This window comes from Triticum aestivum, chromosome 5D (genome assembly GCF_018294505.1).
Source record: "Triticum aestivum cultivar Chinese Spring chromosome 5D, IWGSC CS RefSeq v2.1, whole genome shotgun sequence".
Lineage (NCBI taxonomy): Eukaryota > Viridiplantae > Streptophyta > Magnoliopsida > Poales > Poaceae > Triticum > Triticum aestivum.
The window spans coordinates 132529939-132602027 of NC_057808.1; positions in this window are offsets into that span (position 1 = coordinate 132529939).

Here is a 72089-nt window from a genome sequence, read left to right on the forward strand (position 1 = left end):
GATAATCATAATATGGTCTTAACCGGTATACGTAGAGGTGATCTATACATGGTAGATTTCACTAAAAAGGCTCAACCTAGAACTTGCTTAATTGCTAAATCATCTAAAGGTTGGTTGTGACATAGAAGGTTAGGCCACGTGGGCATGCGAAATTTTGATAAGCTTATTAAAGGTGATCATATCCTTGGAGTTAAAGATGTTATATTTGACAAGGATAGACTTTGCAGTGCTTGTGAGGCAGGAAAACAGGTTGGAGGAAGCCACCCCGTGAAAAACATCATGACCACGAGAAGACCGCTCGAGCTGCTTCACATGGATCTTTTTGGTCCAAACGCCTATAAAAGTCTCCGTGGTAATTCGTTCGGTTTAGTCATTGTCAATGACTTTTTAAGATTTACGTGGGTGTTCTTTCTCGATGATAAATCGTAGGTCCAAATATCTTCAAGAACTTCGCTAGGAAGGCCCAATATTAATTTGAAGTGAAGATCAGAAGGTGCAGCGACAACGAAACGGAGTTCAAGAACGCCAATGTGGAACCCTCTCTTGAAGAAGGGATTTCACATGAGTTCTCTGCTACGTACACACCTCAACAAAATGGAGTTGTTGAAAGGAAGAACCGGACTCTTATTGAGATGGCGAGAACGATGCTTGATGAGTACGAGACGCCAAAACACTTTTGGGCGGAAGCGGTTGAGACAACTTGTCATGCAACAAATCGTCTATATCTTCACAAGCTACTCGGCAAGACGGCTTATGAGCTTCTCACCGGTACCGAACCCCAAGTTGGATACTTTCGAGTATTTGGCTCAAAGTGCTATATTCTTGATAAGCATCGTCATTCGAAATTTTCTCCTAAATCTCATGAAGGTTTCCTACTCGGTTATGGCTCAAACTCTCACACTTACCGTGTCTACAACAATTTCACCCGAAAGGTTGAAGAGACGGTAGATGTGAAGTTTGATGAATCTAACGGCTCGCAAGTAGAGCAATTGCCAATTGATGTAGGAGACAAAGACCCTTCGGAAGCAATCCAAGACTTGTCTATTGGCAAGATTCGCCCAACGGAGGCGAAGGAGAGTACCTCGTCCATTCAAGTGGAAGCCTCTACCTCACGACAAGGTGGTCCACGAGTTGACTCGGAGGCACCCACAATTGGGACACACCAAGATGAGGGAAACGAGGAAGTACACCAAGATGAACCTCATGAACCTCCTTCTCCACCTCCACAAGAGAACAACAACACCAACAATGAAGAAGGCCAAGAGGAAGAACAAGATGATGAAGAAGATGTTCCACCCCGACCCAAACAAAAGCTCTCACGAGTTAGAGCAAGAGTTTCAAGAGATCATCCCGTCGAACAAATCTTTGACGATATCCAAACCGGGAGAATTACTCGCTCTAAAACTCATTTGGCTAATTTTTGTGAACATTATTCATTCATCTCTAGTATTGAACCTATGAAGGTCGAAGAAGCGCTTGATGATCCGGATTGGGTGTACGCCATGCACGAAGAGCTACACAATTTCGAGAGGAACCAAGTGTGGACATTGGTAGAAAAGCCGGACAACAACCAAAATGTCATTGGAACCGAATGGGTGTTTCGGAATAAGCAAGATGAAGATGGATAAGTTCTATGCAACAAGGCCCGTCTCGTCACCCAAGGCTACAGTCAAGTCGAAGGTATGGACTATGGTGAGACATATGCCCCCGTTGCTAGACTTGAGGCCATATGCATCTTACTTGCTTATGCCAATCACCATGACATTACTTTGTATCAAATGGACATTAAAAGTGCTTTTCTAAATGGTGAAATTGAGGAGGAAGTTTATGTTAAACAACCTCCCGGCTTTGTTAATCCTAAGAAACCTGAACATGCTTACAAACTTCACAAAGCTCTTTATGGTCTTAAACAAGCTCCTAGAGCATGGTATAAATGCTTGACTAAGTTTTATTGAAAAAGGCTTTGAGATTGGAAAAAAATGATTCTACAGTTTTTACTATAAGGGTTAACGGTGATTTATTTGTGTGCCAAATTTATGTGGATGATATCATATTTGGTTCGACTAACCCTCATTTTAGTGAAAAGTTTGGAAGGCTAATGTCGGAGAAGTTTGAGATGTCTATGATGAGTGAACTCAAGTTATTTCTTGGTTTGCAAATCAAGCAAACTAAGGAGGGTACCTTTGTTTCCCAAACAAATTATACCAAGGACTTATTCAAGAAGTTCAACATGCAAGAAAGCAAAGGTATGAAAACACCCATGCCTACTAGTGGACATCTTGACTTGACAAAGGATGGCAAACTGGATGACCAAAAGTTTTATCGCTCTATGATTGGTTCATTGTAATATCTATGTGCCTCCCGTCCTGATATTATGCTAAGTGTGTGCATGTGTGCACCATATCAAGCGGCCCTAAGGAATGTCATCTTAAGGCTGTGAAAAGGATAGCGAGATACTTAATTCATACACCAAATTTGGCATTTGGTATCCTAAGAGGTCTTGTTTTGATCTTGTTGGCTACTCCTATTTGGACTATGCCGGTGATAAGGTTGATAGAAAGTCCACTTTGGGTACTTGTCAATTTATTGGTAGATCTCTTGTGTCTTGGTCCTCCAAGAAACAAAACTCGGTATCCTTATCCACCGCCGAAGCGGAATACATTGCCGCCGGTTCATGTTGTGCTCAGTTACTTTGGATGACCCAAACTCTTAAAGATTATGGGATATATGTGAAACATGTTCCATTGCTTTTTAATAATGAAAGTGCTATTAAGATTGCTCACAATCCCGTGCAACATTCTCGAACTAAGCATATTGAAGTTCGTCATCATTTCATTCGAGATCATGTTGCTAAAGGAGACATCGATCTTACGCATGTTCGTACCGATATGCAATTGGCGGATATATTCACCAAACCGCTTGATGAGAAAGTATTTTGCCATTTGAGAGGTGAATTGACCATCATTGATGCCTCAAACTTGGAGTAGAAACTCCATTTGGATACATGCAAGGCATGAGCCTCTGACAAATCCTTTATATTTCTCTTATGATGATGATCATATGTCTTGGATCTATACTTGTACCCTTGCATGTCATCTAACCCTTGTAGGTACTTGGATGAATCCAAATCTATGAGATTACAACTCACTCATATCTTGAGCAATCTCTACATCACCAAGTCTCTACAATATGGTGGTTGAAGACAAGGAAGCATGAATCCTTTCAACATATCCTTTGACAATTTCAATATATCAAATTTCATTTGGTATCAAATTTCATGATTGTCATTTTGGATACACAAGTGCTCTTCCTTGCAAAACTAACCCATGTAGGTAGATGAACTCAAACTACAAGTGGTGCTCCCAACTCTTGATGAACTACATCAACCTTGAGCATCCAACACAAGTTCAACTACATGATCAAGATCAACACCACTACCCAAGGTATGTTATTCTATCTTAGAGGAGCTTTACCCCTAGACATGGGTCAAAGCATCTCAACAAGATGAGAATACATCAAAATGCTTAAACAAAAAGTGGTAACCCCGTTTTGAGCTTAAATGATGAGTATGACCTATGATCAAGTGTTCTCACTTGACTCCTTAGTCAATATACTCTAACATAGGTGACTTTGTCGCCGGCCATTCTAGATGAAGTTCTCTAGTGTTTCTTTGTGTTCTTGCATTTGTTTCTTTCTTGTTTGTTCCCCTTTCAAAAAAAACTTCATTTAGAACTCTTTTCTTTTTGTCTGTTATTCTCTGCATTCCCTGCATCTAATTCATTGCAAATCTATCAGTTAATTCCTTGCAAATCCTTGTGAGATCTTATTTGCCAAGTGAGCTGAGATGACAAAATATTTCCTCTGTATTGAACTCGGTCTCACCGATTTCTGCCTATCGGCTAGACCGAACTGCAATGTACATTGTAGTTTGTTCATCGGTACAACCGACAAGGACAAACACGGTCTGACCGATATGCATCATCTATGACACTGCTAACTCGGTGTCACCGATGAAAATAAATCGGCGTTACCGATTTCACTACTGAGAATTTTTTTTGGCATTACAATGTTAGTTCTTCTCCAGCTCCACTCGATGATTCTTTTCCTCTACTAGCATCTTAAATTTCTTGTTGCTTTGTAATGTGACTCAAGGATCAAACCTATAGGACTCATGCTCCGGAAGATCCCTATCGGTGTCAAAACCGGCGGATCTCGGGTAGGGGGTCCCGAACTGTGCATCTAAGGTCGATGGTAATAGGAGACATGGGACACGATGTTTACCCAGGTTCGGGCCCTCTCTATGGAGGTAATACCCTACTTCCTGCTTGATTGATCTTGATGAATATGAGTATTACAAGAGTTGATCTACCCCGAGATCGTAATGCCTAAAACCCTAAAAGTCTAGCCTGTATGATTATGGTTGCCTCTACAGACTAAACCCTCCGGTTTATATAGACACCACAGGGGACTAGGGTTGTACAAAGTCGGTTACAGAGAATGGAATCTTCACATCCGAACGCCAAGCTTGCCATCCACGCTAAGGAGAGTCCCATCTGGACACGGGAGAGAGTCTTCTGTCTTATATCTTCACGACCCATCAGTCCGGCCCATGTCCAACAGGTCGGACGCCCGAGGACCCCTTAATCCAGGACTCCCTCAGTATCCCTTGAACCAGGCTTCAATGACGAGGTGTCCGGCGCGCAGATTGTCTTCGGCATTGCAAGGCGGGTTCCTCCTCCGATTACTCCAAAGTATCCTTCGAACGTGTCCGGCTCTGCAAAACAAGTACCACACACAACCGCAGAGAGTATAATATTTCACGAGTCCAATCTGCCGACAACTTTTGTAGCGTGACATCATGTCCCTTCCCGGTCATTATTTCGAACCGTTTTTAGCCTCCCGCTCCATATTTCGAGATGCGGTTTTATTGGCATGTCTTGTCAAAGCAGAGATCGTGTCCCCTTATTGCGGGATTCTCATCAATACGGGCGTGGGTAATCCAACCGTGCCGCCTACACGGCCCTTGGGGAATAGGCGAGTTTTAAGGCGAGTGGGGAGGCGCTTGATATTCGCTGCCTTTATAAGGAGATAAGGATTCACCCCTTTCAACCATGCCTTCTCTCTCTCTGCCCACCCATTCTCGTGCTCCAGCGCCCAAGTTCTCATCCTTTCCGCCTCAAAAAAAGCACTCCGATCATGTCCGGATCCGGAGCGCAGGGCAAGTAGATGGTCTCCTCCGTCAAGGAGAAGGACATCACCAAGCTCCGGGAGGCCGGATATTTGGCCAAGGAGGTTGCCCACCGACTCCTGACCAAGGGACAAATCGTCCCTACCCCGGAGCCCCATGAGAGGGTAGTGTTCATCCCCCACTTTGTCCGCGGGCTGGGATTTCCACTCCACCAATTCATCCGCGGACTCATGTTCTACTACGGGCTGGATTTCCACAATCTGGCCCCCAACTCCTTCCTCAACATCTCGGCATTCATTGTCGTGTGCGAGGCCTTCCTCCGCATCTCACCCCACTTCGGATTGTGGCTGAAGATCTTCAATGTGAAGCCGCAGGTGGTGGACGGCCAACACGTAGAGTGCGAAGGTGCCATGGTGAGCAAGATGCTGAACGTCATATGGACCAAAGGTACTTTTGTGGAGACCATTATAGGATGGCAACAACAGTGATTCTATGTCACAGAACCCCGCGACACCACCTGGGCCGCGGCTCCCGAGTTCAGGTCCGGGGCCCCGATGCAGCTCACCTCCTGGCTAGAGAAGGGCCTAGACTGGGCCTCGTCGGACGAGCTAACAGCGCTGCAGATGCGCATCAAGAGCATGGTCGACAAGAACATGAAGCTTGTCAATGTGATCCAGGTGATGCTCTTTCGCTGGATCCTTCCATGCCAAAGCCGGACCTACAATTTGTGGGAGTTCGATCCGGCCAAGCACCAGACCCTGCAACACTTCTTCGGCGTTACGCACGAAGGTATTTGGAAGGTGCTCTTCAAGGCCAACGAGACGTGGCCGAAGGAGACCGAAGATCTTGGGTACAACCTGACCCACCCCGCCAGTCCGGTAAGTTTTTTTTTTGTGTTTTCAAGGTGTATCCTTTACTTATATACTCAAGGAGAACGTCTGAACTTCCCCATCTTACTTTTTCAGGGCTGGACAAAGAAGGTAGAGCTGGTCAAGTGTCCGGCTCCACTGCCTGAAGAACCAGCAATTCCACTCCTGACGAAGATGCTGGTTCCGGCGCCCTACCAGGCGCCGGAGAAGAAGGCCAAGGGGACCAGAGGTGGCCTCCGCCATAAGGGCACTTCGGACGTGACGTCCGAAGACGCCGAGACCCATTCCTCACCGGCCACCGACGAGGAGGAGGAGGAGGAGGAAGAAAGCCACTCCCCCCCTGAGGGGGGAAGGAAGAAAAGGGCGGCATCCATGCGTCTGGAGGCTGAAGCTTCCAATAGGGGGATAGGCTCCCTTGCGGACGCACGCCGGGTACTGACACAGCTCGGAGTGGCGCCCCAGGGATAAGCCCCCGGCCGAATCGTAAGTATTCAAAGGCTCTGGCGCACTTATATGTCCGACTCCTTTATCTCCTAATTCTAATGTGTTGAATCACGTGCTCCAGTCCGGCCCACGACAGCTCCCAGCGATCCTCATCGGGGGATTCACTGGATCCGAAAGCTATGGACAGCGATTCACTACCGTTGGCCTCCTCTCCCAAAGCCACGGACGACGCCGAGGCGCTGTCTCGAAGGACCTTCACAGGCCAGGGAGAGACGCAGGAGGCCATCAGGACGGCGCCGAAAGGCGAAACCTTGGCTGCCGGACACCTGGGGGAGCAAATCCCCCTGGAGACTGGCGATGGGGGCCATATCCACTGCGGCCCCTAGCCGAGTACCATTCCGGAAGCCAGCACGGCTCCGGATTCAGACAAGCAGCCTCCTTCAAAAGAAGGGGGTGCGCCTGTTCGCCGGTGTCCTCTGTCCATCCAGAGGCATCGGATAATCTGGTGGAAGCGCTGCAAGGCACTTCCATTGTTGAGGAACACCGTATCCTTATGGGTACGGTGGTTGAGAGTGTTCAGTCCGTTAAGAGCGGACTGACCGAAGCCTGCACCAGCCTTCTAACAGGCTTTGAGGTAACCGACGCAATTGTATAAAAAGAATGTCATAGTGTAGACAGTAGCCCCTGATACTCTGTCCGCTGTTCGGAAAGAAAAGCTGGACTGAGGATCAAATGATTTCCGCAGGAGACTAACCATACATGTCTATGTGAAATAAGCAGGCGCCGTTGCTGGCTGCGACCTCTCATGCTGCCGAAGTCTCCGGACTGAAGCAGGGGCTGGAGCGGGCCGAGGAGGAGCTCGGCCAAGTAAGAAAGCAGCTGGAGGATAAGCAAGGTATGTAATGACCTATTTAGATACAAAGAGATATGAATTGTTTGTGTTGACAGGAGTGCCATAATATTTATAGGAGCGGCGACCGAGGTGGAGACCCTCAAGAAGGCGCTGGCTGAGGCCCAAAGGAAAGCGGCAAATGAGCAAGCCGCCCGTGAAAAACACGAGGCCAGAGTTGGTGAGGTCCAGCAAGAGCTCCAGGACGCCATGAAGAAATGCGAGTCCTTGGAGCGCAATATTGCGGATCAAGGGACCGAACTCGCCAAGGCCCGTCAAAGCGCACAAGATACCCGGGTTGAAGACCAGTGCGCCCTCCAGGAAATCAAAGAGGCCAGAAAAATCGCGGCGGGTAAGGCCTTCATTATGCAGAGCAAATATGTGAAGAGGAGGTATCTCTTACTAACCCAGATTTTGAGTTCTCCAGGAGTGTTTGCGGATTTACTACGCAGTGTTGCCGATGCTGCAGAGTTCTTTCGAGTCGAAGAGGGGAGCTCAACGGAGAAGCTATTCTGGTCGCAATATCTTGCGCCAGTACATCCGGTGCCCTTTAGCGATCAGCTAAAACAGCTGGTCGAACTGCATAGGATGGCCGAACTAGCCATGAAGGATTTGATAATCTGGCTATGGCCTGCCGAAGCCATGCCCAACAGTTACTTCGGGCTCGTGAAGCGGCTGGTCAATGCCTGCCCCCGGCTTGACGTCATCAAGCGGTCAGTCTGCTTCGAGGGTGCGCGGATGGCCTTCGCCCGTATCAAAGTCTAGTGGGCGAAGATGAATGCCATCAAGCTCGCGATGGAGGGACCACCCGCTAGCAAGGAGCACCGCACGCCCGAGCAGTATTTTGATGATGTCCTGGAGGGATCCCGCATTGTAGCGGAGCAATGTGCTAAGGACATTATTTTTGAATGAATGTATTCATGTTATCCTGCCCTGTATGGTGAAACAAAGCTGATATGTAATATAATGTTTGTTATTTTGCTTCTAGTGCGGCCGTTTTGTTAAATATGAGAGTTGGCCTGTCGTTGGCTTCAGCCCCCACATAGGTAGTACGGGGTGTTCGGGGTGGAATCTAAACACTCTTGATACAAAAGTTTGGTCCTTGAAGGAGGTGTTTAGTGCAACGAACCAGGCAATCGGACTATGTGGCTTTATCACCCTCACTTAGCCATAGGAGTTTGACAATATAAATGTAGGCACAGCCCCTAGCTAGTTTTTAATCCGGACTAGGGTGCTGTAAACACCTGACCGGATGAAGGCCGATCCGTCGCACAAAGCAGAAAAAATCACAAAAGATTTTGAACCTTCGAATAGCTGACCAGCTCTCGCCACATCATGACAGTCAGTTTTCGGCTTTCTCTACCGAGGTGTTTGCTCGGGTAAACCAGAAACACAATCACAGTAGTTCTGCCTTTACTACCCTAGCCGATAGAGCGGAATGTAAGGTAGTAAGCAAAGGAGCCGGGCAACCCAACTATTGACCAAAGACATGATTCGGAGCCAATGCATATAATGCTAAAATTCGAGGTGCCGAAGTATACTGTAGAAGTGTTCGCACTTTGTTGCCGTAGTATGGAGCGTAATAAAGCCCCTGGCGAATTCAAGCATACCAAAGTGTACGGGTGCAATCGATAAGAACAACGAAATAAAGAATGAAGTAGTAAGCTGGTGCCACATAAATTGGGCCACAAACTGTTTCCACTATAATTTGATTGATACGTCAAAGCGTATTTGTACAAATAGTGCAATAAGCGACCTGGCTATTTAACATGCCAAGACCAAGGGGAAGCCGCGTGCAGGTCCCGAAAATAGGTAGAATGATCGTCAAGAAGAACATCTAGAAATTCCCCCACACGTTTGTAGTACTTGCCGCCTTGGTGTATCTGTCCTTCAAAAAGGACCAAGGAGCAGGCCGCCGCGAGGGGCCTATGGAAAAGAAACCTGAAAAGGATAAAAAGAAAAGTGAAAGGATGTGTGTCCAGGGAAGGTCGAGCCATATTATGGACCACAGTCTGGCTATGCCTCCGTCTCTGCCCATGGTATTTTCAGTGCGTAGTTATGTACACGCGGTACGTATGCCGCTACTTGGTCGGGACTGAGATGGAGGTAGAATTGCTAGTCTAACTCCTAATGAGCCGGATTGTCATGCTGCGGAGTAGTCCGGACTCGTTTGACAGTGTCTGGGAGCTTGGCCGCTGGATTAAAATTCTGCCTTAAAAGGCCGCTCCGTACTTCCGCTGCAAGGGCTGCGGTGTGCTCCTTGGTACGGAGGGAGCGCTCCGTATTTCCATTGACTATTATGACACCGCGTGGTCCGGGCATCTTGAGCTTGAGATAAGCATAGTGCGACATCGCATTGAATCGAGCGAATGCGGTTCGTCCGAGCAGCGCGTGATAGCCACTGCGGAAGGGGACGATATCGAAGATCAACTCTTTGCTTCGGAAGTTGTCCGGGGATCCGAAGACGACCTCCAATGTGATTGAGCCCATGCAGCGGGTGTCTACACCTGGTATAACTCCTTTAAAGGTAGTTTTTGTGGGCTTGATCCTTGACGGATTGATGCCCATTTTGCGCACTATATCCTGATAGAGCAGGTTGAGGCTGCTGCCACCATCCATGAGGACTCGCGTGAGGTGGAATCCATCAATTATTGGGTCGAGGACCAGTGCGGCTGAACCGCCATGACGGATGCTGGTCGGATGGTCCCTGCGATCGAAGGTGATCGGGCATGACGACCATGGATTAAATTTTGGGGCAACTGGCTCTATCGCATAGACATCCCTGAGCATGCGCTTGCGCTCCCTCTTGGGGATATGGGTAGCGTATATCATGTTCACCGTTTTGACCTGAGGGGGAAACTTCTTCTGTCCCCCTGTGTTCGGTGGACGGGGCTCCTCGTCATTGTCCTCACTTTGCGATCCCTTCTCCTTGTTCTCGGCATTTATCTTGCCGGCCTGTTTAAAAACCCAACAACTTCTGTTGGTGTGATTGGCTGGTTTATCGGGGGTGCCGTGTATCTGGCATGGACGATCGAGTATGTGGTCCAAGCTGGATGAGCCCGGGTTGTTCCTTTTGAATGGCTTCTTCCGCTGGCCGGACTTGGAGCCACTGAATCTGGCGTTGACCATCGTGTCATCGGTATTGTTATCGTTGCTTCGACGCTTGTGTCTGTTGCATCGGGGTTTGCCATTGCTATTTCTGGCTTCAAGAGTGCCAGGTTCACTTGTATTGTTATTGCTATGGGCTAGCCAGCTGTCTTCGCCCGCGCAAAAGTGGGTCATGAGTGCCGTGAGGGCTGCCATGGACTTCGGCTTTTCCTGGCCGAGGTGTCGGGCGAGCCATTCGTTGCGGATGCTGTGTTTAAAGGCCGCTAGGGCTTCGGCATCTGAACAATCGGCGATCTGGTTCTTTTTAGTTAAGAACCTAGTCCAGAATTTCCTGGCTGACTCTCCGGGCTATTGGACTATGTGACTTAGGTCATCGGCATACGGAGGTCAGACGTATGTACCTTGGAAGTTATCGCGGAAGGCGTGTTCCATGTCCTCCCAGCTGCCAATGGAGTTTTCGGGCAGGCTGTTCAACCAGTGCCGGGCTGGTCCCTTGAGTTTTAGTGGGAGGTATTTGATGGCATGAAGATCATCACCGTGGGCCATATGAATATGGAGAAGAAAATCTTCGATCCATACCGCGGGGTCTATTGTCCCATCATATGATTCGATGTTCATGGGTTTAAACCCTTCTGGGAATTCGTGCTCCATTACTTCATCAGTGAAGCAAAGGGGGTGTGCGGCCCCTCTATATCGGGCCACGTCGTGACGTAGCTCAGATGGAGTCCGTCTGCGGTTTTCGGCCCGGGCGTGATTATGCTTGTCGTGTCCGGCTAGGTAGCCATCATCGCGTGTTGGGGCACGCCCCCGCGATCCGTAGGTCGATCTGGTCTGTCCTGCTCTACTGTCTAGGTCCTGCCGCAGGTCATATGTATATCCCCGAGCTATTTTATCTCTGCCTTTACGGTGAGGTAGTACAGGCTGGTGTTCGGCTTGAGTTGCCGCTTTGTCCCGGCCACGTGGTGGTCGATCAGCCACATTATGCGCTGATGGTATGGGCTCAAGTGCCTCGTCATCGAATTGAGGTAGCAATTTGCGCTTCGGGTAACTTTTGGTGGGGCGCTCGAGGCCGTATTCGTCGGCTGCCAGGACATTAGTCCATCTATCGTTGAGTAGATCTTGATCAGCTTGAAGCTGCCGCTACTTCTTTTCCAGGCTCCTTGCAGTAGCTATTAGCCGGCGCTTAAAGCGCTCCTGCTCGAGAGGTTCCTCAGGTACGATAAAATCCTCATGGCCGAGGCTCACCTCATCCTCGGAGAGCGAATGATAATTACTATCCTCCGAGTCTTAGTTTATGACCTATTCATCAGGGCTGACTCTCCCATCTTCCCGTTCGTCCTTTTCGGAGGTTGGCTCAACGGGGTCTTCATTGTCTTCGGCATCGTCTAGAGTATTATTTTCTCTTGTGCCGGTATTGCTGTCTTTTCCACGGCGTGACTTAGAGCGGCGCCGCTGTCGTCGGCGCTTTGGCTGTATCTCAGGAGGTTGACCCTCGACTGGGTCTTCTTTGTCATCACCGTTAGCTTCTTTGGGTGTATCCACCATGTACACATCATACGAAGAGGTGGCCGTCCAGCGTCCGGTAAACGGCGGGTTTTGGGCCTGCTCTTCTCCGGCATCGTCGTCCATATCATCATTGTTTTCGGAATCGTAATCGAGCATGTCGGTTAAGTCCTCGACAGTGGCTATAAAATGGGTGGTGGGTGGGACGGAAAATACCCTGCTCTCAGTCCCTAGTCCGGGCTGGGCATAGTTCGGACGTTGCTCCTCTGTAATAACAAGGGACCGCATTAAGTCCAGAGCCTTGCTTAAAGGCGAGGTTTGGCCCGAGAGAAGAGAGCCCGTGGAGTACGGCGAGAGGGAGACTCCTTGGCCGAACTCACACGATGCTGACTCCGAGGGTTCGGATCCAGTGTCCGGAGAAGGGTCCAGCTTCATGATGGTTGCCAGCGACACCACTTCCTCCGGCTCTCCCGTAATGGGCTTAATGGCCGCAGATAGTCCGGCGGGCTCAGGAAGCCCGTCTTCGGACCTGGCCATACGCTCTAGATCTAAAGCCAGAGCGGAATTTGGGGGCACGAATCCTTGGAAGATCAAGTCTCCTTGGATATCAGCGACGTAGTCTAGATTTCCAAAACTAATCTGGTGACCTGGGGCGTAGCTGTCGATCTGCTCTAGATGGCCAAGCGAGTTGGCCCACAGTGCGAAGCCGCCGAACACAAAGATCTGGCCAGGGAGGAAAACCTCCTCCAGGGTAGCATTGTTGAAGGCGATTGACGGGGCCATCGATCCTTATGGGGACGACGCAGCAGAACTCTCAATGAAAGCACCAATGTCGGTGTCAAAACCGGCGAATCTCGGGTAGGGGTCCCGAACTGTGCATCTAAAGTCGATGGTAACAGGAGACAGGGGACACGATGTTTACCCAGGTTCGGGCCCTCTCTATGGAGGTAATACCCTACTTCTTGCTTGATTGATCTTGATGAATATGAGTATTACAAGAGTTGATCTACCATGATATCATAATGGCTAAAACCCTAAAAGTCTAGCCTGTATGACTATGATTGCCTCTACGGACTAAACCCTCCGGTTTATATAGACACCGGAGGGGACTAGGGTTGTACAAAGTCGGTTATAGAGAAAGGAATCTTCACATCCAACGCCAAGCTTTCTATCCACGCCAAGGAGAGTCCCATCCGGACATGGGAGAGAGTCGTCTGTCTTATATCTTCACGACCCATCAGTCCGGCCCATGTCCAACATGTCGGACGCCCGAGGACCCCTTAATCCAGGACTCTCTCAATACCTTCTTGGAAATCGATGTCAAAGGGGGAGAGAGAGCACATCAAAGCTTATCACATAAGAGGGAAAGCACATCTTAGCTTTTCCAGATGCTTATTAACCATATAGGAGAGAAATCACATGTCTTTAATAGGGGAAAGAGATGTTAGCATATGTTGCTGTGTTCTGATTTTATTTTACCCTACCTTCTCCCATTATCCAATATCAGATTCATGGGGAGAAAGAGTTCATATCTAAGGGAAGAAAATCTTTGGAATTCACTGCATATCTTTATTCCTTGGGGACATGTCTATATACAAATAGAGTACTAAGTACTCACTCACTACATGTCATCCCAGTCTTGGTACTCTTGTGGTTTTCTCAAATTGCTCTGTTTAGTAGGTGTTCTTGTGTTATCTAACCCTGTTTTCTCAAGATTCACCTCCTCCAAAGCCAACTCAAGACCACAAGGTAAGTATATGCATCACACCCATGTGCATGTTGATCTCTTGCTGATGTACATACTATTTGCAAGAAGGACTCATGAACATGAATGTACATTTCATGTATTTACATCATTTGCTCTGATGCATATAGCCAAGATGCATGTAACTCATTGCTTGCTCGGACATGCTTATGCATTCACATGCTCTTACATACAATCTTTACATGACTGCATACTTGTAGGGGGAGCCTATGCATGTAACATGTCTTTCCAAAGCTTTACTTGTTATTCTTCATATCTTTATCTAAGACTTTGATGTATGTTGTCATTAATTACCAAAAAGGGGGAGATTGAAATCACAAGTGCTTCCTGGGTGATTTTGGTAATAAATGTCAACATATCTCTTGTTGGACTAATATTTTCATCTAGTATATTTCATAAAGTTCAGCAAAGGCGTGGCATGGACAAGAGGATGAGGAACCCCTTCAAGATGCTAAGGACAGAAGATTGGCAAAATCTCAAGACTCTTCATTTCTATTTTAGCGATCCAAGATCACATTGAGTCCATAGGAAAGCCAATATCAAGATTGGAGACCCACCACAAGCAGAGAACAAAAAGCTATTAAGAGGGGATGAGGTGTTGCTTAATGTTCTACTTGCTCAAAGTGCTTAGTGATATGCTCCAAAGCCCTCAACCACTTTCTCAATTCCAAATATATCCTAAACCTAAAGTCAAACTCGGCTCCACCGATTTGATTCATCCGGCGCCACCGAGTTCACTTGACATAGCCATAGCCATAAATCCTAATCAGTTCGCTCACCGATAGGGATCTCGGTCTCACCAAGATGGGCTTGCAAACTCTCTATTGCCTGTTGCAACTATTTCGGTCTCACCGAAATATGCAGTCGACCCCACCGAGTTTGCTTGACCAGCTCTGTGTTTGCTTATTACTAAAATCGGTCTCACCGAGTTTGTGTAATTGGTCAAATTGAGATGAGGTTTTACCCTAACCCTAGCACATTGGTCCCACCGAGTTGATCATGTCGGTCCAACCGAAAAGCCTAACGTTCACATTTTGAACTGAATCAGTCTCACCGAGTTCATATATTCGGTCTGACCGAGTTGGCTCAAATGTGTGTAATGGCTAGATTTTGTGTGGAGGCTATATATACCCCTACACCCTCCTCTCCATTTGTGAGAGAGCCATCAGAACGTGCCTACACTTGTAGCATACATTTTCTGAGAGAGAACCACCTACGCATGTGTTGAGAGCAAGACATTCCAATCCAACCACAAGAATCTTGATCTCTACCCTTCCCCAAGTTGCTTTCCACTCAAATCATCTTTCCACCATAGCCAAATCTGTGTGAAAGAGAGAGAGTTGAGTGTTGGGGAGTTTATCATTTGAAGCACAAGAGCAAGGAGTTCATCATCAACACACCATCTATTACCTTTTGGAGAGTGGTGTCGCCTAGATTGGTTAGGTGTCATTTGGGAGCCTCCATCAAGATCGTGGAGTTGAACCAAGGAGTTTGTAAGGGCAAGGAGATTGCCTACTTCGTGAAGATCTACCCAAGTGAGGCAAGTCCTTCGTGGACGATGGCCATGGTGGGATAGAGAAGGTTGCTTCTTCGTGGACCCTTCGTGGGTGGAGCCCTCCGTGGACTCGCGCAACCGTTACCGTTCGTGGGTTGAAGTCTCCACCAACGTGGATGTACGATAGCACCACCTATCGGAACCATGCCAAAAATCTTCGTGTCTCCAATTGTGTTTGCACACTCCAATCCCATCCCTTTACTTTCTTGCAACTTGCATGCTTTACTTTCCGCTGCTGATATACTCTTGCCATGCTTGCTTGAAATGTATTGTGTATGTTTAAACTTGTGCTAAAACTCCACGTCAACTTGAAGAACTTAAAAACTGCTACTTTTGCTTGTTGAGGGTCTGATCCCCCCCTCTAGACACTTCTTATCGATCCTTTCAATCTCTATCAGATCTCATCCTAGCAAGTGACCGTGAAGGGATTGACAACCCCTTTATCGCGTTGGGTGCATGTGTTTGATTGTTTGTGCAGGTGCATAGATTGGATACTTGCGTGTACCTCCTACTGGATTGATACCCTGGTTCTCAAACTGAGAGAAATACTTATCTTTACTTTGCTGCATCACCCTTTCCTCTTCAAGGGAAAAACCAACACAAGCTCAAGAAGTAGCAGGAGGGAGTACCACGCTCCATGTATATTCACTACAAAAAACACTTCCGTGATGATACGTGCATGTCACAGTAGGTCATGTTTTCTGCCATGCATGTACATCCATGACAATTTTATGACAGAATCAAGATAGTCATATTTGTGCTGTCGTAGAAGTGTTCCATGAAAATACTGAAATTATCATCACGGAAGTGTCCACTTCCTTGACGATAAAGGCCGCGTCATGGAATTGTTTTCGCCAAGGATAACCGACACATGGCATCCACGGTAATGGGTCGCCGTTAAGCTATCGGCTCCAGTTTTGGATCCGATAACCCGTTAACAGCCACAACCAATGGCGATTTTCCACGTGTAAAATTCTCACTGGCCGAAGGATCCATGATACGTCTCCAATGTATCTATAATTTTTGATTGTTCCATGCTATTATATTATCTGTTTTGGATGTTTTATATGCATTAATATGCTATTTTACATTATTTTTGGAACTGGCCTATTAACCTAGAACCCAGTGCCAGTTTTTGTTTTTTCCTTGTTTTTGCGTTCTACAGAAAAGGCATATCAAACGGAGTCCAAACGAGCTGAAAATTTATGTTGATTTTTTATGGAACAGAAGAGACCCATGGAGCATCGGAGTTGGGCCAGAAGAGTCCCGAGGTGACCACAAGCCTAGGGGGCGCCCCCCCTAGGCGACCACAAGCCAAGATACTCTTTGTTATTTGGTTGCAGGGTTGTCTGAGAGAGACCATCTTCATCCTACGCCTCCCATAGATTGATAAACCTTAGGTCATCCACTTGAGGGAAAATGTCTACTGTCCTACAAAACTCTGCGCTTGGAGGCCCAACACGAGTCTACAATAAGAAGGTTGCGTAGTAGACATCAAGCTCTTTTCTGGCGCCGTTGCCGGAGAGGTGAGTGCTTGAAGGTATATCTTTAGATCTTGCAATTGAATCTTTCAGTTTCTTGTTTTATCACTAGTTTAGTCTATAAAAGAAAACTAAAGAAGTTGGAATTGAGGTTGCCTCATATGCTTCATCTTTTTAATGTCTTCCATGAAAATGATGGAAATGAAATTGTGCTCAAGTGTTAGAATAAGAAGTCAATAAAATGTTTGGCTCTAAATCTTTGAATGATAAACATGATTGCAATGTTGTTAGTGTGCTTGCTATGAATATTCATGATACTAATGATGATTGCACTAGTCATGATAAAGATGTTTCTTATAAGCATGTCAATCTTTGTGGAGTGAATAGAGTTTGTGAAGACATGCCTTATAGGGATGATAGATTTTGTAAGAAGCATAAACATGATGAAACCAATCGGTGGCTGTCGGTGTCAAAACTGGCTGATCTCGGGTAGGGGGTCCCGAACCATGCGTCTGAGGATTGAAGGTAATAGGAGGCGGGGGACACGATGTTTACCCAGGTCCGGGCCCTCTTAATGGAGTTAATACTCTACTTCCTGCTTGATTGACTTTGACGAGTATAGGGGTTACAAGAGTTGATCTACCTCGAGATCATAATGGCTAAACCCTAGATGTCTAGCTTGTATGATTATAATGATCTCTACGGACTAACCCCTCCGGTTTATATAGACACCGGAGGGGCCTAGGGTTGTACATAGTCGGTTTACAAAGAAAGGAAACTACACATCCGGATGCCAAGCTTGCCATCCATGCAAAGGAGAGTACCATCCGGACACGGGGAAGACCTTCTATCTTGTATCTTCACGGCCCATCAGTCCGTCCCATGCTATATAGCCCAGACGTCCGAGGACCCTATAATCCAGGACTCCCAAGTAGCCCCCGAACTTGCCTTCAATGACGACGTAATATTCAGCTCATGTCTTCGGCTTTGCAAGGCGGGTTCTTCACTATAATCCGGACTGATGACAATCTGGTGATAATCTTGATGCCTTTTACGATTCCCCCTATTGACGCTTGGATTTCCGCTCGCTGAGCGAATATAAACGATCCATGCTTTTTTGCAAATAAGTCGTTTACCACGCTCGGATGGCATCTATATAAGGTGATACAGATCTCGAAATGGCATCCCACATCGCGCAGAAAGAAAATCGCCAAGTCCAGCCACGAGCAAAGCCTCCCACCATGACCAGTGCCCCAGGCTCTTCTTCACGCCCCCATGGCCCTCAAGAGGGCGATTGGAAGAGCTGCTCCATGCCTCATTTGTAGTTAAGCCGGCTCCAGACACAAGGCTACCTCCCCCCCCCCCCCCGCGGATCTAGTCTCGGTCCGAGCGGGATTGTATTCAGTAGGCAACAACGCGACGGCTGAGAATTTCCCTAACCCCAATAAGGAGGAGAGGGTGTGCTTCATCCCATTCTTGTTGCGGGGCCTAGGATTTCCAATCCATCCCTTTCTCAGGGGGTTATTGGAATTTTATGGCATCCAACTACACAACCTTACCCCAGGTTCGATTTTGCACATCTCAGGCTTTGTCGCCCTCTGCGAGCTATTTTTGGGTATTGAGGCCCATTTTGAATTATGGAGGAAGTTCTTCTGTGTCGTTCCCCACCACCGAGGAGGTTCTATATTTGAGGTGGGCGGTGCCGAAGTATGGCGTATAGCCGGATCCGGATACCCCGTAGGAACACCTAAAGAGGTATACCGGATAACCCACAAGTATAGGGGATCACAACAGTTTTCGATAAGTAAGAGTGTCGAACCCAACGAGGAGCTAAAGGTAGAACAAATATTCCCTCAAGTTCTATCGACCACCGATACAACTCTACGCACGCTTGACGTTCGCTTTACCTAGAACAAGTATGAAACTAGAAGTACTTTGTAGGTGTTGTTGGATAGGTTTGCAAGATAATAAAGAGAACGTAAATAAAAGCTAGGGGGCTGTTTAGATAAAGACACAATAAAGTAAATATTGCGAGTGTGGAAAAGTGGTGGTAGGAGTTGCGAAATTGTCCCTAAGCAATTGACTACTTTACTAGACCGATAGCAAGTTTTATGTGGGAGAGGCCACTGCTAGCATGTCATCCCTTACTTGGAATTCTATGCACTTATGATGGGAACAATTAGCAAGCGTCCGCAACTACTAACGTTCATTAAGGTAGAACCCAACCATAGCATTAAGATATATTGGTCCCCCTTCAATCCCGTATGCATCAATTTCTATGCTAGGTTGAAGCTTCTGTCACTCTTGCCCTCCAATACATAGTCCTATCAACATACAACTAACCCTATGGTATGATCCACGTGCACACTCATATGATGGGAACCAAAGGACAACAACATAACCACAAGCAAATTAAATCAATCATAGCAATTCATCAACCACCGATAGGACAATGAAAATCTACTCAAACATCATAGGATGGCAACACATCATTGGATAATAATATGAAGCATAAAGTGTTGGGGAACATAGTAATTTCAAAAAAATTCCTACGCACACGCAAGAGCATGGTGATGCATAGCAACGAGAGGGGAGAGTGTGTCTACGTACCCTCGTAGACCGAAAGCGGAAGCGGAAGCACAACGCGGTTGATGTAGTCGTACGTCTTCACGATCCGACCGATCAAGTACTGAGCGTACGGCACCTCCGAGTTCAGCACACGTTCAGCTCGATGACGTCCCTCGAACTCTGATCCAACCGAGTTTTGAGGGAGAGTTCCGTCAGCACGACGGCGTGGTGACGATGATGATGTTCTACCGACGCAGGGCTTCGCCTAAGCACCGCTACGATATGACCGAGGTGGATTATGGTGGAGGGGGGCACCGCACATGGCTAAGAGATCCAAGGGATCAATTGTTGTGTCTATGGGGTGCCCCCTGCCCCCGTATATAGAGGAGCAAGGGGGGAGGCGGCCGGCCAAGGAGGAGGGCGCGCCAAGGGGGGAGTCCTACTCCCACCCTTGTTGGAGTAGGAGAGAAGGAAAGAGGGGGAGAGGGAGAAGGAAAAGGGGGCTGCACCCCTTGTCCAATTCGGACCAGAGGGGGGTGCGCGCCTCCTTCCTTTTGGCCTCTCTCCTCTATTCCCGTATGGCCCAATAAGGCCCAATACTTCTCCCCGGCGAATTCCCGTAACTCTCCGGTACTCCGATAAATACCCGAATCACTCGGAACCTTTCCGAAGTCCGAATATAGTCGTCCAATATATCGATCTTTACGTCTCGGCCATTTCGAGACTCCTCCTCATGTCCTTGATCTCATCTGGGACTCTGAACTCCTTCGGTACATCAAAACACATAAACTCATAATATAACCGTCATCTAACTTTAAGCGTGCGGACCCTACGGGTTCGAGAACTATGTAGACATGACCGAGACACGTCTCCGGTCAATAACCAAAAGCGGAACCTGGATGCTCATATTGACTCCCACATATTCTACGAAGATCTTTATCGGTCAAACCGCATAACAACATACGTTGTTCCCTTTGTCATCGGTATGTTACTTGCCTGAGATTCGATCGTCGGTATCTCAATACCTAGTTCAATCTCGTTACCGGCAAGTCTCTTTACTCGTTCCGTAATACATCATCCCGCAACTAACTCATTAGTTACAATGCTTGCAAGGCTTATAGTGATGTGCATTACTGAGTGGGCCTAGAGATACCTCTCCGACAATCGGAGTGACAAATCCTAATCTCTAAATACGCCAACCCAACAAGTACCTTTGGAAGCACCTGTAGAGCACCTTTATAATCACCCAGTTACGTTGTGACGTTTGTTAGCACACAAAGTGTTCCTCTGGTAAACGGGAGTTGCATAATCTCATAGTCATAGGAACATGTATAAATTATGAAGAAAGCAATAGCAGAATACTAAACGATCGTGTGCTAAGCTAACGGAATGGGTCAAGTCAATCACATCATTCTCCTAATGATATGATCCCGTTAATCAAATGACAACTCATGTCTATGGCTAGGAAACATAACCATCTTTGATCAACGAGCTAGTGAAGTAGAGGCATACTAGTGACACTCTGTTTGTCTATGTATTCACACATGTATCATGTTTCCGGTTAATACAATTCTAGCATGAATAATAAACATTTATCATGATATAAGGAAATAAATAATAACTTTATTATTGCCTCTAGGGCATATTTCCTTCATAAAGCACCATGTTCAAGTAGAGGGTACAGTGGGTTGCGGGAGAGTGGACCGCTGTAGATAGAGGGGGGAAGGTGATGGAGATGTTGGTGAAGATGGCGGAGGTGTTGGTGAAGATCGCGGTGATGATGATGGCCCCAGCGGCGTTCCGGCGCCACCGGGAGAGAGGGGGAGAGAGCCCCCCTCCTTCTTCTTCCTTGACCTTCTCCCTAGATATGCCCACGCTCTAACAAATATAAGTGAAGCAAAAGAGCATTCTACAAATGGCGGTTTTCTATGTAAAGAGAAACAGGCAATCCAAACTTCAAATGATATAAGCGAAGCACATGAAGCATTCTATAAAGCCGTACTCAAAAGATATAAGTGAAGTGCAAAGAGAATTCTATAAATCAACCAAGGACTATCTCATACCGGCATGGTGCATAAAATAAAAGTGAAAACTAAATGCAAAAGACGCTCCAAGATTTGCACATATCACAAGAATGAAACGAATCCGAAAACATACTGATACTTGTTGAAGAAAGAGGGGATGCCTTCCGGGGCATCCCCAAGCTTAGATGCTTGAGTCTCCTTGAATATTTACTTGGGGTGCCTTGGGCATCCCCAAGCTTGAGCTCTTGCCTCTCTTCCTTCTTCTCACATCGAGACCTCCTCGATCATCGAAAACTTCATCCACACAAAACTTCAACAGAAAACTCGGTAAGATCCGTTAGTATAATAAAGCAAATCACTACTCTAAGTACTGTTGCAAACCAATTCATATTTTGTTTTTGCATTATGTCTACTGTAATATAACTTTTTGATGGCTTAATCCACTGATAGAAATTGATAGTTTCATCAAAACAAGCAAACTATGCATCAAAAACAGAATCTGTCTAAAACAGAACAGTCTGTAACAATCTGAACATTAACCATACTTCTGGTACTTGAAAAATTATGCCACAATTAGGAAAAATAAACAATTTTTATAGAAAGACAGTGCAAAAACAATCAGAACTATTTGATGTTCCAGTAAAACATTAAAAATCGCGCACTACAGCCAAAGTTTCTGTCCTGCACCGCACAAACCAACAAGTATTGTAAACATCCTAAAGGCAAACCTTGGCACATTATTTTTATAATACAATGGAATTGTACAAGGGGATAATTATTTTTGTTAAAAAGTTTCTGTAATTAATACTCACAAAGTTTCCATGGGCATGAACAAAGTTCAAGGACGTCCCCCACTTTCACAATGCTCGTCTATCTCACTTTCACTTTTCTTTTTGAAAACGTTTTAGGTTCCCCTCTTTATTTTTTTTTGTTTTTAAACTATATAAAAGCACTCAACAGAAATAAATGACTCTCTAAAACTTCCGGGTTGTCTCCTTGGCAGCGCTTTCTCTAAAGCCATTAAGCTAGGCATATAGTGCTCAAGTAATGGATCCACCCGGATCCCAAGGTATATCAAAGCCAATTTTAATTAGCAATGATTTGGCATTTAGTAGTGAGCACAAAGCAACATATATCAAGCAATGACGAAGTCTAACTCTCTTCCTATGCATCGGCATGTCATATAAGAACAATTCATGCACACATAGTAAAGGCCAATGCATAGTATAAGCAGTTTCTTGCAATTTTACCATGTTGGAAACATAGAGAGGTGGAGATATAGTTCCTCTCTCATAATAATTGCAAGTAGGAGCAGCAATCACATGCATATTATATTCATCAAAATCATCATGTGCAACGGTAAAAGGCAACCCATCAATATAATCCTTAATAAAAGCATACTTCTCTGATATAGTGTAGTTTAGAGAATTCAAAAAGATAATAGGACTATCATGCGTGGGTGCAATAGCAACAATTTCATGTTTAACATAAGGAACTATAGCAAGTTCATCTCCATAAGAATAATTCATAGTGGCATCTTGGCCACAAGCATAGCAAGCATCATCAAAAATGGATATTTCAAGAGAATCAACGGGATCATAACAATCATCATAGAAATCATCCTTCGGTAAGCACGAAGGGAAATTAAACAATGTATGAGTTGAAGAGTTACTCTCATTAGAAGGTGGGCACAGGTAGCTAATCCGCTCTTCCTCCTTTTGTTCTTCGCTCTCCTCATCTTTTACATCCAATGAGCTCACAGTTTCATCAATTTCTTCTTCCATAGATTCCTGCAAAATAATAGTCTCTTCTTGGATAGCGGAGACTTTCTCAATAAATGCATCAATATCGGAATTGAATTCATAATTGGCATAGCAATATTTAAGGATAGCTAAATTTTCAGGTCTATAAACAGCACCATAAAGATTTTCAAACTCTTTGAACATAGATTCAATTTCATAAGCACCCATAAAAGCAACAAATTCTTCTATTTGTTCCACATCATAGTAATCGTATATACCTCTAGCATAAGAAGCCAAGGTTTCATTATCATTAAATTTGCATGAAAAGGGAAGGTGTGGAGCCTTCATCCTAGAGCAACAAGTATAATCATATCTCAAGCATACTTGCCGAGCATACCACTTCAACATATAAATTTGATCCCATAATAGTTTCCCTTTTTGAGTCATGCGATAATCCCTAAAGTATTCACGTTGGTCCAATGTGTCTCCCATTACATAATTGAATGAGGTTTTCTCAGGATTATCAAAGTGGTACATAATATTTTTCACATAATGATCATCGAGGGTTTTAGGAGGTTCCCCATCTCCAGGAGTAGCAAGTACACCTAATTTTTTTTGGTATTTCGTGTCCCATATCCATAACTAAAGATAAAGAACAACTAAGAACAGCAAATAAAAATTACTTAGTGATAAAGCAAACAAGCACACACGAGAATATTCACCCCCCGCTATGACTCCCCGGCAACGGCGCCAGAAAAAGGTCTTGATAACCCACAAGTATAGGGGATCGCAACAGTTTTCGATAAGTAAGAGTGTCGAACCCAACGAGGAGCTAAAGGTAGAACAAATATTCCCTCAAGTTCTATCGACCACCGATACAACTCTACGCACGCTTGACCTTCGCTTTACCTAGAACAAGTATGAAACTAGAAGTACTTTGTAGGTGTTGTTGGATAGGTTTGCAAGATAATAAATAGAGCGTAAATAAAAGCTAGGGGCTGTTTAGATAAAGATACAATAAAGTAAATATAGCGAGTGTGGAAAAGTGGTGGTAGGAGTTGTGAAATTGTCCCTAAGCAATTGACTACTTTACTAGACCGATAGCAAGTTTTATGTGGGAGAGGCCACTGCTATCATGTCATCCTTTACTTGGAATTCTATGCACTAATGATTGGAACAATTAGCAAGCGTCCGCAACTACTAACGTTCATTAAGGTAAAACCCAACCATATCATTAAGATATATTGGTCCCCCTTCAATCCCGTATGCATCAATTTCTATGCTAGGTTGAAGCTTCTGTCGCTCTTGCCCTCCAATACATAGTCCTATCAACATACAACTAACCCTATGGTGTGATCCACGAGCACGCTCATATGATGGGCACCAAAGGACAGCAACATAACCACAGGCAAGTTAAATCAATCATAGCAATTCATCAACCACCGATAGGACAACGAAAATCTACTCAGACATCATAGGATGGCAACACATCATTGGATAATAATATGAAGCATAAAGCACCATGTTCAAGTAGAGGGTACAGTGGGTTGCGGGAGAGTGGACCACTGTAGATAGAGGGGAGAAGGTGATGGAGATGTTGGTGAAGATGGCGGAGGTGTTGGTGAAGATCGTGGTGATGATGATGGTCCCGGCGGCGTTCCGGCGCCACCGGGAGAGAGTGGGAGAGAGCCCCCTCCTTCTTCTTCTTCTTCCTTGACCTTCTCCCTAGATGGGAGAAGGGTTTCACCTCTGGCCCATGGTCTCCATGGCGTGGGAGGGGCGAGAGCCCCTCCGAGATTGGATCTGTCTCTCTGTCTCTCTCTGATTCTGCGTTCTCGTCGCTGCCCTTTCATCGTTTCGTATATATATGGAGATCCGTAACTCCGATTGGACTGAAACCTTCACCGTGATTTTTTTTCCGAAAAATAGCTTTCTTGCGGCCGAAGAAGGGCATCAGCCGCCTTACGGGTGGACCACGAGGGTCAGGGGCGCGCCCAGGGGGTGGGGCGCGCCCCCTGCCTCGTGCCCACCTCGGACACCGTTTCGCGTTGATTCTTCCTCCCAGATTTTCCAAATATTCCAAAAGTATTCTCTGTCCGTTTTTATCCCATTTGGATTCCGTTTGATATGGATATTCCGTGAAACATAAAACATGCAACAGACAGGAACTGGCACTGGGCACTGGATCAATATGTTAGTCCCAAAAATAGTATAAAAAGTTGCCAAAAGTATATGAAAGTTGTATAGTATTAGCATGGAACAATAAAAAATTATAGATACGACGGAGACGTATCAATACCCGCAGTGGTCTTCGGAATGGTTCTATGTGGATGATGTCCCACTGCCGGACCCAGTTCGTAGTGGCCTCCCAGAATTTTCCAATGCTCCTTTAAAGAAGCGCCTCAACTGGTGTCATGCCCAATATGCGATACTATCCTAAAGAGACTCGAAGGTCCCACCAAGGATAGAACCGCATATTGACACGCTTTTGCAAGGTGGATATCATTACATCAACATTACATAATAGATGGGGATACATACAAGGCATACCAATGCCGCAAGAATACATCAATACATCTTACATAAGATCAACATCCGACTACGGATGAAACACAAACAGAAGCTCAAACGACATCCACCCTGCTAGCCCAGGCTGCCGACCTGGAACCTATCCCCTGATCGAAGAATAAGCAGAGGAAGAAGTCCAAAACAAGCAACGTCGCTCTCACGGCATGATTATCACAAACCGGTACCTGCAACTGGTGTTGTAGTAAACTGTGAGCCACGAGGACTCAGCAATCCCATTACCATGGGTATCAAGACTAGCAAAGCTTAATGGGTAAGGAAGGGGTAAAGTGGTGAGGTTGCAGCAGCGACTAAGCAAGTATGGTGGCTAACTTACGCAAATAAGAGCGAGAAGAGAAGCAATGGAACGGTCGTGAAACTAGCAATGATCAAGAACTGATCCTGAACTCCTACTTACGTCAAACATAACCCAAACACCGTGTTCACTTCCCGGACTCCGCCGAAAAGAGACCATCACGGCTACACACGCGGTTGATGCGTTTTAATTAAGTCAAGTGTCAAGTTCTCTACAACCGGATATTAACAAATTCCCATCTGCCACATAACCGTGGGCACGGCTTTCGAAAGATAATACCCTGCAGGGGTGTCCCAACTTAGCCCATTATAAGCTCTCACGGTCAATGAAGGATATTCCTTCTCCCGGGAAGACCCGATCAGTCTCGGAATCCCAGTTACAAGACATTTCGACAATGGTAAAACAAGACCAGCAAAGCCGCCCGAATGTGCCGACAAATCCCGATAGGAGCTGCACATATCTCGTTCTCGGGGCACACCGGATGAGCAGTCCGTACAACTAAAACCAGACCTCAAGTTTCCCCGAGGTGGCGCTGCAAAGGGCTCTAGTTTGGACCAACACTCGGAGGAGCACTGGCCCGGGGGGGCGTAAATAAAGATGACCCTCGGGCTCCGGAAACCCAAGGGAAAAAGGCTAGGTGAGGCAAATGTAAAACCAAGGTTGGGCCTTGCTGGAAGAGTTTTATTCAAAGCGAACTGTCAAGGGGGTCCCATAAATCACCCAACCGTGTAAGTGACGCAAAATCAAGGAACATAACACCGGTATGACGGAAACTAGGGCGGCAAGAGTGGAACAAAACACCAGGCATAAGGCCGAGCCTTCCACCCTTTACCAAGTATATAGATGCATTAATAATATAAGAGATATTGTGATATCCCAACATAAACATAATCCAACATGGAGCAATCTTCATCTTCACCTGCAACTAGCAACACTATAAGAGGGGCTGAGCAAAGCGGTAACATAGCCAAACAACGGTTTGCTAGGAAGGGTGAACAAAGGTTAGAGGTTCATGGCAATTTGGGAGGCTTGAAGAGCAAGTGATAGGTAGCGCAGCATAGCGACAGAACGAAGCAACTAGCATAGCAATGATAGTAATGAGATCCAAGGTGACGGTCATCTTGCCTGGAATCCCGCTAGGAAGAAGAACGAGTCCATGAAGAAGATGAAGCCACGAAGACGAACGAAGCGTAGACGAACGAATCCTCACGATCGCAACGAAACGGGAACTTTTGAGAAGAATCACACAACATGGTAAACACACCACACATGAACAAGGCATGATGCTCAATCAAGTATGATGCATGACAAGGCTAAATGAAGCTACTCATGGCAAGAGATGATGCATACAAGAACAACACATCAAAGCAAGTTTAAATGAGGCCGGAAACAACATATAACAAATCCGGTAAGTCCTCATATGCAAATTTCGAAATTAGTCCAGATCTGAATAAACCTTATGTTCAAGTTGTTAAACAGCAAGTTAAGATGCACCAATATGATCTACACAAAATTCTAGTCAAGTTACATATAAAGTTCATTAGATTCGGAGCTACGGCCTAGAAGATATGAGCAAAACAAGTTAAGCATGGCATTAATGCAAAATGCATTCAATCATCAAGCAAACACCTCAAAACAAGGATGCAACAAGGGAATATGAAACTACATGCAAAACTAAGCAAGTTTCATATAGAGCATGCTCAAAACGGAGCAACGGTGCAACACATACACTCCAAATAAGATATAACAACAATCTGTCCATAACAGCAACTAGGCATCTTGCAAGCATCAAAACAACATGCTACAGCACCCCAATATGAAAACAAAAGGCATGGACGTGATGTACAGGTAAAGCATGACAAAACATAATAATGAGCTATCTCCAGAAATCACTATAACATGCTCAAAAAGGGCATGGAAAGATTGCAAATAATAACAGATCACAGACTTCGCAGAAATTACTGGACATGGCAGAAATAACATCAGGTTGCAAAGTTTGGAGCTATCAAACAACATTCTACAGGAACATATCATAGAAAACAAAGGCATGGCATGAATCTACTAATTGCATAGAAGAAAAGTTTCTTACTGATCACGAGCCAAAAAGGCACAGAAGATAGGATGGCACCCAGGTAAACATATCAAGTTTCATAAACAGATTCAGACTTAGAAAAAAAACAGAGCATGGCAGAAATAACGATAAGTAGGCATGTTGGTGAGCTTGACCCACTCATTACAGAGCATTAAATGGCATGGAAAGGTAACCAGAAGTAAGAAGGCATAATTATGAAGCTAAGCATGGCAATAGTATAGTCATAGGGTGCATGGATCACTAGTAACAACCATGGCAAATTTGATTAGCATGTAAACAATCTGCCAGGAACATTTTATAGAAAAAGTAGAGCAAGATTAAGACATACTAGAGCACTCCATAATTGCAAACATGAGCATGGATGGATAGATCATAACATGTATAACAAAACATCCTAAGTGAACATCTCCATATTATGCATAGAACTCATGGTGACAGTAGGTTTACATGGCATCACAAAGTTACAGCTACAGACTTAGCAGAAATGACCAAGTCACAGAAATCAGCAACATCATGGAGGCTACTTTGCATGCTTGTGCTAGTCACCACAGAGATCACAAAAATACAAGACAAGCACCACTGTAAATATGGCATGATGTAGTACAAAACTCATGTAGACATCAAGCTCATAGGATGCACACACAAAATGCAATGAAAATGACAAATCATGAAGTTCTGATAACAGACAGTAGTTAACATCATATAGCACTCTTGCAATGATGATTAGGGCATCAAGATGGACTCAAACAAGCATGGAACAATGGAACAAAATGAAGAGCATCTCGTGGCGAACATTTTGATATATTATATGCATGAATCGGAGCACCGAGCACGAAGTTATGGCATGATGAACATGAGCACTAATGCAATAATTCGGGGACTTGGAAGAATTCTCACCCCGGGGACAAAGTGGACGGGACGATCCGGGACGGAGGCGTACGGCGCGGGGGGAGGCGTTTGGATGGCCGGGCGGGTGGATCTCGTCCCACCCGTCGGATCCGGCGACGAGGTGGCGGCCGGCGATGGAGGCGACCTCCGGCGAGGCGCGCGACGGCGGGGGAGGCGCGGGGAGCGGCGGCGGGTCGCGGACAATCGGCGACGGCGGTCGGAGTCGGCGAGGCGACGGGGCGAGGTCGCCGGCTGGGCGGACGGCGACGAGCGGGCGCCGGGGCGCGCGGGCCAGCGGCGGCGGCGGAAGGCGGCGGCTCGGGGAGCGACCGGCGGCGGGGTCGGGGCGGCGACGCGGAACCGAGGCGGCGGCGCTGGGCGGCGAAGGGCGGCGGCGGCGCGCGGGCCGGATCTGGGCCCCGCGGGCCTGGCGCGGTGGGAGGAGAGAGGAGGCGAGGTGGCGGCTCGGGATTGGGCGCGGGGGCGGCGGCGCTGAGGTGGCGGCGCGAGATTGGTCGAGGCGACGTGTCCGGCGGACACGTCCGGCGACGACGATTTCGTCCGGCGGCGCGGGAGGAGCAGGGCTAGGGTTCATCTGCGCGAAATTTCGGTGAGGGGCACATATATGTAGGTAGAGGGAGCTACGAGAGTCCAAACGGGCTGCGGTTTTCGCCCACACGATCGTGATCGAACGACCGAGAGCATGGAGGGGAGTTGGATGGGCTAGGTGGGCTGTGTGAAGAGGTGCTGGGCTGCAAAGAGAAGGGGGTTTTCGGGCTACGCGGTTAACCGTTGGGGTATCAAACGACCTCCAAATGGAATGAAATTTGACGGGCGGTCTGTCAGTGCTATACCAAGGCCACTCGGCAAATCTTGGCCCATTTCGAGAACATTTTTCTCCCACTCACGTAACAAGGTGAGAGAGGGGCGACATGCGCGTGTGGGAGTGTCGGAACACGAAACGGACAACGGGGAAAAGGACCGGATGCAAGTTTTGAAAAACATGAGGATGCAATGCAGATGATGACATGGCAAAATGCAACACGCAAGCAAAAGTCAAGGCAACGACAGCGAATAAATGGAAGACACGTGACGCATCGGATCCGGGGCGTTACAACTGGCGTCCCCGCAGTCCCGATGAGGAGGACAATGCGGAGATAAAGAGGTTGGTCAGCAAGATCAGGTCGCTAGCCCATACCGAGCTCAAGATGAGGAGGACAATGCGGAGATAAAGAGGTGTGTTCAGCCTCTTCAATCCAGAGTGACTCCCTTATGGTGCTATATTGGAGAAGACGATGCGTCCCGCTGCAGTCGGAAGGGTCCGGATACCCCAGCCGAACTGGCTTCAATTTTGGCTGATCTGTACAAGGGCGAGAAAGAAGTTTTTCTCTGGTTAAACTACCGGGAGGCTTATTCTATGTACACCCCTATTGAATGGGTAAGATCTCGATTGTCTGTGCTTATTTTATTGTATTGCAGACACTAATCGAATCTGCTTGTTGTTACCATCAACAGTCATGGAGAAGGATGACCGAAGACATCCACTGCCCTGCTCCCCAGCCAGAGGATCATAATCGAAATGAGGATCCTGGCTTTTGCGAGGATCCAGACATATATATATAATTTGATGACGGGGTATTCTATCAATCGAGCCTTGACGGTTCGGAAGTGGCCATCACCGCCGACTACCCTCGCCTTTATCCCTTCTGCATTGTGACTATCTGCAGGGTTCTTAAAAGAAGATCCTTATCTGCATCTCTACCCATTATACTGATCCAGATTTTAACAGGATCGGTGCTCTAGGGACCATATCTCCTCAACAGCGCCCCCTACACAAGGCCGTCGTTTGAAACAAAAAGAGACTGGGAAGACTACAGAGAACTCACAGGCTTCCAAGAGGTACATATGCCTTAATGCATTCCTATACATGAGTCTGGATTATTAAAAGTTTCCCTCTTTATCCTTGTCATTAGGAGGAGTACGCGGCAGACCGTGCCCGATTAGCCAAATGTCTGCTGATCCGGCGCTGGAGTCGTCAACTAGGACGCGAGACAATGCAATGCCCATTCGGCCTCCTCATGAGGATTCAAATGACGTATCAGTCACGAATTCCAAAGTGGAGAGCGTGATGAATCACTGTCGATTAAAGGAGGCTATGCGTGCTCCGGCATTTTCCGAACAAGAATTTGCCGCACTGAGTTCGGTGGATGCATATTTTTGAGCCGCTCGAGACGGACTTGCCGGAGTCATTCAGCTGTTCTCGAAGGATATAGAGGCAAAATTTGACGCAAATTGTATGGTCATATGCCAGTAGCCCCCGAGACTTGAAGCAGTTTCCCAACTGATTTAAGGGTCGTTATATCTTTAGGTACTGAAGGAGAAAAATAACACAAATTCCAAGGAGCTTGAAGAATGTCGGACCGAGCTATCTGTTGTCACCGCCGAACAGGAAGATTTGAAGAAATCCAAGAAGGCATCTGATGGTAAGCACAACAGTGTCCAGAAAATATGATACTGTGCCAACAATGATTGCTAAATATGTTTTGTACAGCGGCATGATCGACATATCAGTTGGAGGAGCGACTAAAGGCTTCTCAGGCGAACAAACAACATGCCGAAGGGCAAGAAGCCGCTGGTCAATGTATATTGACACGGACCATTGATGAGAAGAACAAACTACAGGATGTAAACATCAAGCAAGCCGAAGAGCAAAAGGACGTACGAGCCCAACTGTCGGATGCCTTGAAGGAGAACAGAAAGCTAAAAGGTGGCATATTCAGTATGTCCTTTAAACTGTCTTTCATATGGTCCTCTGATGGAAAGTTTTACGAAATTGTTCCTGTAGGTTTGTTAACTGGGCGGCCCGAGGGAGAAGTGTCCGGATTTCAAGGCGACTTGCTGCAAGAGCTATCCAAAGTGCACGAGCGAGCTCGGAAAGCCATGAGGAACATGGCTAAGGCTTTGTGGCCATCCAATTCTCCTTCAAAAATCATGGAGGAGCTCGTGAATTTATTCAAGGGAGCCCGACGCCGCTTTGAACTATGGAAGGCATCAGCATGTCGAGAAGGTGCATGAGAAGCCTGGGCCATGGTGAAAACGCGGTATACCGGACTTGATTCGAATCATATGGCTCGGGCTGGACCTCGAGGACCAGGCGGACAAGAAATTCCTGTTAGCTTGGTGTATGACCAAGTAAACAAGGCATCCAAATTTTCACAACAGGACTATAAACTAGACAACCTTATAGATGGTATAGATGGAGAGTAGGCGTTTGATTCCATGTAACAATATACTTTATCATCAAACTTATCTCCGGCCGAATTTTAAAAGGTTGTCATGGCAGACCTTCTGCTTCGACCTCCGAAACCCAAGGGTTGGAGTGTTTCCGAATACCATACCTGTGGTAAACACCAAGTATGTTCGGAAACCAAGCAATCCGGTCATAGTTGCTTGAACAGCCAAGTTGTATTCGGGGAGTTATGTTATATTACTTTTTTACGTAAGAAACATCTTCCAGAGAGAATAGTTCCGTTAAGGGTTCCTTTTCCTGGGTCAGCATGCTAATTTGTGCACGTCTAAGCTTTGATTCACAAAAAGCACAAGAAACTTTGTCCTTTGGGAGTTTATATTGTCACAAAGGCAGTCCGTCGTCAGTTTTCCGACCAATTATTCTCTTAAGAATGCTAGCTTTCGGCTTCCCCAGTCTGAGGTACATGCCCGGATAACCCGGTTGTAGCAATCGCAGAGGTGCTCCCTTTATGCCCTAGCCGAACAATCGGGAACATAGGGCATAAGCACATGAGCCAGGCAACACAGCTTGGCAAAAACTTAAGTCATAGAGGTGCATAGGCAAAGAAAGACATATACGAGCATACGACACATATATATGGCGAGCTCTAGGCTCGGTAGAATAATAAGATTCTATTTGGAGAAGCCCCCAGTCATAGTGGGGTGTATACATTTAAAGATGTGTACCCCTCAAGTGTTCGGCTGACCCAAACATACACTGGAGATCGTATAAAAACGAGGAAAGCAGAAGAAGTTTGAAAAGGAGAAAAGGCACGAAAAAGGGGTATGTCCGGACTTATGCGTAGAATCTTCGGAGCCGAGCAACATTCCAAGGATTTGGCTCAAGGCGATTATTCGATGCATTACGAAGGCGGTAGGCTCCTCCAGTGAGAACTTTATCTATAATGAAGGGACCTTCCCATTTAGGTTTGAGCTTGTCCCTTTTTTCCCTGGGAGGCATAAAACGAGCTCACTGACATTATACGTCTTTGCCCGCACTTCTCTGCTTTGGTATCTCCGATCCTGTTGTTTATAGAATGCGGAATGGGCTTTTGCGGCATCGCGCTCCTCCTCCAGGCCGTCTAGATCGTCCTGCCAATCGAGCTCGGCTTCTCTCTCTTCATACATGCGCACTCAAGATGAGTCATGAATAATGTCACAGGGCAAGACAGGCTCTGCGCTGTACACCATGAAGAATGGTGTATATCCAGTCGTGCAGTTGGGCATGGTCCGTAGCCCCCAGAGTACGGAGTCGAGCTCCTCGACCCAATGTTTATCCGACTCCTTTAGGGACCGCACTAGTCTGGGTTTGATGCCATTCATTATCAGGCCATTGGCCCGTTCAACCTGACTGTTTGTTTGAGGGTGATATACGGAGGCATAATCGAGCTTGATACCCTGATTAGCACACCAATTCTTCACCTCATCGGCTGTGAAGTTAGAGCGTTGTCAGTAATAATGCTATGTGGGACACCATAACAGTGTACAACACCGGAGATAAAATCTATCACCGGTCCGGCTTCAGCCATTTTTACTGGTTTGGCCTCTATCCACTTAGTGAATTTGTCCACCATAACCAGTAAATATTTCTTCTTATGGCTTCCCCCTTTAAGGGGTCCAACCATGTCTATCCCCCAGACTGCAAAAGGCCAAGTAATGGGGATTGTTTTTAGGGCTGTGGGCGGCATATGGCTTTGATTGGCAAAACACTTGCATCTGACACATCGCTGTACAAGGGCCTGTGCATCTGCTCGGGCCGTGGGCCAGAAGAAACCTGTACGAAAGGCCTTTCTTACGAGGGCCTGAGCTGTAGTGTGATGGCCACCGAGGCCAGCATGTATTTCGGCCAAGAGCTGTCGCCCCTCCTCTTTGGAGATACATCTTTGAAGAACTCTAGTAGTGCTTTTCTTGTAGATTTCTCCTTTGTGAACTTTGTAGGCCTTAGAAGTCGAACTATGTGATGGTCCTCATTCTGGTCATCAGGGAGCTCCTACCTATTAAGGTAGTCTAAGAAGGGTTCGGTCCATGGAGCGATTACCGCCATGATTACATGGGCGGAAGGTGTTGGTTCGGTGCCCGAGCCCCCAGTGATATCCGAATCGTCTTGGGCATTCGGGGGTGTGATCGGCGCCGGACTGGTATTTCCGCTCTCGTCCTGGCATACCACTGATGGCTTGAAAAGCCTTTCCACAAAGGTGTTAGGCAGGATGGGGTCGCGTTTAGCGCCCATTCGAGCAAGGATGTCCGCTGCTTGATTACTGTCTCGAGCCACATGATGAAACTTGAGCCCCTCAAACCGAGCTGATATTTTGAGTATGGCTTTGCGGTAGGCCGCCATCTTTGGATCTTTTGCATCGAATTCTCCATTTATTTGGGATATTGCAAGGTTCAAATCCCCGCGCACCTCGAGGCATTGTATGCCCATAGAAACAACCATCCGGAGACCATGCAGTAGTGCCTCATATTCGGCTGCGTTGTTGGAGTCCATATACATGATTTGCAATACATATCGGACTGTGTCCCCTGTAGGGGATGTTAGGATGACGCCAACCCCGAATCCGGCTAACATTTTAGAGTCGTCGAAGTGCATCACCCAGTTGGAGTATGTGCTGTACTCTTTAGGGAGTTCGGCTTCTGTCCATTCTGCGACAAAATTGGCCAACACCTGGGAATTAATAGCTCGACATGGCTTGTATGTTATTTCAAATGGTAGGAGCTCGATGGCCCATTTGGCAATGCGGCCGGTGGCGTCCCGATTTTTTATGATGTCATTGAGTGGTACTTCGGAAGCCACCGTGATCGAACACTCTTGAAAGTAGTGCCGCAGCTTCCGGGATGCCATAAAGACTGCATATGCTATCTTTTGATAGTGTGGGTATCGGGATTTGCATGGTGTAAGGACCGCCAATACATAGTACACTAGTTTTCGGAGGGGGAATTTGTGTCTCTTTTCCTCTCGCTCGACGACAAGCACCGCGCTCACCACCTGGTGAGTTCCAGATATGTAGAGCAACATAGGTTCACTGACGTTTAGTGCGGCGAGGATTGGGTAGCTTTCTAACAAGGTTTTTATTTCCTCCAATCCAGCTGTTGCCGCATCTGTCCACACAAAGTGGTCGGTGCATCGGAGCAGGCGATAAAGTGGCAGTGCCTTTTCTCCCAACCTGGAGATAAAACAGCTCAAAGCTGCCACGCACCCAACTAGTTTTTGGACCTGCTTTAGGTATGTTGGCGTTGCCAATTGTGACAGGGCTCGGATTTTGGCTGGGTTTGCTTCATTCCTTTGTTTGAAACAATGAACCCAAGCAGTTTTCCGGTTGGAACGCTGAGGGAGTCCTGGATTAGGGGGTCCTCGGGCGTTCGGCCTGTTAGCCATGGGCCGGACTAATGGGCTGTGAAGATACGAAGACCAAAGACTGCACCCGTGTCTGGATGGGACTCTCCTTGGCGTGGAAGGCAAGCTTGGCGACCGAATATGTAGATTCCTTTCTTTGTAACCGACTTGTGTAACCATAGATCTTCCCGGTGTCTATATAAACCGGAGGACTTAGTCCGGAAGGATATACTCATTACCATAGTCATACAGGCTAGACTTCTAGGGTTTAGCCATTACGATCTCGTGGTAGATCAACTCTTGTAATACTCATATCCATCAAGATCAATCAAGCAGGAAGTAGAGTATTACCTCCATAGAGAGGGCCCGGACCTGGGTAAACATCGTGTCCCCTGTCTCCTGTTACCATCGACCTTAGACGCACAGTTCGGGACCCCCTACCCGAGATCCGCCGGTTTTGACACCGACATTGGTGCTTTCGTTGAGAGTTCCACTGTGTCGTCCCCAAAAGGTTTGATGGCCCCTTCAATCATCAACAATGACGCTGTCCAAGGAGAAACCCTTCCTCCCCAGACAGATCTTCATGTTCGGAGGCTTCGCATTGCGGGCCAACTCGTTTGGCCACCTGGAGCAGATCGATAGCTACGCCCCTGGCCATCAGGTCAGATTTGGGAGCTTGAATTACATTGTGGACATCCGTGGAGATTTGATCTTCGCTGGATTCGAGACCATGGCGACCGCTCCTAGTCACCTTGACGAACATGACCTAAATCTGTTGTCAGACCGCATCCAGGAGATAGCCCCTGTGACCACTCAGGCCTTAGATCCAGAGCACACTGCGGCATCCAAGGATCGGAGGCCACAGATTCCCCAGCATTGGAGCCGCACATGGACTTAACCTCACACAATATCTGTGTCACCGGAATTCCGGACTCGTCTCTGGTTATAAGTTCCGAACCATGTGAGCCCGTGGACGCCGAACTTGATCGCTCATCGATCTTCGAATTCAGCGCCGCAGACATCTTCCAGCATTCGCCTTTGGGCGATGTGCTAAACTCATTAAAGAGCCTGTCCTTGGCGGGGGACTCACAGCCGAACTCCGTCCGGTTCGGACTAGGGGCTGATGATCGAGAATTTTGCTTCCCACCCGCCACCCACTTCATAGCCACTGTCGAGGACTTAACCGACACTCTTGATTACGACTTCGAAGACATCGACGGTATGGACGACGATGCCGATGAGGAGCAAGACCAAAATGCGCCATTTACTGGACGCTGGACGACCACTTCTTCGTACGATGTGTGCATGGTGGATACACCCAAAACAACCAACGACGATGACAAAGAAAACCAGTTGAGAATAAACCTCCTAAGACACAGCAAAAACGCCGGCGTCCTCGGTGCCGCTCTAAGTCACGTCGTTCAAAAGACAGCAATGCTAGCACCGGTGAAAATAATACTCCGGATGATGCCAAAAACAATGAAGACCTTGCTGAGGTAACATCCGAACAGGAGGAGCAAGAAAACGGGCAAGCTAGCCCCAACGAATAGGACAGGCCCAACGACTCGGAGGACGGTAGTTACCGTCCGTTCTCCGAGGATGAGGAAAGCCTCGACAACGAAGATTTCATCATGCCTGAGGAACCTCTCGAGCAGGAGCGCTTCAAGCGCCAGCTAATAGCAATGGCAAGAAGCCTGAAAAAGAAATAGCAGCAGCTTCAGGCTGACCAAGATCTGCTCGTCGACAGATGGACTGATGTCCTGGCAGCCGAAGAATACAGCATCAGACGCCCAGCCAAGAGTTACCCAAAGCGAAGGCTGCTACCCAAGTTCGATGAAGAGGCGCCAGAGCTCATACCTCCCTCGCGTAATGCGGCCGATTGACCACCACGCGGTCGGGACAGTGCGGCGGACCGACCACCACGTGGTCGGGATAGAGCAGCAGCTCAGGCTGAACAGCAACCTGCCCCACCGCCTCGTAAAAATAGAGACGAAACTGCTCGGGGTCACACATATGACCTCCGGCAGACCCCAGATAGTAGAGCAGGACATACCCGATCGATTTACGGATCGCGAGGACGTCCTTCGACACGTGATGATGGCTACCTATTCGGGCGTGACAAACCTAGTCACACCCGAGCCGATAACCGCAGACGAACTCCATCGGAGCTACGGCGCAATGCGGCCAAATATAGAGGCGCCACACACCCTCTCTGCTTCACTGATGAAGTAATGGACCATGAATTCCCCGAAGGGTTCAAACCCGTCAATATTGAATCATACGACGGAACAACCGATCCCGCGGTATGGATCGAAGATTTTATTCTCCACATTCACATGGCCCGCGGAGATGACCTCCATGCTATCAAATACCTCCCACTAAAGCTCAAAGGGCCAGCCCGGCACTGGTTAAACAGCCTGCCTGAAAATTCCATCGGCAGCTGGGAGGACTTGGAAGAAGCTTTTCTTGACAACTTCCAAGATACATACGTCTGGCCACCAGACGCCGATGACTTAAGTCACATAGTCCAACAACCTGGAGAGTCAGCCAGGAAATTCTGGACTAGATTCCTAACTAAAAAGAACCAGATCATTGACTGTCCGGATGCCGAAGCCCTAGCGGCCTTTAAACATAGCATCCGTGATGAATGGCTCGCCCGCCATCTCGGCCAAGAAAAGCCCAAATCTATGGCAGCCCTCAAGGCACTCATGACCCGCTTTTGCGCGGGTGAGGATAGTTGGCTGGCTCATAGCAAAAACATAGCCAGCGAGGCGGGCCCCTCCGAGGTCAAAAACAGCAACGGCAAGCTCCGACGTAACAGACACAAGCGCCGAAGCAATGGCGATAATACTGATGACACTACAATTAATGCCGGATTCAGCGGCTCCAAGTCCGGTCAACGGAAAAAGCCATATAAAAGGAATAGTCAAGGACCATCCAGCTTGGACCGCATAGTCGATCGCCCGTGCCAGATACATGGCACCCCAGATAAACCAGCCAATCATACCAACAACGATTGTTGGGTCTTCAAACAGGCCGGCAAGTTAAACACTGAGAACAAGGAAAAGGGATCGCAAAGTGAGGACGATGACGAAGAGCCCTGGCAACCGAACTCAGGGGGGCAGAAGAAGTTCCCCCTCAAGTCAAAACGGTGAACATGATATACGCTACACACATCCCCAAAAGGGAGCGCAAGCGCGCACTAAGGGACGTTTATGCGATAGAGCTAGTCGCCCCAAAATTCAACCCATGGTCATCATGCCCGATCACTTTTGATCGTCGGGATCATCCGACTAGTATCTGGCATGGCGGATCAGCCGCACTAGTCCTGGACCCAATCATTGATGGATTCCACCTAACGCGAGTCCTCATGGACGGTGATAGCAGCCTCAATCTGCTCTATCAAGACACAGTGCGCAAAATGGGCATTAATCCATCAAGGATCAAGCCAACGAAGACTACCTTCAAAGGAGTCATACCAGGTGTAGAGGCCCGCTGTACGGGCTCAATCACACTAGAGGTTGTCTTTGGATCCCCCGACAACTTCCGAAGCAAGGAGTTAATCTTCGACATCATCCCATTCCGCAGTGGTTATCACGCACTGCTCGGACGGACTGCATTCGCTCGGTTCAACGCGGTGCCGCATTATGCTTATCTTAAGCTTAAGATGCCCGGTCCACGCGGCGTCATAACGGTCAACGGAAACACGAAACACTCCCTTCGTACAGAGGAGCACACCGCCGCCCTAGCAGCAGAAGTACAGAGCGGCCTTCTCAAGCAGAACCGTAATCCGGCTGCCGAGCCCCTGGACATCGTAAAGAGGGTCCGGACTACGGAACACCAGGACAGCTCGGCTCATCAAGAGCTCGACTAGCAATTTGGCCTCCGTCCCAGCCCCGATCAGGTAGTGGCATTCGTACCACGCGTGCATAATTATGCACTAGAAATCCCATGGGCATCGACAGAGGCACAGCTAGCTTGTGATCCACAGTTCGGCTCGACCGATCCTGGACACACATATACTATCACTATTTCCTTTTTCCTTTCCAGGTTTATTTTTACATAGGCCTTCTTTGACAGCCCGACTACCGGTCCTGTCAAAGGATAAAAACACCAGGATGGCAAGAAGCAAAGACGTATAGGGGAAGCTCTAGAGGTCAATTCCATGACCACTCTACCTGTTGTCAGGACCCACACGCAGCTCGCCTTTGGTCATGGCTTATCGCACTATTTGTATTAATGCGCTTTGACGCATTAACCCAATTATAATGGAAGCAGTTCGCGGCTCAAATTTAAGGGCCCCAGATATCACCTCTGCTTCCTTTCTGTATTCCTTTAATAACTTATCTTCTAGCACCCGTACACTTTGGTATGTTTCATATTTGCCAGGGGCTCCCGGCGCCCCACAATACGGCAACAAAGTCCGAACACTCTCAAGCTCGTTGGCGAAGCAAGGTCCGCATCCTCCGGCAAGCTCTCAAGCTCGTTGGCAAAGTCGACACTGGGGTTCCAGAATGCCACCTTGGTGAGCACCTTGGTCAGGGCGCCCCGGCAGAGCTTCCGGGCCTCATTGGCCAGATAAGTCGCTCGGTTGGAGCGGAGCTGCTCCAGGGCATCGAGGATGCGCTCGAAGAACAAGGTCAGCCTGGCATTGGGGCTTATGTTCGCCTCCTGGGAGTACCTAACGTCCGGCATGCCCATGAAGGCTAACTGCATGGTGAGCTTCCCTGCGACGTTGATGAGGCGGCCGATCCATAGGTTTACGCTGTCCACATAGTCCTTGTGAGCAGCGGTGTCATCCTTCCGCAGCTGCCTCTCGCTCTCAAGGCCTTGTTCAGGGTCTCCTCACGGGCCCTGACTTCGGAAAGCGTCCCTTCCAAGCCGTCCAGTTTCAGCTTCAGATCGTTGATGGAGTCGTTGGCCTCGGAGAGCAGCTTGGTCTTGTCGGAGATGGTGACCTATGAATCCGCCAGAGTGAGGTTCACCGTGTCCCTGTCCTCCGTTAGCTTCGAGATCTCCTTCTTCAGCTCCTCCCGCTCCAGCTCCAGCTTCTCCACCTTGCCGGTGTGGTCCAGGGCCAGAGCATCGAGTGCATCCTTATGCTTCCGCTCCAGCTCCTGGGTCTGCTGCATGACGAGCTTCTCGATCTCCTCGTCCTTGCCGCGAAGCATGGAGGCAAGCGCCTGCTCATGAGCAATGAGGTCCTCCTCTTGAGTGTCCAGCAAAGCTTGCTGCTGCCGCCGGACAGCTTCGTCCTTGGCAGCCTGTTCCTTCGCCGCCTCTTGGGCCTTCTCAACGTCGGCCTGCTTCAGGAGGAGCTCTTGCTTGCGCCCCTCCAGCTCACCCTGGGCAGTCCTCAGTTCCTCCCGGGCCTCGCCGAACCAGACTTGCGTCTGAGCGACACGCTCTTAGAAATCTGCCTCCGCCTTGTCCACACCGCCATCCTGGAGTTCACCTTATCCTGGCAGGCACGGTGGAGTGCCCGAAGCTTCTGGAAGTTGGCGCTCATGGCCCGGAGGAGCTGCTCTTCTTGGGAATCGTCGCTGCCGGCGCTCGGTTCATCGACAACCTGGAGCCCGACAGTGGCGAGGGCCTCGTTGTCGAAGACCTCCCCTTTCGGCTGGCGCTCTGGTGTCTGCCGTCCTTGGGAGGCGGATGAACAGATCATCACCCACCTTCAAGTACTTGCCCGTGCCAGGGGCTGCAGAGGAGGAGGGTTGGTCATTGGCCACGCCCTCCCCGGCGGGCTCCTTGGCGGCCTCCTCGGTGGCAGCCTCGCCGGAGTCCCCGACAGGCCCCTTGCCGGCCTCCTCGGCAGCAGCCTTGCCGGCCTCCCCGGCAGGCTCCTTGGCGGCCTCCCCGGCAGCAATCTTGGTGGCCTCAGCTTTGGCATCCTTGGCGACCTCCTGTCGATGTCTTCCTGGTCCATCGAGGGAGGGTCTGGAAACCAGAAAGGGGAATGAAGCAAGGCAAAAGTCAAAGTTGAGAATAAAGCAAAGAAAGAGCATCGCATGACAGGAATAGCAAAGGATGGAGGACAGGCAGCTTACCCGTGCTGAGCTAAGGAGAAGTGGTTCCCTCCCCGCCAACGTTCGTTGCCGGGATGGAGCCACCAGTGCCCATGCTTGCCCCCTTTTCCTCCAAGCGCGTGGGCCGGCGGTAGGTGCCCTTGCCGGAGACGCCCCTCTGGGTGGTGTGGTTGATGGGGGCGGCGTGTCAGGGTGGCCCTCAACGGCTCCTCGTGTTGCTGCTCTCGTCCTGCAAAACCCGATAAGGTCAGCACCAAAGATACACGCCCCAATGCCCGCCGATGGGGGGGGTGAATAACAGACTCACGCTGGGGTCTGGAGTGGGGGCTGCGCTGAGGGCTGCTGTCCGGGCTGATCACCACCAATGCCGGCGTGCGCGGGGCGCTCGCTGCCCGTCGAAGCCTTGGACCTCTTCGCCACCCTCTGGGCCAGCATCTCCGTGTCGCTGTGAAGATAAGATCAAGTTAGGGAAAGATGGCGCAGGCGGAGGGTCAGGAAGTGATGAGGGGCAAGGTGCTTACTCGTCCTCCTCCGCTGGCCTCTTCTTCTTCTTCGGGCTAAAGGACCCAAGATCGAAATCGGCCTCCGGGGCGCTGACCGAAGGAGGGGGAGAAGGGGATGGGGTCCTACGCCGCTTGGATGAGGAAGAGGCGGCGGCCGCAACGTTCTTCGCTGCCGTAGCCCTCGTCTGGCGCACGGGCTGCGCCTGGGCCTATTGCCGCTGCACGGTCCTGCCGGGCCAGACCGGCTCGCCGGAACAAGCCCGCCGCAGGACACGTTTCCTCCCCGGGGCCGAGGAGTCATCCGCATCGGCCTCCTCTTCGGCCGACTCCTCGACCGCTTCTTCAACAAGGGGGCCCCAGCACCAGCGCCACTGGCTTCCCTGGCAGACCCCGTCGACTCGGCAAACTCCCTCTCCTCTGCGGCCATGTCGGCCTCGTCCTCCGCAGTGCGAAGGCTGCTGGCCTCCTCGGCAAGTGCTGCTTTCTCCGCCCTGGCGGCAATGTACGCCAGCTCCTCCTCGGTGGTGTCACGGATGAGCAGTGGCTCGTCACGAACATACCTCTCCGATAAGTTGTCGAAGAACGCCTGCGCCAGCTCCGCTTTTGGCTTGGCCAAGGTTGGATAAAGGTCGTGCGCGTTGAAAACCGGCATCATAGCGATGATGGCGGTCTAGCAAGAGTTGTTGCTCAACGGGACCACCCCCGCTGGCAACCCGAATAGAGACTTGCCGACCTTGGCAGCCTTGCCGGTCCTCTCGACCCTGCCGACCTCATCGACCTTGAGCTGAAAAAGCCTCTGGCAAAGGTGGCCATGCTGCAGCACCATGAAGTTGTGGTTCAGGCCGGGGTGGAGCCTCATCATAACGATCACATTCCTAAAATCCCAGGCCGGCCTCCCCTTATTGTGCAGTGGGGCAATCTGGCGGCGGATGAAGTCAGCCCCGATCATCTCGACAGTGAGCCCGACCGAGATGAGGCGATGGATCCTGGTGGTGGCAACCGTGAGCTTATTATCGTCGGTGTCAACATCGCCCTAGTCCTTGTTGCGGACCGACGGTTTTTGATGGACCCGGCAGAACTCCTGCGGATCTGCCTCCACAATCCAGCACCACCGGTCCCACCACTCGTCCCACCTCTCTTTCTAGGCACCCTCCGGGTACGTACCCCTGCTCTGGGTCCTCGGGATCCAGGTGATGCAGCCAGAGATGGCGCCCCCTGGCTGGATGCGAGGGGTGAAGTAATGGCGGAAGAGCGCCATGCTAGGGAGCACTCCGGCAAATCCCTCACAAAGGTGGGCAAAGAAGGCCATGCACGCCACGGCGTTCGGCGTGAAATCCAGAAGGTGGAAGCCGTAGGTGTGCATGATGTCGTTGAAGAAATCTGAGAAAGGGGGCAGAGCCTGCAGGAGAAATAGTCGACAAAGAAAGGGTACCGATTTGGACCGGCCTTGGCGCAGGAGGCGGGGATGATGCGCGTGGCAGGATGCCCCGACGTCTCCCTTCCTCACAGAGGCCTGAACTTCTCCTTGAGGGTGAGTGCATCGACCGTCGAGGTGAAGAGGGCGTACTGCGTCCGCATCTCCACAAACTCGCTCTCCGGTGCCTCGTTCCCCTCGGCGTCCTTGGCCGCTCCCTCGCCCTTGCTTGTCTTGGGTGCCATGGCGGCTGAGAGGGGTGAGGGGTCAAGGGCAATGGGGGCGCGGCGGTGGCGAGCAGAGGCGGGAGCTCCGATTTTCGCTTGGGGAAGAAGAGGGGAACGGAGGTTTCCAAGATTGGAAAGGGCACGGAGGGTAAATGAGCAGCGCCCCTGCGGTTTCCTATTTTTTATGGGGAAGGCCGATGACCCACAAGTATAGGGGATCTATCGTAGTTCTTTCGATAAGTAAGAGTGTCGAACCCAACGAGGAGCAGAAGGAAATGATAAGCGGTTTTCAGCAAGGTATTTTCTGCAAGCACTGAAATAATAGGTAACAAGTAGTTTTGTGATAAGATAATTGGTAACGAGCAACAAGTAACAAAAGTAAATAAAGTGCAGCAAGGTGGCCCAATCCTTTTTGTAGCAAAGGACAAGCCTGGACAAACTCTTATATAGAGAAAAGCGCTCCCGAGGACACATGGGAATTATCGTCAAGATAGTTTTCATCACGTTCATATGATTCGCGTTCGGTACTTTGATAATTTGATATGTGGGTGGACCGGTGCTTGGGTGCTGTTCTTACTTGAACAAGCATCCCACTTATGATTAAGCCCTATTGCAAGCATCCGCAACTACAAAAGAAGTATTAAGGTAAACCTAACCATAGCATGAAACAAGTGGATCCAAATCAGTCCCTTACGAAGCAACGCATAAACTAGGGTTTAAGCTTCTGTCACTCTAGCAACCCATCATCTACTTATTAATTCCCAATGCCTTCCTCTAGGCCCAAATAATGGTGAAGTTTCATGTAGTCGATGTTCACATAACACCACTAGAGGAGAGACGACATACATCTCATCAAAATATCGAACGAATACCAAATTCACATGACTACTAATAGCAAGACTTCTCCCATGTCCTCAGGAACAAATGTAACTACTCACAAAGCATATTCATGTTCATAATCAGAGGAGTATTAATATGCATAAAGGATCTTAACATATAATCTTCCACGAAATAAACCAACTAGCATCAACTACAAGGAGTAATCAACGCTACTAGCAACCTACTGGTACCAATCCCAGACTTAGAGACAAGAATTGGATACAAGAGATGAACTAGGGTTTGAGAGGAGTAGTGCTGGTGAAGATGTTGATGGAGATTGGCCCTCTCCCGATGAGAGGAGCGTTGGTGATGACGATGGCGATGATTCCCCCCTCCCAGAGGGAAGTGTCCCCAGCAGAACAGCTCTGCCGGAGCCCTAGATTGGTTTCGCCAAGGTTTCGCCTCGTGGCGGCGGAGTCTCGTCCCGAAAGCTTGCTTATGATTTTTCTTCGGATGAAAGACTTCATATAGCAGAAGATGGTCACCGGAGGGCCAACAGGGGGCCCACGAGGCAGGGGGCGCGCCCAGGGGGGTAGGGCGCGCCCCCCACCCAGGTGGACAGGTGGAGGCCCCCCTGACGTGGATTCTTCTTCCAGTATTTTTTATTATTTCCAAAAAGAACTTTCGTGGAGTTTCAGGACTTTTGGAGTTGTGCAGAATAGGTCTCTAATATTTGCTCCTTTTCCAGCCCAGAATTCCAGCTGCCGGCATTCTCCCTCCTTATGTAAACCTTGTAAAATAAGAGAGAATAGGCATAAGTATTGTGACATAATGTGTAATAACAACCCATAATGCAATAAATATTGATATAAAAGCATGATGCAAAATGGACGTATCAACTCCCCCAAGCTTAGACCTCGCTTGTCCTCAAGCGAAAGCCGATAACGATAAATATGTCCACATGTTTAGAGGTAGAGGTGTCAATAAAATAAAATACGGACATGAGGGCATCATGATTATTCTCATAACAGCAACATATATGGATAATGTCATATGATTTCTTATGCTCAAGTAATAATCTATTCACAATGCAAAGTATGAATCAGAAACTTTATTGAGAACTAACAAACTATAATCTCAGTCATTGAAGCAATTGCCATTTATCATAACATCAGAAAGAGTCTATGTCAGAGCTTTTCAGCAAGTCCACATACTCAACTATCATTTAGTCTTTCACAATTGATAACACTCACGCAATACTTGTGGTTACGGAGTTTTAGTCGGACACAGAGAAAGATAGGGTCTTATAGTTTCGCCTCCCAACCTCTGACCTCAAGGGTAATGTCAACAATAATAGCTCATGCTAACCCACATCCAATTAGATATATCTATCAGGATCTTTCCAACACAATGTGCTTGCCAAAGGATAAAACATAAAAAGAAAAGGTGAAGATCACCATGACTCTTGCATAAGGTAGAAGATAATAATAAAATATAGGCCCTTCGCAGAGGGAAGCAGAGGTTGCCATGCACTTTTATGGTTGGATGCACAAAATCTCAATGCGAAAGAACGTCACTTTATATTGCCACTTGTGATATGAACCTTTATTATGCAGTCCGTCGCTTTTATTTCTCCCACATCACAAGATCGTATAAAGCTTATTTCCTCCACACCAATCAACCATACATATTTAGAGAGCAATTTTTATTGCTTGCACCGATGACAACTTACTTGAAGGATCTTACTCAATCCATTGGTAGATATGGTGGACTCTCATGGCAAAACTGGTTTAAGGGTATTTGGAAGCACAAGTAGTATCTCTACTTGGTGCAAAGAATTTGGCTAGCATGAGGGGGAAAGGCAAGCTCAACATGTTGGATGATCCATGACAATATACTTTATCTCAGATATAAGAAAACATAACCCATTACGTTGTCTTCCTTGTCCAACATCAACTCTTTAGCATGTCATATTTTAATGAGTGCTCCCAATCATAAAAGATGTCCAAGATAGTATATTTATATGTGAAACCTCTCTTTATTTATTACTTCCTACTAATTGTAACGATGACCAAAGCTATGTTTGTCAACTCTCAACAATTTTTAATCATCATACTCCTTATATGTGAAGTCATTACTCTCCATAAGATCAATATGATCTCTTTATTATTTTTATTCTTTTCTCTTTTCTGTTATTCACTCAAGATCAAAGCAAGATAATCAAGCCCTTGACTCAACACTAATCTTTATTATATAGCTCGCGGACTCGATTACATAGAGAGATCATAAAGCAAAACTCAAAACTAGATCAAGATATTACTAAAAGGAACGAACTAAGAAAAACAGTAAAGATAGGAGTGTGATGGTGATACGATACCGGGGCACCTCCCCCAAGCTTGGCAGTTGCCAAGGGGAGTGCCCATACCCATATGATTATGTCTCCTTTGTTGGCGAGGAAGATGGTAGTGATGACAGGTAGTCGCACATCGAGCGTAAGAGATCCTCCAACTTGCGGATAATGCCCTTGAGTGCAACGATATGCTCCTTCAACAAAATATTTTCATGTGTAAGATACTTGTTTTGTATACGAGCTAACTCAATCATATTGAAAGCTTCGATCTCAGTTGGGGTAAGAAGATTGTGATCAAGTTGAAGGGTGTCTTCTGTTGCCGGAACATGGTCCTCCATGGCCTTCTTGATCCCTTCATCCTTGTTGATCTTCATAGTTCTTCCCTCTTCAGCTCTATCTTCATTAGCCAAGCATCATTGTCACCATTGTTGGAGGAGGGGGACGACATCATGCCTGGCCTTGACAACCCTGACAGAAAACAGCTCGAAACAAGAATAGAGGATATTTGCGTGATACAGGAGTCAAAACCTTCGGGAGATTATATAATGAATTTTCACTGAACAAAATACGTATCGTGCAAGAAAGCGGAGTCCGGAGAGCTCACGAGGTGCCCACGAGGTAGGGGCACACCCAGGGGGTAGGGCGCGTCCTCCACCCTCGTGGAGCCCTCGTGTCCTTCCCGGACTGCTTCTTATTTTTCTATTTTTCTAAATATTCCAAAACGGAGAAATATTGCCTTTAGAACTGTTTTGGAGTCGGTTTACTTACCGTACCACATACCTATTCCTTTTCGGAGTCTGAAACGTTCCGGAAAGTGTCCCTTATGTATTCCTCCGGGGTTACGGTTTCAATAACATTAGTTTCAACATTTATGGGATTGCCTGAGATATAATGTTTGATTCTTTGACCGTTTACCACCTTCGGATTTGTGCCTTCGAAGTTGTTGATTTTTATGGCACCGGAACGATAGACCTCCTCGATAACGTAAGGGCCTTCCCATTTAGAAAGAAGTTTTCCTGCAAAAAAAATCTTAAACGAGAGTTGTATAGCAATACATAATCACCTACATTGAACTCAAGCTTTTGTATTCTTTTGTCATACCATCTTTTAACTTTTTCTTTAAACAACTTGGCATTTTCATAGGCTTGGGTTCTCCATTCATCAAGTGAGCTAATGTCAAATAACCTCTTCTCACCGGCAAGTTTGAAATCATAGTTGAGCTCTTTAATGGCCCAATATGCCTTATGTTCTAGTTCGAGCGGTAGGTAACATGCTTTTCCATAAACCATTTTATACGGAGACATACCCATAGGATTTTTATATGCAGTTCTATAGGCCCATAATGCATCATCCAGTTTCTTGGACCAATTCTTTCTAGATCTATTAACAGTCTTTTGCAAAATTAATTTGAGCTCTCTATTACTCAATTCTACTTGACCACTAGACTGTGGGTGATAAGGAGATGCAATTCTATGATTAAGATCATAGTTAGCAAGCATTTTACGGAAAGCACCATGAATAAAATGTGAACCACCATCAGTCATTAAATATCTAGGGACTCCAAACCTCGAAAAAATAACTTCTTTAAGCATCTTAATAGAAGTGTTATGGTCAACACTAATAGTTGGAATAGCTTCTACCCACTTAGTAACGTAATCAACAGCAACTAAAATATGTGTATATCCATTAGAGGCAGGAAAAGGTCCCATATAATCACAGCCCCAAACATCAAATGGTTCAATAACAAGTGAATAGTTCATAGGCATTTCTTGACGTCTACTAATATTACCAATTCTTTGACATTCATCACAAGATAGGACAAACTTACGGGCATCCTTGAAGAGAGTAGGCCAATAAAAACCGGATTGCAATACCTTATGCGCAGTTCTGTCTCCAGCGTGGTGTCCTCCATAAGCTTCGGAGTGACACTTGCGTATGATCTGTTCCTGTTCATGCTCAGGTACACAACGTCTAATAACACCATCTACTCCTTCTTTATAAAGATGTGGGTCATCCCAATAGTAATGTCTCAAGTCATAGAATTTTTTCTTTTATTGGTATGTGAAACTAGGTGGTATAAATTTAGCAACAATATAGTTAGCATAATCATCATACCATGGAGCAGCACGAGAAGTATTTATGACATTTAATTGTTCATCAGGAAAGCTATCATCAATAGGTAGTGGGTCATCAAGAACATTCTGCAACGGGGTTCTCAGCTCCCTTTCTATCAATAATATGCAAATAAAATTCTTGTAGCAAGAGAACCCATCTGATAAGTATAGGTTTAGCATCTTTCTTTTCCATAAGATATTTAGTAGCAGCATGATCAGTGTGAATAGTTACTTTAGAATCAACAATATAAGGTCTGAACTTATCACAAGCAAATACAACTGCTAAGAATTCTTTTTCAGTAGTAGCATAATTTCTCTGAGCATTGTCTAGAGTCTTACTAGCATATTGAATAACATTTAATTTCTTATCAACTCTTTGCCCTAGAACAACACCTATAGCATAATCACTAGCATCACACATAATTTCAAAGGGTAAATTCCAATCAGGTGGCTGAACAATAGGTGCAGAGATCAATGCTTTCTTAAGTATTTCAAATGCTTCTACACAATCATCATCAAAGACAAAAGGTATATCTTTTTGTAATAAATTAGTCAGAGGTCGAGAAATTTTTGAGAAGTCCTTAATGAACCTCCTATAAAAACCGGCGTGACCAAGGAAACTTCTTATACCTTTGATGTCCTTGGGACATGGCATCTTTTCAATAGCATCAACCTTGGCTTTATCAACCTCAATACCTCTTTCAGAAACTTTATGCCCCAAGACAATACCTTCATTAACCATAAAGTGGCACTTTTCCCAATCCAAGACAAGATTAGTTTCTTCACATCTCTGCAATACTCGATCAAGGTTGCTCAAGCACTCATCAAAAGGGGATCCATAGACGGAGAAATCGTCCATGAAAACCTCACAAATCTTTTCACAAAAGTCAGAGAATATAGCCATCATGCATCTTTGAAAGGTAGCAGGTGCGTTACATAAATCAAAAGGCATAAGTCTATAGGCAAAAGTACCAAAAGGGCAAGTAGAAGTTGTCTTTGATTGATCATCAGCTCACACAGGTATTTGCGAGAAACCAGAATAAACATCTAGAAAGCAAAAATGCGTATGTTTGGATAATCTTTCTAGCATTTGATCAATAAAAGGTAAGGGGTAATGATCCTTTTTAGTAGCTTTATTTAATTTGCGGAAATCAATTACCATCCTATAACATGTAATAATTCTTTGCGGAATCAATTCATCTTTATCATTAGGAACGACAATAATACCTCCCTTCTTAGGGACACAATGGATAGGACTTACCCACTGACTATCAGCAACGGTATAAATTATACCTGCCTCAAGGAGCTTTAGTGTTTCCTTTCTTACCACTTCTTTCATCTTAGGATTCAGCCGTCGTTGGTGATCACGAACTGGTTTGGCATCTTTCTCCAAATTTATTTTGTGTTGACATAGAGTGGGACTAATGCCCTTAAGATCATCAAGAGTATATCCAATAGCAGCTCGGTGCTTCTTCAGAGTTTTCCATAAATTTTCCTCCTCCTTCTCTGAAAGGTTAGCACTAATAATAATAGGATATATCTTCTTTTCATCAAGATAAGCATATTTAAGAGTATCAGGCAATGGTTTAAGCTCAAACACGGGATCACCCTTGGGTGGAGGGGGATCCCCTAGGATTTCAACAGGCAAATTGTGTTTCAGGATGGGTTCCTGTTTAAAGAATACTTCATCTATTTCCCTTCTTTCATTCATAAACATATCATTTTCATGGTCTAGCAAATATTGTTCTAAAGGATCACTAGGAGGTACAACAATAGAAGCAAGACCAATAATTTCATCTTTACTAGGCAATTCCTCTTCACCGTGTTGTCTACGAAATTTAGAAAAATTAAACTCATGAGACATATCACCCAAACCAATAGTAACGACATCCTTTTGCAGTCTATCTTAGCATTAACAGTGTTCAAGAAGGGTCTACCAAATATAATGGGACAAAAACTATCTTGTGGGGAACCAAGACCGAGGAAATCAGCAGGATATTTAGTTTTCCCACACAAAACTTCAACATCTCTAACAGTTCCCATTGGTGATATAGTATCTCTATTAGTAAGTTTAATTGTGACATCAATATCTTCTAACTCAGCAGGTGCAATGTCATGCATAATTTCTTTGTATAAGTCAAAAGGTATTGCACTAGCACTAGCACCCATATCACATAAGCCATGATAATAATGATCTCCTATTTTAACAGAAATAACAGGCATGCCTACCACAGGTCTATGTTTATCTTTAGCACACGGTTTGGCAATTCTAGCAGTTTCATTACAGAAATGAATAACATGCCCATCAATATTATCACTCAAGAGATCTTTAACAATAGCAACATTAGGTTCAACTTTAACTTGCTCAGGAGGTGTATAAGTTCTAATATTGGTTTTACGAACCACAGTTGAAGCTTTAGCATGATCTTTTATTCTAACGGGGAAAGGTGGTTTCTCAACATAAGCAGTAGGAACAATAGGATCATTATAAGTGATAGTCTTTTCTTCAACCTTAATGGGTGCAGCTAGTTTTACTTCTATGGGAGGATTATATTTAAACCACTTCTCCTTAGGGAGATCAACATGAGCAGCAAAAGATTCACAGAAAGAAGCTACTATCTCAGAGTCAAGTCCAAATTTAGTGCTAAATTTATGGAAAACATCAGTATCCATAAAAGATTTAACACAATCAAACTTAGGTGTCATACCTGACTCCTTACCTTCGTCGAGGTCCCAGTCTTTAGAATTGCATTTAATTCTTTCCAATAAATCCCATTTGAATTCAATAGTCTTCATCATAAAAGAGCCAGCACAAGAAGTATCGAGCATGGTGCGATTGTTATCAGAAAGCCGAGCATAAAAGTTTTGAATAATTATTTCTCTTGGGAGCTCATTGATTTAAGCCTCCCCCAAGCTTGAGCGATGCTTTCTCCTTCGCGAGGCCAAAAATTATATATATAATTGCGATCACGATGAACAACATGCATAGGATAAAACTTCTGATGAAATTCCAATTTCAATCGTTTGTAGTTCCATGATCCCATATCATCACATAGCCTATACCACGTCAATGCATCTCCCTTCAAAGATAAAGGGAAGACCTTCGTCTTAATAACATCATCGGGCACACCTGCAAGCTTAAATAATCCACAAACTTCATCCACATATATTAGGAGCTCATCAGGATGCATTGTTCCGTCTCCGGCAAAAGGATTAGCTAGCAGTTTTTCTATCATACCCGAAGGAATCTCAAAGTAGACATTTTCATTTTCAGTAGGTTCAGTAGGTTGAGGAGCAACTCTTTGCTCTACTGGTTGGGGTGAAGATACCCCGAACAAGCCCCTCAGAGGATTACTTTCCATAGTAACAAGTGACAGTAAATTTCAGCACACTATATAAATTTTTCCTTAGCAAATTCCACCTACCAAAGGCGCTTCATTCCCCGGCAACGGCGCCAGAAAAGAGTCTTGATGACCCACAAGTATAGGGGATCTATCGCGATAAGTAAGAGTGTCGAACCCAACGAGGAGCAGAAGGAAATGATAAGCGGTTTTCAGCAAGGTATTTTCTGCAAGCATTGAAATAATAGGTAACAGATAGTTTTGTGATAAGATAATTGGTAACGAGCAACAAGTAACAAAAGTAAATAAAGTGCAGCAAGGTGGCCCAATCCTTTTTGTAGCAAAGGACAAGCCTGGACAAACTCTTATATAGAGAAAAGCGCTCCCGAGGACACATGGGAATTATCGTCAAGCTAGTTTTCATCATGTTCATATGATTCGCGTTCGGTACTTTGATAATTTGATATGTGGGTGGACCGGTGCTTGGGTGCTGTTCTTACTTGAACAAGCATCCCACTTATGATTAACCCCTATTGCAAGCATCCGCAACTAAAAAGAAGTATTAAGGTAAACCTAACCATAGCATGAAACAAGTGGATCCAAATCAGTCCCTTACGAAGCAACGCATAAACTAGGGTTTAAGCTTCTATCACTCTAGCAACCCATCATCTACTTATTACTTCCCAATGCCTTCCTCTAGGCCCAAATAATGGTGAAGTGTCATGTAGTCGACGTTCATATAACACCACTAGAGGAGAGACAACATACATCTCATCAAAATATCGAACGAATACCAAATTCACATGACTACTAATAGCAAGACTTCTCCCATGTCCTCAGGAACAAATGTAACTACTCACAAAGCATATTCATGTTCATAATCAGAGGAGTATTAATATGCATAAAGGATCTTAACATATAATCTTCCACCAAATAAACCAACTAGCATCAACTACAAGGAGTAATCAACACTACTAGCAATCTACTGGTACCAATCCCAGACTTAAAGACAAGAATTGGATACAAGAGATGTACTAGGGTTTGAGAGGAGATGGTGCTGGTGAAGATGTTGATGGATATTGGCCCTCTCCCGATGAGTGGAGCGTTGGTGATGATGATGGCGATGATTTCCCCCTCCCGGAGGGAAGTGTCCCCGGCAGAACAGCTCTGCCGGAGCCCTAGATTGGTTCCGCCAAGGTTCCGCCTCGTGGCCGCGGAGTCTCATCCCGAAAGCTTGCTTATGATTTTTCTTCGGACGAAAGACTTCATATAGCAGAAGATGGTCACCGGAGGGCCAACAGGGGGCCCACGAGGTAGGGGGGCGCGCCCAGGGGGTAGGGCGCGCCCCCACCCTCGTGGACAGGTGGAGGCCCCCTGACGTGGATTCTTCTTCCAGTGTATTTTTATTGTTTCCAAAAATAAATTTCGTGGAGTTTCAGGACTTTTGGAGTTGTGCAGAATAGGTCTCTAATATTTGCTCCTTTTCTAGCCCAGAATTCCAGCTGCCGGCATTCTCCCTCCTTATGTAAACCTTGTAAAATAAGAGAGAATAGGCATAAGTATTGTGACATAATGTGTAGTAACAGCCCATAATGCAATAAATATTGATATAAAAGCATGATGCAAAATGGACGTATCAAAGGCGCGGGCCGCCTCTTTACTATTCACCGCAAGGTGACGCAAGCATGCTGCGGCCGTTACACGCACGACCCCCACGTCACGCACTCAATGCGGGTCGTGGGGAAGCGCAACTGGCGAAGGAGTTACCGCGGCTAAAACTCTGCCACGCGTGCCCGCACACCGTTCTGGGCCTGACCCAACAACGCTTCACGCTTATGTGTGGCCCAGGCCCGAGGGCTCCTATCTGTGTACAAAAGTAGGGGCCTTTTCTGTACCCCTTTACTTGTGCACGGGCAGTCGTAGCCACACCTGCGGCCATGCTTGGCGGGGCAGAAGAAGCAAAGGTACAAGGCTGCAAAGGCAGTGCTCAAGCCAAAAGCATGAAGAGCAAAGGGACACGATGGATTTCCCTGGCGACACCCTTGCCGGGGCAGACCGCATAGCCCCGTCAAGAGCCTTGCCAGGGTGACTTACCCAACACCAGCATGGCCACCACCCTTGAGCCTGAGAGCTTTGACTCCATTGACAATGTCAAGACCAAGACTCAGGGGCGCCTGTGTGGTGGCATGCAGATCTTTGTGAAGACGAAAGGCCTGCAAAACTAGATAAGAACCAGAAGGCAAAGATCCCTGGCAAGAGCCTTGCCGGGGACAGACAAAGACCCCCGGCAAGATCCATGCCGGGGACGCCCATGAAACCCCGGCAAGACCCTTGCCGGGGGCATCTGTGGGGCCGAGGCCAGGCCCACACCCACCAACGTTTCACTGCCCCGCGGCTGTTCCGACGCGGCAACTAGCCCGCCAACTAGGCAAGCGCCTGCGTGGCAGCATGCAACTTCTAGGCTAACCAGTCAAGCACCTGCGTGGTGGCATACATATCTTCATGGAGGCCCTGTCACCGCTCCAGCACAGCAGCCAGCCAGCATGGCGCTGCATGCCTCGTCAGCTTGGACGCGCGCCGAAGCAGGGCGAGGCAGCGACGGACGGGACGAGCTCTGTTGCAGTCCCCGATAAAGCAAGAGGGCACGTAGGTAGTGCATTAAATGCATTTGTCCTATGGTGCCAGGTGATAAACTTGTACACTATAGACACTTTCCACCTCCTATGTGCCACTGTGGTGACCCCTTTGACATATAAAAGGAGGCCCGAGGCGTACTGTGGAAGGATTCGGACTTTTTGGACTGGGCATACACCGCAGGTAGTTCAAGAGCTCAAGAACACCAAATATACACAGACAAGCAGGATTAGGGTTTTACGCATCGTTTGTGGCCCGAACCTGGGTAAAAATCCCTCGCGCTGATCCTCTAGACCTGCTCTTTGCGCAGCTCCACGCCCCGCCAACCGTAGAAGGGATTCCCTGGGATCCCGTAGGTGTCGTTTCCCCCGACAGAGATGCATAGCAATTAGGGGGAGAGTGTGTTTACGTACCCTCGTAGATCGTAAGCGGAAGCGTTTCACAACGCGGTTGATGTAGTCGAACTTCTTCGCGCTTCAACCGATCAAGTACCGAACGCACGACACCTCCGTGCTCTGCACACGTTCAGCTCGGTGATGTCCCTTGCCTTCTTGATCCAGCAAAACATCGAGGTAGTAGATGAGTTCCGTCAACACGATGACATGGTGACGGTGATGGTGAAGTGATCTCCGCGGGGTTTAGCCTAAGCACTACGAAAATATGACCGGGGGTGTAAACGGTGGAGGGGGGTGCCGCACACGGCTAGGCAATTGTCTGGACTATGCTAGGCGCCCCCTCCTCATATATATTGTAGCGACCAGACCTCAAACAGTCTGTGCTGCTATGCACCAGTGTCATCCCTGGATCAGTAATGCTGACACGCACAGTACAAATGGAGGAATTATAACAGAGTAGCAATCACACACTTATTACATCGAGTATCTCAAGAGAGAAATAAGTATGACAAATATGGCTTAAGGCCATCTAAAACGATAACAGCAGAAGACTTGGAAGATAAGTGAGTCCATCAACTCCAACGGCATCACTGAGTATAAGACCACGACCTAAGGCACCTTACTCGTCGTCTGAAAAGTCTGCAACATGAAACATTGCAGCCCGAAAACGGGTCAGCACATGGAATATGCTGGCAATGTAACACATAGAGAGTAATGAACAAAATCATGCTATACTACATGCATATATGGCTGGTAGAAGGCTCTATGGTTACAGTTTTGCTAAATTTTATTTAACTATCATGGTGGTTGTTAAACATTGAGATGGTTGACAGCATCTCAATCCCAATTAAGTATCATCATTAACCCAACAAAGTTAATTAAAGTAACATGATGATGAGATTCACATGATAATCCAAGTACTAGATACTCAAGATGTCCATAACCGGGGACACGGCTAACCATGATTAGTTTATACACTCTGCAGAGGTTTGTGCACTTTTCCCCACAAGACTCGATCGCCTCCGCTTGATTCTCGCACTACATGATGTTTGAGAAACGGATGACCGAGACACAGTCTTTCAGAAGTGTTTGCACCTTACGAATGGGTAGACCATTACACCTACTTTGACCTACATCTGCTAGTCTACCACTGTAAGAGTTCACACAACTTAGTCAACTATGCTAGAGCCCATAATAGCTTGCGGCTGCACACGGAGGTTACTAGCATGAATAATCTCATGATCCCTTTGAACCTGGGTGGCGGTCCAAAAGAAAACAGGCAATCCTCGAATACCCAGGTACCTCAATCCACCCAGATGTGAGTTTTAGTTGCCACCTTAAGGTTAACCATTAATTAACAATCTCACATCTTTCATGGTAACACTCAAACCCAATCCACGTCTACTAGCATAGCATAGCAATATAAGCAAACATAGAAGTAACTCCCAAGGGTTTGATAATAAACAGGTAATAGGTACTACCTCAACTACTTCCCAATACCCACAATTTAATTAGATCCTAACCATGCAATGTTTGAGGATTGGTCTAATGCAATAAAACTGGGTAGTAAAAGAAGTATGATCAAAGTGGTACTTGCCTTGCTGATGATCCGTGAAACCTAGAGATTCGAAGTAGCAAGCGGCGCACTACGGGTACTCTATCGCAAACAAACAAGAATACAATAAGCACTCATCAAATACATAGGTAAAACTCAAATCTAACCAGAAAGTTCAACTTAAGAACTCCGGTTTGCAAAAAGAAACAAATCGAACGAAGCAACAAAAGTCAAATGGCGAAAGAAACAAGCTTCGTGTACTAATTTGAATCTAGGTCAAATTTTACAGTAGCAAAAACTTGTTTGAATAGGTTAAACGGAAAGAGAATTTCGAGACGAAACTCTAGGCGCTTGAATCGCCTGATTCCGATAAACGAGCTAAAAGATATACCAGAACGAAAATCTGATCAGAAATCGCGATCCGGAAAAATCGTGGAAAATCCAACAAAAAAGAAAACTGACGAACAGTTAAACGAACGAACGTTCGTTAGCTGCGACTAACCGACGAACACGTTCGTTAAAACGAACGGATCGGGCGAACGCTCACTAACTAACTAAACCGACAGAAAATAAATAAACCGATCTAAAAAAATAAACCTAGGGTTCGAAAAAAATAAACCGAGGCGGTTTTGTTTTTTTTTAAACCGGACGGCGGACGGCGGCGGCGGCTAACCTCCGGCGAGGCTCGGGACGGGCTCCGGCGGGGTCTGGACAGGGCGGCGAGGGGCGGCGGGGTGCAGGCGTCGTCGGATTCGGCGAGGGGCGACGAACAGGGCGGCGGGCAGCGGCGTTCGGGCTCCAGCGGCGAGCTCCTTCGGCGGCGGGGTCGGGCGGCTCCGGCGCGGCTCCTCTCGGCGGCGGGGCAGGCGGCTGTGGGGGTGGGGAGAGGCGGCGGGGAGGGGGGGTATATATATAGAAGGGGGGTGCTGCCTTGGGGAGGGGGCGACGGCGGCGGCGGCGTCGTGTCCGACCAGGACACGGGCGGCGGCGGGCGGCGTGCTCGGGAGGGAGACGGGGCGCTGGGCCGCGCGGGGAGCTGGGCCGTCGGCTGGGCTTCGGCCCAGTCGGCGCGCTCGCGACTTTTTTAAAAATAATTTCGCTGAACCTAAGAAAAATCATAGAAAAATAAATAAAAATCCAAAAATGCCAAAACAAATTTTCACAGTCTAATTAAAATAATTAGAACGAGATGAACATTTTCTTGGCCCAAAAATGCAGTTTTGAAAACATGCAATTTTTCTAATGCAATTAAAATTGCTAGAAAATCGGAATAAAATCAAATATTTGATTTTAATATTTTTCCTCCAATATTTCAATTATTTTGGAGAAGTCATATTTTCTCCTCTCATTTATTTTAATACGAAATATTTTACGGAGAGAAAAATAATTAAAACCAAAATCCTCGTTTTATTATTTGATAAAAATCAAATATGAAAATCGCGAAAAACCCTCAACTCTCTCCGAGGGTCCTTGAGTTGCTTAGGATTTTCGAGGATTTTGCCAAAATGCAATAAAATATGTTATGCAATGATGATCTAGTGTATAACATTCCAAATTGAATATTTGGGATGTTACATATATAGGTAGGAGGGAGAGGGGAGAGGCCAAGGGGTGTCCCAAGTAGTTCCTAATCCTACTTGGGCTCCTGCCCTTGGCCGCGCCCCCTGCCTTTTTTGTCGGAGGGGGAAGGAAAGAGGGGGGGGAGAGGGAAGGAAGTGGGAATCCTAATCCACACTTACCTTTCCCTTCTCCCCTTTCCTTATCCTCCTTAGGCCGGCCCATATGGGGGGCACACAAGCCCTTTGTGGCTGGTGCGTTTCCCCTCTTGGCCCATACGGCCCATATCTTTTGCCGGGGGTGTTCGGAACCCCTTCCGGTGACCTGATAAGTACCCTGTACCCCTCGAAACACTTCCGTGTCCGAATACAATCGTACTATATATCAATATTTACCTCTAGACCATTTCGAGACTCCTCGTCATGTCTGTGATCACATTCAGGACTCCGAAGAACATCTAGTCACCAAATCACATAATTCATATAATACTATATCGTCATCGAACATTAAGCGTGTGGACCCTACGGGTTCGAGAACTATGTAGACATGACCGAGACACCTCTCCGGTCAATAACCAATAGCTGAACCTGGATGCCCATATTGGCTCCTACATATTCTATGAAGATCTTTATCAGTCGAACCGTTATGACAACATACGTAATCCCCTTTGTCCATCGGTATGTTACTTGCCCAAGATTCGATCGTTGGTATCTTCATACCTAATTCAATCTCGTTACTGGCAAGTCTCTTTACTCGTTCCGTAATACATCACCTTGTGACTAACTCCTTAGTCATTTGCTTGCAAGCTTATGATGTGTATTACCGAGAGGGCCCAGAGATACCTCTTCGATACTCGGAGTGACAAATCCTAATCTCGATCTATGCCAACACAACAAACACCTTTGGAGATACCTGTAGAGCATCTTTATGATCACCCAGTTACATTGTGACGTTTGATAGCACACAAGGCATTCCTCCAGTATCCGGGAGTTGCATAATCTCATACTCGAAGGAATATTTATTTCACATGAAGAAAGCAATAGCAATCCGAACGATCATTATGCTAAGCTAACGGATGGGTCTTGTCCATCACATCATTCTCCAAATGATGTGATCCCGTTATCAAATGACAACACATGTCTATGGTCAGGAAACCTTAACCATCTTTAATGAATGAGCTAGTCTAGTAGAGGCTCACTAGGGACACGGTATTTGTTTATGTATTCACACATGTATTTAAGTTTCCGACCAGTACAATTCTAGCATGAATAATAAACCTTTATCATGAATAAGGAAATATAAAATAACAACTTTATTGTTGCCTCTAGGGCATATTTCCTTCAGTCTCCCACTTGCACTAGAGTCAATAATCTAGTTCACATCGCCATGTGATGAACACCAATAGTTCACATCGCCATGTGGTTTACACCCATAGTTCACATCGCCGTGTGACCAACACCCAAAGCGTTTACTAGGTTCAATAATCTAGTTCACATCGCCATGTGATTAATACCCAAAGAATACTAAGGTCTGATAATTTTTTGCTTGTGAGAGAGGTTTAGTCAACGGGTCTGCCACATTCAGATCCGTATGTATTTTGCAAATTTCTATGTCTATAATGCTCTGCATGAAGCTACTCTAGCTAATTGCTCCCACTTTCAATATGTATCCGGATTGAGACCCAGAGTCATCCGGATCAGTGTCAAAGCTTGCATCGACGTAACCCTTTACGACAAACTCTTTGTTACCTCCATAACCGAGAAACATTTCCTTAGTCCTCTTTAGGTACCTAAGGATAATTTTGACTGATGTCCAGTGATCTACTCCTGGATCACTATTGTACCCCCTTGCTAAACTCATTGCAAGGTGCATAATAGGTCTGGCACACAACATGGCATACTTTATAGAACCTATGCCTGAGGCATAGGGAATGACTTTCATTCTCTCTCTATCTTACGTCATGGTCGCGTTTTGAGTCTTACTCAATGATACGTCCATTTTGCATCATGTTTTCTTACTGTTATTTCTAAAATTTTATCCATAATAATGCTTTTTGGAGTAATTCTAATGCCTTTTCTCTCATGATTTACAAGGTATACACAAAGAGGGAGAATTCCGCGAGCTGGAGATCTGGACCTGGAAAAGCTACGTCAGGCCACCTATTCTGCACAACTCTAAACAAGCTGAAACAACACGAGGAATTTTTATGGAATATATAAGAATTATTGGAGCAAATAACTACCAGAGGGGGCCCACCAGGTGGGCACAACCCACCTGGGCATGCCAGGGAGCCCAGGTGCGCCCTGGTGGGTTGTGCCCTCCTCGACCCACCTCCGGTGCCCATCTTCTGGTATACAAGTCATTTTGACCTAGAAAAAAAGGAGGAGAAGACTTTTGGGATGGAGCGCCGCTGTCTAGAGGCGGAACTTGGGCAGGAGCACTTTTGCCCTCCGGCGAAGCGATTCCGCCGGGGGGAACTTCCCTCCCGGAGGGGGAAATGATCGTCATCATCATCACCAACAACTCTCCTATCTTGGGGAGGGCAATCTCCATCAACATCTTCAACAGCACCACCGCATCTCAAACCCTAGTTCATCTCTTGTGTTCAATCTTGTTACCGGAACTATAGATTGGTGCTTGTGGGTGACTAGTAGTGTTGATTACATCTTGTAGTTGATTGTATGGTTTATTTGGTGGAAGATTATATGTTCAGATCCATTACGCTATTTAATAGCCCTCTGATCATGAACATGTGTATCATTTGTGAGTAGTTACTTTTGTTCTTGAGGTCACGGGAGAAATCATGTCGCAAGTAATCATGTGAACTTGATATGTGTTCGATATTTTGATAGTATGTATGTTGTGATTCCCTTAGTGGTGTCATGTGAACATCGACTACATGACACTTCACCATATTTGGGCCTAAGGGAATGCATTGTGGAGTAGCAATTAGATGATGGGTTGTGAGAGTGATAGAAACTTAAATCGTAGTTTATGCGCTATTCCCTAAGGGACCGGTTGGATCCAAAAGTTTAATACTATGGTTAGAATTTATTCTTAATACTTTTCTCATAGTTGCGGATGCTTGCGGGAGGGTTAATCATAAGTAGGAGATTTGTTCAAGTAAGACCATCACCTAAGCACCGGTCCACCCACATATCAAATTATCAAAGTAGCGAACACAAATCAAACCAACATGATGAAAGTGACTAGATGAAATTCTCGTGTACCCTCAAGAACGCTTTGCTTATCATAAGAGACCGTTTTGGCCTATCCTCTGCCTCAAAAGGATTGCGCTACCTTGCTGCATATTTGTTACTACTATCGTTACTTGCTCGTTACAAATTATCTTGCTATCAAACTACTCCGCTACTTACAATTTCAGCACTTGCAGACATTACCTTATTGAAAACTACTTGCACTACAAAAAAAGACACATCCATGACATTTTGGGCCGAACGAATTTTTTTCTTGTCATACTTATGACACTTCTATGACGATAATTGTAACAAAACCCGGTATCATCATAGATGTGGTGGGCTCCTACTTCTATGACAAAAAATCATGACAGAAAATGGGCTTTTCGTCCTGGGCGGGCCGGAGACGCAGCTGCATGACATTCTTTGGGCCGTCCATGACGGAAAAAACCGTGGTAGAAGCGAGGGCAAGGAAAATATCGGGGGAGTTCCCGGTTACGGTGGGTGGTCAGGGGCCGAGCGATGCGCGTTTCTCTCGTATGTATGCACGTGTGTGCGAGGCGTTGCGCTCTAACTGAACCTGAGCGAGGCGTTGGGCTCTAACTGAACCCGAGCGATTACACTAGCTACGTTACTGAACCCGATCGATCGATCCCTTGCTGTTAACTGAACCCGAGTGATTCCTTCGCCACTCCTGCTAACTGAAGTCGATCGATCTGCCTCTAGATGAATAGTGAGTGTTGTTGGGGGTGGGGGTTGGATGAACAGTTCCCGGTGGGGGGTGGATGAATAGGAACCCATGGTGTTGCCGCTAGATAAACAGTACCCCGATCGAGCCGGTTGGGGGTGGATGAACAGGACCCCGTGGAGGGCTGGACGAACAGGACGACCCCGTGGAGGACTGGTTGAACAGTAGCCTGTGGAGGGCTCGATGAATAGTAGCCCGTGGAGGGGTGGTTCAACAGGACCCCGTGGAGAGGGCTAGTTGAACAGTAGCCGGTGGAGGAGCGCGCGGTGGAAGCTGGATGTACATGAGCCCGTGGATGAACAATCACAGGTGGAGGATGGAGGAGGTCGACGGTGGATGAACAGTAGCCCATGGAGGCAGTCGACGGTGGAGATGAACAGTATCCCGTGGAGTCCCGTTTTGCGGTACGCCACACCCCTCCCGATGAACAGGACCCCCGTTTCGACCGTAGCACTCCAACACAAGTCTGTTTCCTCCGTTTTGCAGTACACCACACCCCTCCCGATCAACAGGACCCTGTTTCCACCGTTGGAGGTCCAAGAGAAGTCCGTTTTCTCCGTTTTGCGGTATGCCAGACCCCTCCCGATGAACAGGATCCCGTTTCGACCGTGGCCGGTTGAATACAAGGCCGTTTCCTCCGTTCTGCGGTACACCACGCCTCGTTTCCATCGGCTGTTCCGTCCAAGCCGGTTGGCTCCCGATGAACAACACGCGTCCCGTTGCCTCCCGATGAACACGACACATTCCGTTGCCTCCCCATGAATACGACGACGACGCAGTTTCTCCGTTCTGACCCAGCCATGTACACGAGCCCTGGCCATACGTATGCGCGAGTAGGCGTTCGAGACCCCGCCCATATGTACATACATGGCCATATTTACTTTCTTGCACCATGGCCGATGCACGTATGTGTACATGCTATGTGTGTGCCTCTACTACGACACGTGCGCACCTCTACTACAACACGTGCCCTTCCTTACACGGCCGTGGTTCATCGCTGCAGCCTGCAGACAGACCGATCGTATGTACGTACACGTTCGCGACCAAAATGACAACGCTACGTACGCTTCGAACAGGTGGGTCCCGACTGTCAGGCACTTCCTTGCGTGCGAAGATGTAGCTGGTGGGTCCCAGCAGTCAGGGGGCGAATTTTTTTTGCCCGTAATATGAAGCACTTCCTTGTGTGCGAAGATGTAGCTGGTGGGTCCCAGCTGTCAGGGGAAACATTTTTTTCGTGAAATACGGTGGCCCATCCGATGGGTCCCTGCTATCAGGTGGAGGAATAATTATTTTGCGCGTAATAAGGAGGCACTTCCTGGCTGCGGCCGTAGACCCAGCTGTTAGCCTCTCCACGTACAGTACTCTTCCGATTGAAGTCGTTCGTTGACCACATTGATCACGCCGCGCCAAGAGCACCAGGGCGGTGGACGATGGTGAGGCCTAGGAAGGGACGACGCGGAGCCGGGGAAGATGCGGTAATGGATGCCCACGCGGAGGGGACTACGTGGGTTGACTGCTTCGGCTGCGGTGTGAGGCTGCCGTCGCCGGAGAATAACACGAGGTCTGGTGAGTATAGAGGGGTGGATGGCCAGCGGTGGTAGCACAGCTGGACACGGGAGGCAGGAGCAGGTAGCACGGCCGGCGCTTGTTTGGGCGGCTGGAGCAAGAAGACATGAGGTTGACGAAGCACTACGGTCGTTGGATGGACATCGTACGGTCACTGGAGCTAGAATCGTTCATATTGACTAAGTTGACAAAGCACTCCGTCCCTGTCATCTTAGTAGGCCCACAAGTCAGCCTCCCACTATGGTGGGTCCCAGCTAGCTGGGGGAGTATTCATTTTTTGTGCGTAATAAGGAGGCACTTCCTTGCGTGCAAAGATCTAGCTGGTGGGTCTGACTTGTCAGTGGGGGAACGTTTTTTTCGTGAAATACAGAGGCCCTTCCGGTGGGTCCCAGCTGTCAGGTGGAGGAATCATTATTTTGCGCGTAATAAGGCGGTATTTCCTTGCGTGCGGCCGTGGACCCAGCTGTCAGCTTCTCCACGCACAGTCCACTTCCCATGCATGTCGTTCGTTGACCACGCCGCGCCGAGAGCACCATGGCGGTGGACGACGGTGAGGCCTAGGAAGGTAATGACACAGAGCCAGGGAAGACTCGACAGTTGTTTCCCATGCAGAGGGGAGTACGAGGGTTTACTGGTTCGTCTGCTATCGCTGGAGACTAATAGCAGGTGTGGGTGAGTAGAGGGATGGCTAGGCCAGCGATGGGAGAACGATGGGGCGGTGAGGCCTGCGCGACAGCATAGCCGGCCGCGGGAGGAGGGAGCAGGCAGTCCCGCCGGCGCTTGTTTGAGCGGCTGGAGCAGGAAGAGCAGAGATTGAAGAAGCACAACGGCCGTTGGATGGACATCCAACAGTCACTGCTCTCGTGTGTTGACTAAGTTGACATGGCGTTGCGTGTGCGTCAACCTTTTTTTAGGAAAGCGTACGCGTCAACCTGTAGTAGGCGCACAAGTCAGCCTCAAATCTATGGGAAACAACATACATCCCATCTGCCATTATTTTTGATAATCTACAGCCCATTTGCCAATTCTTAAGAATTTTTTTGGATCCCATCTTCTTTTTGTTAGCATTACTCCCAATATTGTGGCCACGGTTAAAAATTATACGAAATTTTGCATATTTTGGTGCGGTCAACTGTTTTTAATCCTGAAATATCGAGTCACATTCAAACTATTTTGAAAAATAATTTATATAAATATAAAATTCAAATAATTGTCCACGCATAAAAATCAATGGAATTTAAAATCTTGTAATAAAAAAAATTGAAACTAATTCCTGGTTTGATGTGTTTTAAAAATGTACAGCTCATTTCTGGGCAAACCGAATGAAACTCTCCTCGTCTTGAAATATTTGCAGCCCAGCAGGCTGATAAAGCAAGTAGGCCTCGTTTGGGTATTTCTTAAAAAAAATAGAACTGGGCTAGCCATTTTCAGCAAGAAAAAAAAGACAACTGGGCTCATGATGTGGTAAACATAAATAAAACCCTGGCTAGACGGGCCACAGCCCGCGCACAGCCCTATTGTTACCCTGATCCGTCGCTAAAACTAGTATAAATAACAACGGCTTGTTCCTAAAAAAAGTAAATAACAACTGCATGACCTGATGGGTCCCTGGTGTCAGCCGCTCATTGTGTAATTCTCTCGTTTATTGACTACGTTGACAATGGCGTGAGCCCCAGATGTCCAACCATTAGGAGGAACCATTTTTTGGGCTTATAATAATGAGGCACTTGCTTGCATACTACCATGACACTGGTGGGTCCCTACTGTCATCCTCTCCACGTACAGTCATCTCCTTGTTCCTCTTGGTTGTTGACGACGTTGACAACGCAAGAGGGCAGCACACCGCGCACGGCGAGCGAACCAAGGCCGAGGACGACTGCGAGGCCTCGGACGGAACGTACAGGAGCCGTGGAAGATGCGCCCATCCAGTCATAGGCGGAGGGGAGTATGAGGATTGACTGGTTCGGGTGCGGGTGCGTGTTGGGGCTGACGTCGCCGGAGAATAACAGGACATGTGGGGGAATAGAGGGAGGGGCTGGCCAACGTTGGAGGGTACAGTAGGGCGGCGGAGGCGCAGCCAGCCATGGGAGGCGGGAGCAGGCAGAGCTGACGGGCTGGTTTGGTTTGGGCGGCTGGAGGAAGAAGACAAGAGATAGAAGATACACGACAGATGTTGGATGTCAATCCAACGGCTGGTAGGTAGAATCATATGTTAACTAGCTAGTAAGTGGACACCACCTTGGATAGGCTATTTCCTTGTGGGTCCCAAATGTCAGAATGCAAATCTGTCACGGTCATGCAGCCTTTCCTATGAAAATTTACAGCCCATTTGGTGTGCTAGTTCAAAATAAGTTTGTGGGTGCTGGTGGGGGCTAATCACTTGGCTTCTGTAATGCACTGTGAGCTCAAGCAGCCAGCGAGAGTGATGTTATTTCCCTTGGTTGGGATTTGTTACAATATTTCACTCTAAATTAAACGAATGGCAAGCCATTTGCCTTGTTTCAAAAAAATATGACATTCACAGCCGAGTTGAAAAGGGCAAGAACATGTAACTCCATCTTACAAACTGTACAAAGGCACGAGGGTTAATTGTTCATCAGGTTTAGACAAAACCCAGGTTGAAAAGGGCAACAACATCTAACTCCAGCACTGTTTTCAGCAGTCACAGTCAAATGGATCGGTGAGGTCCATAGAATGAACATCCCGGGTCGTAAAATTTACTGGATTATGACTACAATATGTTGTAAATAGAAGCCCGGCACGTTCAAAAGCTCTTTTGCCCACCTGAAACTCCTTTTTCTGCTCTTCAACATACCCATCCGTCAAAACCATGGTGCTGATAAACTTAAGCCTAATGGACAATAGTAACCTCGCATTCAACAGGAAGAATGTGACAAATCTAGTGTTTGCATGGTTGGCTACATATCGTTCTAGCGTTACTGTCTTCAATCGAATGTCATGAGAAGTGAGAAAATCCCGGTGCTTACAAATCCACCAAATTGTTATAACTTTCTTACCCCGTCATGTTGCCTAAATAGACATGAAGATTGAAAACAGTTAAGGTCTAAAAAAAGAGTGTGGAAAGAGCAACAGCTGAACGGTTAATTCTAGTACACTATATGCGGGCTTCCAATGTGCGTGAAATTATCACCTTTATATACAACTTCTCCAGACATGGAAAGCATTGCAGCAAGCCAATAATCTTGTTCAGATCAAAACTATTCATTTGGATATATAAGATCTTGACAGAATCCAACACCATTGATAGGCTATCCATGGAGAAACTCTTCATTGAGCATAGAACATAATATTAGTACAAAATGTGTACTCCGAGATGATATATAACTTACGTGCAGAAATTTAAAATGCATCTTATGGTTACAAGTGTAGATGATAATATAAAGTACCTAAAGAACTGTGGAGCCAAACACCATATTGAAATGAGCACAAAGATCATGTATTACACCCAAGGTCTCCAGCTTAGGCGCAGAGAGGACGGTTATTTGCGACGGTGAATAACTAGAATCAAGGATCAACCTTTGAAGTGAAGGGGAATCTTGGATGATGAGTTGCCTTCCGTCAAAAGAAATTCCAATTCTTACAAGGTTAGGTGACTTTATTTGGAGACAACTGATTCTAACTGTGAAAACAAGCACCAAGCACTCCAGAGCAGGGCAACTGGAGTGGATGATGTTGTGCAATGAGGCCTCTGATATATGAACCCGCATAAGTGGAAGTTTCTTGAGAAATGGGAGTCGAAGGTTTAGTACCAGATCGTCTGGTAGGTAGCACCGCACAAAGGTGGCGGTGTGGAGAGAGGAGGAAAACCGCGAGATGGACATCGGTGTTGAGGGCACAGGTAGATGGCATTCGATATCTGGTAGGTGATTTCCAGGGGAATAGTAGAACTCAAGCAGCTGTAGTTCTGTGAATTCAGGGGATTTCAGCCAGGCGTCCACCGTGTAGGGCATGGTATGCTTGCTCAGGTAGCATGACGGGATGCAGAGGCTTTGAACGGAGCCCTGGTGGGAGGAGATGATGGCTCTGGGGATTTCAAAATCATTGAAGAGAGATAGCTGATGACAGTCGAGATTAAGGGGCACGACGTGCCATAGAGGGCGCCACCGAATTGAGAGGACTTGGGTGCGGCAGCAATCCTTGGCGGGGAGAAGCGGGATGATCTCCCCAAGGACGGCATCTGGGAGATCGCTGATGCGGTCCACCCGATATTCTATGGGTTCCTGGGATCCGGTGGGGGTGGGGTCGCCGCTTCTCCCCGCGCTGCCGGGTGCGGGATCTACAACAGGCGTCGCCGCTGGCGGGAGCCTCATCTTCTTGGCGCTGGGGTCAGCCGACTCTATTTTCCTCGAGGGTGTTGCGTCGCACTCACGGATTTGAGCAGAGTAACGAATGACGAGCCTAGTTGTAGTGCGAGTGAATAAGAAGGGGAGCTGGGTTTTTTTGTAGTATTGAGGAAGAAGGGGAGCTGGGGTTTTCTGTAGGAGTGAGGTGAGGAATTTGGGGTACAAGTGCAGCGAGCTGACGTGAGGTGGGTGGGAGTGAGGAGGAAGAAGAGCACCCAGGTTTTTTTGGGGGGCGGTGTGCTGGGTGTGGGTAGCGCCTCTCATTAAGTAAATATATGGGCTTTTGAATTGATTCTATTATTTACTAGGGTGGATGGGCTGTTTTGTCTTGGGCCTAGAGAAACAATTAGTACTAGTACAGTGGAGACACTCTACAGCTACCAGAAAAACAATTACTACTAGTACAATGGATACACTACCATTTCTAGCTCCTCCTAGGTCATCAAAACGTCTCGCTCTACTGAATGTCGTTTTACTTTTGTTCACCGACATGCGGGCCATGCCGCGCGCGGGCCCAAATGCCATCCACCAAATTAGAAGGCAGTTTGTAGGCAGAGAGTCACCCCGGTCGTAGCGCGGCAGTAACGAGGCGTCGTATCACAAAACCCCACCTCCCCGCAGTCTAAGTTTGATAGACGAAGCAACCATCATTTCACTCTTCGTTGAATCCCCTTCTCCCTCACCGTCTTCAAGAAAGCCAACACTCGCATCTTCCACTGTTCTTCTCTCCCAACGAAGGGAAAGTAAGCGGATCTGTGATATTGGTATATTTTCGTTCAGAAAAAAAAGAACTTTTGCAAAGCAGTAACCGATCCTCACTCTCTTTTTTGTTTCATTGTCATTGCGATTGTGTTTTCCTTTTAGTGGTCTCCTAGTATTTGTCAGTTTCATGATGGACCAAGGAGAACCATGCAAAGATCTGCCGATATTGGAGCAGACGCGGGAGGATGATCCCCACGAGACAGAGAGCTCCAAGATGATGGAGGCAACCACCGAGTCGACCCCAGATACGCTCACGGCCACTACTGAGATGGTCAACGCCCCGTTTGAGGTTACAGCCCCCGTGGCACTTCAGGAGCAGTTTTCCCCCTTCGAGGATGTGTCCCCCCCCCACTGAGCTGCCCAAGGTGATTTTCTTCTTTGCCGATCTCGTTTTTCATCTAAGTATGTGGTGATGAATAATGCAAAATTTTATTAGCTTCGATGTCGTGCTATACATAGTGGTTTAAATAACTTGTGTTTCTTATACTAGAAAGTAATTCGGAATTTGTTTCTGTTTCAATTAGAGCCCTGATGCAGACAAGGATTGTGTGGTTGTACATGTCACTCGCTATGAGGCGGATGACCTGAATATACGCACTGGGAAAACAGAGTTCTAGGCTGTTGGATCCTGGAAGCCATTTGCGCTTATACCGATGTCGAGTTGTATTCCAGCCTCACTGTTGTCAGGCGTGTTGTCCAAGGTGTACTGAAGCACAAGAAGTTGAAATCTACTCCTTCGTTTGTGAGGCATACTGTTCTTGTCAAGCTTACGTAGGAAGATGACATGGCATGCCTCCACAAACAAGTTTATGAGTGGCAAGGCCACAAGGTTATCTTCATGAAGGTTAACAGGATTGAGCTGCTGCCGGACGTCCTCGATGATGTTCATGGCAAGGTCCATCTTGTGTCAAACCCAAATTAGATCGAGGCATGAAATAGTTGCCGCAGCTAGTGTTTAATACTAGTTTGGATTGTGTCTACTTATCCAAACCTTGCCTATTATCGAGCCCTCTGGGGTAGTACTCTGTTTGAATCCATCTATGGGAACGGCTGCTACTTTTGTGTGCCCGTGAATCATGTGAGAACCATCGTAATTGTTGCCGAAATAGATGCGTCCTAACTAGTTTTTTCATGAATATGGCTTGGTAAGACATAAGTTGTCACGGTTTATCATACGAGCAGTGTGTGTTTGATGAAATAGAGTACTCGTTCGAGAAATGTACGCTGACGTATACATAAGTACTTGTAAACACTATTGGTGCTACCTCACTTGTAAGAAGTTGTGCAAAACACGGCACATTGGCTCAGCTCGCTTCAACACTAGGCTATCGACCAACTAACAATCAATAATCTGTTGTTTGACATATAAGCAACTACGTATCTTGTTACAGCGGTTCATGCAGTTAACTGAGGCCACAATGTAAATTCGAAACGTTCACACGCTAGTCCAGCGTTCATGTGGAACACTCACATTAAACTCGGCTTCAATGATTCATAGAACATAACAAACATATACTAGTTCACAGCAAAAGACAAAGTTGTGAGAAGGTTTACAAATCAGGAAAAAACAAGCAAGGCTTCTCTGAGCAAAGGGCCTCCCGGCAGGCTTAAATTTCCTAGAGTTCACTCTGGTTTTTTCTTGTTGCCACCATCCAGGGTTAGGTTCTCTCATTCCAGAATAACCAATTATAATTGTGTTCTCAGCTGGAATGCTGAACTAAACCATGTAGTGTACTGACAAGGTGAAATTCTTGTGCATTCCACTAAATTTAAGCACCGCTATTTGCAGAAATAAGCAGACCGCAATGCCTCTTGTCCGTGCACCTATCCCAAAAACCTCCGTGCAGCCGTGCCAGCTAGTCCTCGGTCCATGGATCAACTTGTAGAAAGTGCATTTCGGACTAGGATGTAGTTTTTTTCGCTCGTCCCTGAACTGCAATCAGGAACTAAAACGTACGAATCAGCTTCTTTTAGATTGCATTGGTCATTCTACCTAGTTACTACCAATGTAGGAATACCTGGAACACTGGAGGTTAGAGGACGGCAGCTAGGAATAGCCATCTCATTTTGTGCAGTTGTACTAAAACTTAGGTGTGTGCTTTTGATTGCGCAGATAGAAACGATATGGAGACAGACATCCCTGTTTGCGCAAATACGAAATATGGTTATTTAAACAGTGACAAATATTTGCAGTGGCGTATGATTAACAGCAGCATCTATTGTGTTATTATTGGCACTAGATTGACAGTATGAAAGTGCCCTTAAGTAAGTAGCATCACATCACATCAATACTGCCACTAGATTAACATGCAGAACAATAGCATTAGTATTACTGTCATGAGAGTAGCCATGGTCAGTAAATGTGCAATCAAATTTGTGCAGTTCCACTGGGATGAAGCAATGTTAGCGTTGTGATATTTAAGTGTAACTGCAAATACACAATTCATGGGAAATAAATCAAGACGGAAGCACTTCATAAAATGGTGGTGGCATTGCTTAAATTTATCGACGGCACTAGACCATTACTTATAGTGACATTAGGTGGCATTGCTTAATGCTTCATGTGATTTTACATTAACGGTAGCGATATGGGCGTTGGGACAGCAGGGGCATAAAGTGGTGAGGCAGATGTGGTTGCCGAGAGCGGCAAACACTCAGGCAGCACGTCTGCATTTGTCCCATTTTTTATCTCCTCGGTGACATTTTCCTATGTGAGCACAGGAAATCTAGACCCGCTCATTGTCATTTGCGTTGTCCCCCCAACACCCTCACTTTCTTTCCTTTTTCAACCAAGAGATTGGTCCACTTCCCCCACCCTTCGCCATCCACCATGCTTTCTTTGCCTTTTCAACCAAGAGACCGGTTGGGTAGCCAGTATCTACTACTTTCCCCCGT